The sequence below is a fragment of the Stomoxys calcitrans genome, chromosome 3 (assembly GCF_963082655.1).
Source record: "Stomoxys calcitrans chromosome 3, idStoCalc2.1, whole genome shotgun sequence".
Lineage (NCBI taxonomy): Eukaryota > Metazoa > Arthropoda > Insecta > Diptera > Muscidae > Stomoxys > Stomoxys calcitrans.
The window spans coordinates 43103961-43176049 of NC_081554.1; the positions used below are offsets into that span (position 1 = coordinate 43103961).

At 40.8% G+C, this 72089-nt stretch overlaps 1 protein-coding gene across 1 annotated transcript; it reads right to left on the reverse strand.

The window, feature by feature from the left end:
• Nucleotides 1-1972: 1972 nt before the first annotated feature.
• LOC131996024 (zinc finger protein GFI1 homolog pag-3-like) lies at nucleotides 1973-57286 on the reverse strand. The gene is made up of 6 exons (XM_059365439.1): nucleotides 57275-57286; nucleotides 57216-57223; nucleotides 56990-57159; nucleotides 56648-56696; nucleotides 54348-54517; nucleotides 1973-2154 (listed from the first exon to the last, which is right to left on the reverse strand). Exons 1-6 carry the CDS (start codon nucleotides 57284-57286, stop codon nucleotides 1973-1975), a joined length of 591 nt encoding a protein of 196 aa, XP_059221422.1.
• Between the last annotated feature and the right edge of the window lie 14803 nt (nucleotides 57287-72089).

The window sequence follows — 72089 nt, forward strand, 5'->3', positions numbered from 1 at the left end:
ACTGCCTAGAACTGATGTCTCAGTCATTGTGTCCGTCATGACAGTTCACTGTCTAATCGAAAAACATGCTGATAGATTGAAGGTTGCCAGCAACGATTTTTGCAGAAGCTGTGAGGACATCGAAGAAGAAAAGACCATAGAACACCTTCTGTGTGTGTGTCCTGCACTAGCAGTCAGAAGGAGTTCCACTTTAGGTTCTCATTTCTTTGAGAATCTGTCTGATTTAGCGGATGTGAACATTCGCAAGGGCACCACAGCGCAGAGGTTAGCATGGCCGCCTATGATGCTGAACGCCTGAGTTCGAATCCTGGCGCGACCATCAGAAAAAATTTTCAGCGGTGGTTTTTCCCTCCTAATGCTGGCTACATTTGTGAGGTACTATGCCATGTAAAACTTCTCTCGCACTGCGGCACCATGTTCGGACTCGGCTATAAAAAGGAGGCCCCTTATCATTGAGCTTAAACTTGAATCGGATTGCACTCATTGATATGTGAGAAGTTTGCCCCTGTTCCTTAGTGGAATATTCAGGGGCAAAATTTTCAATTTGAACATTCACAAGTTGGTGGGCTTTTTAAAGCGATCTGGATGGTTCAACGGTAACAACTAGAAGGCATCTTCCTTCTTCTGTTCCTATGGTATCAGGTTGGCAAAAACGTCTAAGTAAACTTGATGGCAGACTGCCACTTAACCTAACCTAACCTACCTAATGCCACATTATTTATTTTAACAAAAACGACATAGATGTGGCGTTGATCCAGGAGCCGTGAATCAACGGTGGTAAGGTTATGGGGTTTCAGGATACCGATTATGTATTAATTCTTAGGAAAGGTTTCGTCAAGTATAGAACTTATATTTTGGCGAGGAGGACTTTGACATGCTTGATTTTGAATCAGTTCTGTACAAGAGATCAGACCGTGGTGTCCTTGTTATGCGGCGGTAGGGAACTTCATTTCTTCCCGCATGATGATCAGCATTTGTCACCTCCATTGGCGGTGAGAGACCTCATTCAATACTGTAGGACGAGGCCTATGAAATTAATACTGGGCTGTGGTGCGAACACCCACCACATTCTTTGGGGCATTTCAGACACCAACATTAGAGGAGAAAGCGTTCTCGAATTTTTTTTTGAGAAAGAGGTTTAAGCCTCTATATCAGGGGAAATGATGCCACTTTTGAGATATCTAAAGAGGTAAATTTTTGGGACCGTAATTATATATTGGATTGCCCAAAAAGTAATTGCGGATTTTTCATATAGTCGGCATTGACAAATTTTTTCTCAGCTTGTGACTCTGTAATTGCATTCTTTCTTCTGTCAGTTATCAGCTGTTACTTTTAGTTCGCTTTAGAAAAAAAGTGTAAAAAAAGTATATTTGATTAAAGTTCATTCTAAGTTTTATTAAAAATGATTTTACTTTCTTTTAAAAAATCCGCAATTACTTTTTGGGCAACCCAATATTATTTAGGATTGGTGAAGCTGGGCGACCCGACCTGATATCATTCAGGAACCCCAGGAGGGCTCGATGGGAAAGGTATAGATCGTCAGTTGGTAGAAAGGTTAAGGATATTCCAATTGGGATTCGTGGCGTGTAGGTATAAATGTCCATGCTCAGGCATTGGAGTTGAATGAAGTCGGCTTTTAATCGGCTTGTCGGGTCAGTAAGTCGAAGAAAAAGAAGGACAAGAGATGGTAGAACAGGGACCTAAGGGAACTCAGGAAGGAGGCGAGAAGGGCATTCAATGCGGCAAGTGGCAGTGATGACAGAGATTTATGGGAAGCTTATATGGATAAGTTTAGAATTTAAAATAAGGCACTGAGAAAGGTCATAATAGAGGACTTAGTCTGGTTGATCGAGGAACTCTCAAACACAAAGGATACTTCAAGATTAGGGAAGCTAATGGCCAAAGATTCTACATTTGCGGGAAATCTGCAGAAGCCGGATGGGGGAATGGACCGAACCCCCTAGTTGAGACTCTATTGTATTTGCTCTGGACTCATTTTCCGAGCTGTAAGCTCAGGGAATAGGCGAAAATCAATTTGATAATGGCGGGGAACGGTGACGCTGATATGGCGAGGAGACTTGTTATTTATAACAGAGTTCGTTGGGCTATACACTTTTTCGGCAAATGGCAGTGGTGACAGGGATTTATGGGAAGCTTATAAGGATAAGTTTAGAATTTATAAGAAGAAAGTGAGAAAGGAACTCTCAAATATAAAGGACACTTCAAGATTACGGAATCTAATGGCCGAAGATTCTACATTTACTTGAAATATCTGCAGAAGCCGGAAGGGGGAATTGAACGAATTCCCTCGTGAGACTCTATTGCATTTGCTTGGGACACATTTTCCGGTCTGTGAGCTCAGGGAAGAGGCGGATATCAATTTGATAATGGCGGTGAACAGTGTCGCTGATATTTCGAGGAGACTTGTTACTTATGATAGTGTTCGTTGGGCTTTACACTCTTTCGGTCCTTATAAATCACCCGTATCGGAGGGCATTTACCCGAAAATGCTACAGGAGGCCTACGAGTGCCTTTCGGGAAAATTTATTGGGCTGTTGAGAGCTTATGTAGAATTTTCTTTTGCACCTCAATCTTGGAGGAAGGTTAAGGTGGTGTTTATACCGAAGGCAGGGAAGCTGCAGTATATTGCGGCCAAAGATTTTAGACTGATCAGTCTCTCCTCCATCTTTGTTAAGATATTGGAGAGAATTGTGGATTTCCATATCACGAGTAAATTTGGGGGGGGGGGTCATACGTCATACTCTTCTACATGCCAGGACACATATATTAAGGGAAGATCAGTGGACTCCGCTTTGCATAGTGTGGCGCACCACCTTGAGAGGACACTAGATTATAAGGATTTTACGTTGGCGGCTTTTTTGGATATTGAAGGACCCTTTAATAATATGTAAGTGTCTGCTATTGAGGGGGCGTTACGAGGTGCCGGTATGGATGAGAGCTTTATAGTTTGGATAATGAGAATGCTTTTCATAGAGAGAGCATGGCGACAGTAAGGGTTAACGCTACTAGGCGCAAGCCTCAGGGCGGCGCCATTTCACCGCTGCTATGGATTCTTGTAGTTGATGCGATTTTGTTAAGATTGGTGGCGAAAGGGGGGGAAGTTGAATGCTTAGGCAGATGACCTTGTCATAATCGATATGGGTACATTTCTAGACATTTTATCGGACATTATTAGTCGTGCTCTTGGATGCATGACGTCTTGGGCCGTGTATTGCGGGCTAAAGGTGAATCCAGGGAAGAAGGAACTGGTACTGTTGTTGTTGTAGCCACATTTTCATGTGGAGGTGGCGATCCTCGTCAAGCTTTGCATGCCCCTCCTAAATTTGGTAAAACGACAGTAACGGTTAACACCACTAGGGGCACACCTCAGGGCGGCGTCATTTAACCGCTGCTATGGATTCTTCTAGTTGATGTGATTCTGTTCAGATTGGAGGCGAAAGGGCGGAAGGTATGTGATTATGCAGATAACCTCGTCATTCTCGCTACGGTATTAGTGGTGCTCTTGGGTGCATGACATCTTGGCCAGCGTATTATGGGCTAAAGGTGAATCCAGGGAAGACGGAACTGGAACTGTTGTTGTTGCAGTCACATTTTCATGTGGAGATGGAGATCCTCGTCAAGCTCCTGTAGGTAAGCAAGCAAGTTCCGGTCTAAACGACCTATCGCCGGTGGTGGCCATGGTGGCCATGCTGGTTATTAAAAGGCGCCAATAACTCGCCTTGTCATATCGAGCATCATAGGCACTCAGTATTTGTCCAAGAGCCTGTGGCGCCCGGCCTCTCGCTGAGACTCTCCGCTCGATACCGCTGATTGTCCGTGACTGCCGTTGCAGTTACACCGTATGGAGCATTCCACTATCCGCAACTTTCGGCCCGGTAGCTCCCAGCTAAGCTTCTCGTGACAGCAATGAACATCACATAGATTGGACCTCAATGTTCCAGACTGCGTGGTGCTTACAGCTATCCAGCGCCGGGATGAAACTACTCTTGTTTACAAGGAAGAGAAGGATTCCGGAGTTCGAACTACCCACTATGCAAGGCCGTAACTTTGGAGTTGGCTAAATCAGCGTTATTCTTGATAGTAAATTGGACTTGAACATGAATAGAGCCTGCCGGAAAAAGAAGGTCTTTCGGCTCTTTACTCCTGTTAGTAGCTTATATGAAATAAGTGGAGTCTACAACCTAGGTGGATGCACTGGCTATACTCGACGGTGTTAAGGCCAGTTCTGACGAATGGCTCGTAGGGTCGTTGACAGATAAAGGAATACATGTCTACGATCTAGACAGGGTTAATAGGATTGCCTTGAGATTAATGACAGGGGCTATGAGCACTACTGCGACAAGGTCTCTAGAGGTCATGATGGGAATCCAGCTGACCGATTTGTTTATAAAGGAGTCGGCAGAGAGGACTCTGTTTGGGCTATTACAGCTTGACCTGCTTAGGAAAATTCCAGCACATTGAAAGAACTGCAAATGGACTTATGAGTAGGGACGGAAATATTAAAGCGCCGACTATAATAGGACACGGACTCTGACGGAATGGCTAAGGGATCGAATTAGGTCCACGGAAATTAATATATTTACCGATGGAGGCCTCCGTTGCGCAGAGGTTAGCATGTCCGTCTATGACTTCGAACGACTGGGTTCAAATTCCGGCATGAACATCAACAAAATGTTCAGTCGTGGTTATCACCTTACTAATACTGGCTACATTTGTGAGGTATCCGGTCATGTTAAATCTTTTCTACCAAACGGTGTCACTATGCGACACGCCGTTCGGACTCGGCGTAAAAAAAGGAGGCCCCTTATCATTGAGTTTAAACTTTAATCGACTGCACTCATTGATATGAAGAAAATATCCGCTGTTCCTGAATAGAATGTTCTAATGAATGGAATGGATCTAAGATAGAAAACGAGACCGGTTGTGGCATATATTGCGGTGAACTTGACATTGACCCATCTTTGCGAATGCGTGATGACTGCAGCATTTTCCAGGCAGAGTTCTTTGCTATAACTAGGGCTGCAGAGATTGTGCTTTCCAGAGGCAAATATCGATCTAACATCTGTATCTACAGCAATAGTCCAGCAGCATCGAAGGCTTTAGTTGGCACGAGTACAAGATCTAAGGTTTCGGGTCGCTGTCGAGAGTTCAAAAATTGCCTTCAGAGGAATTATAATCTGGTTTCATGCTGGATTCCCAGACATATGGATATGAGATCGGGTGCAAATCTTGCTCTTGTGTCAATATTGGATGTATACCCACCCATATCGAAAATTTTCCATGGAATTAAGGACCGTTATAAGGATACATGGCCGGAATTCGACAGCCGGATGTGAACAAACAATGCTTCTGTGGGACGAATGCTCGAAATCGAACATAGATAATTTGTTGGCAATGGAAAAGGTATGGTTATCGGAATTGCCCAAAAAGTAATTGCGGATTTTTTAAAAGAAAGTAAATGCATTTTTATTAAAACTTAGAATGAACTTTAATCAAATATACTTTTTTTACACTTTTTTTCTAAAGCAAGCTAAAAGTAACAGCTGATAACTGACAGAAGAAAGTATGCAATTACAGAGTCACAAGCTGTGAAAAAATTTATGGAAAATCGGCAATTACTTTTTGGGCAACCCAATGACAGGATATACGTTAAGTAAACATGTGTCTGCATAAGAAATGATGATATCTCTGGGTGGTATCAGAGATCGACGCTTCGAAGGACAGCTTTCAGTTTCTTTGTCAATGCTCTGCCTTATGTCAAAGTAGAAACAGGAAACTGGTTTCGTTTTTCTTTCAGCCAGTGGAAGAACTGAGAGCGTTAACCCGCGTAGGATGGGGTTAACGCTCTCAGTAGAAACAGGAAATTGGTTTCGTTTTTCTTTCAGGCCGTGGAAGAACTGAGAGCGTTAACCCGCGTAGGATGAAGGCGTGTGATTTTTCATCTGAGCGGCTCCAGAGAGTACGTTAAAGGATGCTTTACTTTGTGAAGTGAATTCATTGGAAGAAGAAGAGGGACGATGAGCAATAACAATGGCCAATGTGGGTGTCTAGACGATAAGGTCTGGGCATCATTGTAACCTAACCTACCACATGAGTTCAACATTTTCAAAGACCCACCGGTGCCTCGTGTGTCAAATTTGAGGACAAAAATTCTACCCTACTACTAAGAGTCTTTCATTGGAGTCCTATTATGCCCCGAAAAGCAAACATGACCGTTTGAGGACATGTAAAGCAGACGGGATAGGAACTACGTTATATATTCTCAAGTAACTGGAATTTGTGCCTATACTAAGGGTTCTTCGACCATCTTTGGATGGCAAATAGTCTTGAATAATGTGACCTTATGTAAACTTAAAGAAGTCTACAGCTTTGCTGTCGTTGTCTAGAACAGAAGTCCCACTCTGTCACGGTAGGTCACCATCTGCTTGGAAAACATGCTGATAGACTTAAGGTATTGGCAATTATTTCTGCAGAAGTTGTGAGGAAGTCGAGGAAATCGAAAACATAGAATATCTGTTGTTTGCCTTTCTGGTACGAGCAAACAGAAAAAGTTTCACTGTAGGTTCTTATTTCTTTGAGGACTTGTCTGAAATGGTGGATTTTGACCATTGGCATGATATTTTGATTATAAGCGATGCGGCTGGTTAAACAGTAGGCATAATAAGGCATCTTCCTTATCTATTGGGTTGCCCAAAAAGTAATTGCGGATTTTTCACGTCGGCCAAATGAAGTTGATGATGACCAAATCAAAGCATTAATCGAATTGGATCGTCATGTAACTGAGCGTGAGATAGGAGAGAAGTTAAATATACCAAAATCAACCGTTCATTATCACATAAAAAGTCTTGGACTGGTGAAAAAGCTTGATATTTGGGTACCTACATGTATTGAAAGAAATTCATTTAACAAACCGAATCAACGCTTGTGATATGCACCTTAAACGCAATGAATTCGATTCGTTTTTAAAACGAATCATAACTGGCGATGAAAAATGGATTGTCTACAACAACGTTAGTCGAAAACGATAATGGTCCAAGCATGGTGAACCAGCTCAAACCACTTCAAAGGCTGATATCCACCAAAAGAAGGTTATGCTGTCTGTTTGGTGGGATTGGAAGGGTGTGGTATATTTTGAGCTGCTTCCAAGGAACCAAACGATTAATTTGGATGTTTACTGTCAACAATTGGACAAATTGAATACAGCCATCAAGGAGAAGCGACCAGAATTGGTCAATCGTAAAGGTGTCATATTCCACCAGGACAACGCTAGACCGCACACATCTTTGGTCACTCGCCAAAAACTGAGTGAGCTTGGCTGGGAACTTTTGATGCATCCACCATATAGCCTTGACCTTGCACCATCAGACTACCATTTATTTCGATCTTTGCAGAACTCCTTAAATAGTAAAACTTTCGGCAATGATGAGTCTATAAAATCGCACTTGGTTCAGTTTTTTGCAGATAAAGGCCAGAAGTTCTATGAGCGTGGAATACTAAATTTGCCAGGAAGATGGCAAAAGGTTATCGAATAAAATGGCAATTATATATTTGATTAAAGTTCATTCTAAGTCTTATTAAAAATGCATTTACTTTCTTTTAAAAAAATCCGCAATTACTTTTTGGGCAATAGTTCCTTCGATGTCACACACAACTTTAGTTAAATATCTAACTGTGGATTGTAACAAAACCCTAATCCAATCTATTGGCAATTATGTAAACCGCTTCCCCGTCGGAGGATACACATAAAGCGGTGTGCTTGAGTAAGTGTATGTTCCTAGACCATCAAGAGAATGTCTTCCTTTTCCAAAGACATATCTGCTTCACAACAAGCCACGAGAATGTTAATTGCATGACTTAATACAAATTGCTGATACTGTTACAATCTCGACTGTAGCAAGTGCCAAACAAAGGGCACACATCAAATTGTCGCGAATATTAAAAATGCTCCTCATGCTGGCGTGCAGTCTCATAAATGTGGTGGTAGATTTTTAGTGTTCTCTTTTTTTCTTGTTTTGTTTGGAATTCCTTCTTTATTTGCATTGGTTAAATTGCTTTAAAAAAATATATTACCTTTGGCACTGTTAAAGGAAATTGGAATTTTTTCCCTCTCGTTTTTTTTATTTCCACACATACATTCCACATTCGGTCCCATTAGCACTGTAAAAGGGGAACACAAAAATTCTAACGACTCCCGCAGTCGTTGTCGTTATGTTCACCCGTGTAAAACCCCGACAGGAGCAAATGGCTTGACTACTACAACTGCTAAGGTATGCTGGCGCAATACTGTTCTCTCAGTTGTTCCTTGCCATGCAGAAGTAATTTTTTTCTTCACATCACATTGTATTGGGGCCGGTAATTTGGGCCAACCAATGTTATTCGCATACAGTGGTAAATACAATTGTATGTGAATAAAAATAAAAACATGTCTGTATGTTTATGTAGGCATGGCAAATTATACCAAAATACCTACTTTAGATCATACAATAAAATTAGGAAACAAGGTTATCTCATTCGCATGTAAAACAATCAGCCATGTGATAATTTTGAGATGATTTTTTCATTAACTGAAAATTTCTTTCTGTAGAAAAATTGAAATCAGATCAAAAATGGCGAGATATCAAAACGTAATACTTGCGACTTATCTTCGGTAAAGCTTTTTTCGTTTTGGGGAAAACGATAATGAATTTCACCAAGGCATATCCACTCATTCTCAACATATCGAGGTACACTTTTTCCAAGCCATACACAGATAGAGTAGGAAAACCAGTAAGGAAAGGCAAAAGTCGGAAGGTGCCGACTGTATAAAACCCTATACCTATCCTATAAGTACAAAGTGGGAGCTAAATCTGAATGAATAATGATGTTTTCAGATGGGTGGTTAAACAAAGCGTATGAAATTTCGAGCAAATATGTTCAAACTGTACTAACAACGGCTGACAAATGACAACATTACTGCAAGTTAACCAAAATCTAACGAACGCATATATGGGAGCTATAATTAAAACTGAACCGATTTTGAGCAAACTTTTTAGATATTGGGGTACACGTCCACCAAAGCGTTGTGCAAAATTTTGTCAAGATTGGTCAATAGATGCGCTTGGCATGGCTCCAGACGTGAAAATCGGGCGAAAAAGCGTATATGGCAGCTATATCTAAATCTTAACCAATTTCTATGGAATTCACCAGTAATATTAAGAATCATAAGAAAATCCTTCCCACAAAATTTCAAAGGAATCGGTTAACATATGAGCACTTTATTGCAATATTTCTCAAAATTGGAGAAACATATAAATGGGAGCTATATCTAAATCTGAAACGATTTAGACCAAACTTCTTATATTGGGTTGCCCAAAAAGTTATTGCGGATTTTTCATCATATTGGGTTGCCCACAAAGTAATTGCGGATTTTTCATATAGTCGGCGTTGACAAATTTTTTTCACAGCTTGTGACTCTGTAATTGCATTATTTCTTCTGTCAGTTATCAGCTGTTACTTTTAGCTTGCTTTAGAAAAAAAGTGTAAAAAAAGTACATTTGATTAAAGTTCATTCTAAGTTTTATTAAAAATGCATTTACTTTCTTTTAAAAAATCCCCAATTACTTTTTGGGCAACCCAATATATTGAGGTGGTTGTCGAGGAAAGTGTTGTGCAAAATTTTGGCAGGTTGGTCAATAAATGCGCTTGCAATGGCTCTAGTAGTGAAAATCGGGCGATATATATAGGGTGATTTTTTCTCACTGTCAAACATTTGCAGTTCGGTCTCTAATTTAACCATGAATCGTCTTGCAAACGAACAACGCTTGCAAATTATTGAATTTTTTTTATCAAAATACGTGCTATGTTAAGAAAGTTCATCGCGTGCTTCTTCCATTCCATCGACGAAGCTCATTTTTGGCTAAATGGATACATACACAATTGTCGATTTAGGGATGAAGATTAGCCAGAAGGCTACCGTGACGCAGAGGTTAACACGTCCGCCTATGGCGCTAAACGTATGGATTCGAATCCTGGCGAGACCAACCGAAAAAACTTTAAGTGGTGGTTTTCTCCTCCTAATGCTGGCATAGTATGCCATAAACAACTTCTCTCCAAAGAGGTGTCGCATTGCGGCACGGCGTTCGGACTCGGCTATAAAAAGGAGGCCCCTTATCATAAACCTAAAACTGAATCGGACTGCACTCTTTGATATTTGAGAAGTCTTCCCCTGTTCCTTAGTGTAATGTTCATGGGCAAAATTTGCATTTGAAGCATTGCTAGAGCTACCAATGCATCCAGAAAAAGTCACAGTTTGGTTAGGTTTATGGGCTGGTGGCATCATTGGAGCGTACTTCTTCAACAATGATGCGAATCGTAATGAAGCTGTGAATGGTGAGCGCTACCGTGAGATGATATTCAACTCTTTTTTTGTCCAAAATGCAAGAGCTTGACTTGCATGACATGTGGTTTCAACAAGACAGTGACACATTCCAGTGCAAAGACATAACTATTGGGTTGCCCAAAAAGTAATTGCGGATTTTTCATATAGTCGGCGTTGATAAATTTTTTCACAGCTTGTGACTCTGTAATTGCATTCTTTCTTCTGTCAGTTATCAGCTGTTACTTTTAGTTCGCTTTAGAAAAAAAGTGTAAAAAAAGTATATTTGATTAAAGTTCATTCTAAGTTTTATTAAAAATGCATTTACTTTCTTTTAAAAAATGCGCAATTACTTTTTGGGCAACCCAATACATGCTGTCTAAACAATACCTTTTGGGCTGTTATCACAGAGACCATTCAAATCATCATCTTGTGGATAGATATCCATCGCCCAGAAGCCTTAAGGAAGATATACATGTTCTAGAGCTTGAGGTTCAGCACTACAAGAGAGAACCTCTAGATCAAGCGGCATATCAAGCGGGTCTTGACAACATTCATGCAGACACGGTAGCAGATGCGGTAAATAGCAACCAGGTGAATGTAGTCCTTGGAGAACGAGCGCCTCCCATTGCACCTGAAGAAATTGACCTCTCCCGGCAAACCAGAGTGGTTCTGGCTCAATTTCGTTCTGGCAGATGTAACCGCCTCAACTCCTACAGAGCAAGAATTGATGCTGACGTGCAAGACTTATATCTCGATTGTGACCAGGGACCACACGACACACGTCACCTGTCTAGCTGCCCAGCCAGATCCACTCGACTCAGAAGCAGATCCGTCTGGACGCACCCCATCCAGAGTTGCCGTTTTTGGTAGGTTGCTCCCAAAAATTGGTAGGTTCTTATTCTCTTGGTAGGCTGATCGTTAAGAGTGCAGAAAGAACCCATGAATGTCGGAAGACGAATACTGCTTCAAACTTAAGGAACTACTGACCCCGGCCCGCTCCGCTGCGCCTTCATCAAAACCACGCAAAAAATATTTTTTTATTTAATACCACATGTATGTCCTCAACAACTTTCAAATACTATAACCTTTATTTGTACCCCATATAGCCATTTTGTAGCCCATAATGCTGATTTGAGTGGGTTTTTGTGTCAGTCCGCCCCCTACGTACCTGGATCAAGTTTGTATTACCAAATTCGTTATCTACTCTGGAATACCATTCATTTCAGACCCATATTGTCCCTATCCTTCCGCTTCTATTTGTCGGTGGTGCTTTGGGGGAGGGTCCGCCCCCCTTCCGATATCAACAAATTATATAGCATATTGCTTCTTCCACGCCATATTCGTAATCTACTCCCTAATACCTTTCATTTGAGTCCCATATTGTCATTATCGTCCAATATGCCTATTTAAGGGGTTTTGGGTCTGGGCAGCCCCCAAGGTATCTGGGCCCAATGTTTATTATCAAATTAGTACTCTACTTCCGAATATCTTTAATTTGAGTCCCATATTGTCCCGATCGGTCCACTTTTGTTTTTGGGTGGTGCTTTCGGGGGAAAGGTCCGCCCCTCCCGATTCGATATCAATAAATTATATAGCATATTGCGCCCTCCAGGCCATATTCGTAATCTACTCCCTAATACCTATCATATGAGTCCCATATTGTCATTATCGTTTAATATGCCTATTTAAGGGGTTTTGGATCGGGGCGGCCCCCTAAGTATCTGGACCCAATGTTTATTACCAAACTACTGCTCTACTCCCGAATACTTTTCATTTGAGTCCCATATTGTTCCGATCGGTCCACTTTTATTTTTGGGTGGGGCTTTTGGAGTAAGGGAGAGGGTCCGGCCTATTACGATATTAACAAATTCATTGCTCCTTCCAGACAATATCCGTAATCTACTCCCGAATACCTTTCATTTGAGTCCTATATCGTCATTATCAGCCTTTATGCCTATTTGAGGGGGTTTTGGGGTCGAGGCGGCCCCCTCGAGACTTGGACCCAATATTTAATATGAAGTTAGTATTCGATTCTCGAATACCTTTCAATTAGTCTCATACAGTACCGATCAGTCCAGTATTTTTGGGTGTTGCTTTTGGTGTAAGGGGGAGGGTCCGCTCCCCTTCACATATCCAAAAAATTTTATAGCCTATTATTCCTTCCAGACCATCCTACACAAACTGTAAAAATTTCAAGAAAACCTGTTCAGCCGTTTTCGAGTCTATTCGGAACAATCAAACAAACAGACAGACAAACCAACATACTTTGAGTTGTATACGAGTATAAAAGACTAGTTGTAGCCGGCTCACTATTCGTGCCTCCATTAGCACTAGGCGAAAAATAAATTTCTTTCTTACTACCATATCTCCCCAGTACATTTTGTTTTTCTACTACCAAATACCTTTTATTGAACCCATATAGCCATGATTGTCAAATATTCACATTTTGAGAAGTGTTTTGAGGGGAAGTCAACCTCCAATCCTTGAACCTCAATTTTAATTCTACATTCGTAATCTACTCCCTTATTTGAGTCCCATATTTTCCTGATCGTCCAATATGCCCACTTGGAATGGTTTTGGTTTTGGGGCGGCCCCTTGGTAAGTACACCCAATGTTTAAAATTCGATAATCATATTCGGACTCTACTCTCGAATACCTTTCATTTAAGTCCCATATTGTCCCGATCGGTCCTCTTTGATTTTGGATGGTATTTTTGAGGCGGTTTTGGGCTTGGGATGGCTCCCTAGGTACTTGAACCCAATTTCCCAAATATTCATACTTTACTCCCAAATACCTTTCATGTGAGACCCATATTGTCCCCGGACTGGTCCACTTTCGATTTTGGACGCTTCTTTTGGGAAGGTTTTGCGCCTGGGCGGCCTCGTAAATAAAGGGTGATTTTTTTGAGGTTAGGATTTTCATGCATTAGTATTTGACAGATCACGTGGGATTTCAGACATGGTGTCAAAGAGAAAGATGCTCAGTATGCTTTGACATTTCATCATGAATAGACTTACTAACGAGCAACGCTTGCAAATCATTGAATTTTATTACCAAAATCAGTGTTCGGTTCGAAATGTGTTCAAATTTTGACAAATTTTGTTCAGCGATGAGGCTCATTTCTGGTTGAATGGCTACGTAAATAAGCAAAATTGCCGCATTTGGAGTGAAGAGCAACCAGAAGCCGTTCAAGAACTGACCATGCATCCCGAAAAATGAACTGTTTGGTGTGGTTTGTACGCTGGTGGAATCATTGGACCGTATTTTTTCAAAGATGCTGTTGGACGCAACGTTACGGTGAATGAACACATTTCGAACCGAACACTGATTTTGGTAATAAAATTCAATGATTTGCAAGCGTTGCTCGTTAGTAAGTCTATTCATGATGAAATGCCAAAGCATACTGAGCATCTTTCTCTTTGACACCATGTCTGAAATCCCACGTGATCTGTCAAATACTAATGCATGAAAATCCTAACCTCAAAAAAATCACCCTTTATATGGACCCAATTTTTAATACCATCTTCGTATTTAACTCCCAAATACCTTTCATTTGAGTCCCATATTGTCCCAAACGGTAAATATGTCCTGCTGATGGTTTTTTTTTTTTTTGGTGGGGAGCCTTTCAGGCACCGAAGAATAAAATTTTATGACAGATTTGTACTCTTTTTTTAAATCCTTGTTAATGTTAAAAAATTTAACAGCCTATTTTTAACAGGGGCGCAAACTCAACCATCTGTTAAAATTTCATGAAAATCTGTTTAGCCGTAACGAGGTCAACCAAATACAGAGCAGCCAAAAGCGTGATCTTCTTCTAGAGCTAAAAACAGCAATTCGGAACATTGCCGTAAAGTTCAACGATAAGATTGAACAATGCCTTGCTGGTCAAGACGAAATTATGACCCACAATCAGGAGGTTGTCATAGAGTACAGATACATGGATGACATTATGGAGATGTTCACCGCCTTTGCTGAAGCTTTGCAGTCAACAAACATAGACGAAAATGCAATAAGGATTTAAGGAAAACTTATGGAGGTACGCAAACGGCAAAAAGAAGCCTGCCAACTAAAGAAGCCAATCGAGCTCTCCAAATGAGAAATATAAAAATTGGGTGGACCTCGTGTCGAAAAAGAGGTCCGCCTGTCAGTAACAAAGTGCTTTAGGTGTCATGAATTTTGGGCCTATTACAAAAAAGCTTGTAAGTCTCAGATCCAGAATTTGACAAAAATATGGGACCGAGGAAGACATAGCTAGAGGCTGCGACAAGGAGCCAGTTCAAATCTAAACCGATTTTCATAAAATTTTGCAAAGTCTATCAGATGGCAAATGAACCAATGCATACCAAATTTCGTGAAATTCGGTTGAAATTTACACTGGAGCAACTCAATGATATTTGAAACTTGCTGTTGTCTGTATGAATTCTGTTTCTTATTCTTTACCTAGGTGTATGCTACACATTTCAAATCAGATTGAAACCTTCGCTGCATGTATATACCTATTTAAATAACCCTATAAGCGGTAAATCATATTCGAAGTATTAAAGGTGTGAGTAAAAAAATGTTATGAATGTTCTTAAGATAATTTCCTTAAGGATTTGTAAAAAAATTGTTTTCGTAATTTTCACATATCTCTAAAGGACATGTATAAAACATTTGTTCCCTTTATACCAAAAAAAAAAGTCTAAAAAGTTGTATTAATTTTTCATAAGATTTGTCAGGAAACTCAATTTGGTGGCTTCGAAGGAATTGTATTTCGAGTGTTTGAGTAATAAGATAAATCTCGACAACAATTTTATGAATATTTATTGGATTTTTTATTTCTCGGTATTGGATCTTATTGATGTGTTAATTGAGAGGGATGAAGGGCATCGGAGTACAATTAAGGGCATAGGGGAAAAAATGTAAATTTTTAATCATTTGTGAGGTACTATGCCATGTAAAACTTCTCTCCAAAGAGGTGTCGCACTGCGGCACGCCTTTCGGACTCGGCTATAAAAAGCAGGTCCCTTATCATTGAGCTTAAACTTGAATCGGACAGCACTCACATTGATATGTGAGAAGTTTGCCCCTGTTACTTAGTGGAATGTTCATGGACAAAATTTGCATTTTTTGACCGTGACTGCGCCTCAAATGGTCCATCCGCTTAGTCCAATTTTGGCATACTCTTTCCAACATCTCGGCCGGAATCTCACGAATAAATGTTTCAGTGTTGTCTTCCAATGCGTCAATTGAAGCGGGATTGTCTGTACGGACATGACGATGTACTGGGTCTGAATTCAAGTCCAATCTACTCGTTCGTAGATGACAGAAACCTCTGTCACTCATTTCCATTCGACCATAGGCCTCGTCTTCGAGAGATTGAAGACTGGAGGCGGATTATGGACGTAACACTCTGCCAGCACTTGCTGGCCTTTTCTGAGTGGGGTTGAATGAACAGAGTAAATTTTAGTGTACACAAAACCCAGTGCTGTTTGTTGTCCCACAAACGATTTACAATCGCCAAAATCAATCGACAGTGTAGATATCAGGCAGTCAGAGGCTCTTGATGTTCTGGACATGAAGATTCAAAGTGATGTCCGTTGGTCACAACATATATTGGAAGTGTCGGAGGATGCAAGAGCTCGGGCTTTCTTTGGGTGTGTTAGAAATATTTCACTCCCTCTGATCTTCTTAACATCTACACTACAGGACGAAGCTGGAATATAACTCGCATATATGGGTTGGAGCTCCAAAATCAAATTTGGAGCTGCTTGGCCGTGTTAAGAGGCGGGCGCTGGTGTTGATTGAAGATGGTAGGGTATCCAACTCTATTGGGTGGGTTGTGGGTTGAGTGGCGCTGTTCTATCGATTCTTCCACGGTAAGTGTTCTTTGGAAATCAGTCTTCTGATTCCTGACATGAGGTTGTTTGTCAGAAATACAAGATTTTCTAGAAGCGGGCATCAGTTTGATCGGACCATGTACTACCGAGAGAATTCATTTTTCGCAAGGACGGTTCGTTTGTGTAATCGAATTCCGGGGGATCTTTTACCCGCTACTTACGACATCCAGAAATTCAAAGCAAGTGTCAATAAACCCTACTCCAACGCAATGCTCTGCATATATAGGGGAAATCCCCCTGCGTGGCAGTTGATTGAAAAAGAAAACCTCTGTTCGAGCCTGGATTCCTTAGCTCCTAGCTCTCTTGTCATTTTAGAGTTCTTTAGATTCCTGAATTTGCTGACTGGATGGATCATACTCACGACAGCTAGTTTTTATACCAACCACCATAGGATAGGGGGTGTATTAATTTAGTCATTACCTTTGCAACACATGGAAATATCCATTTCCGACTCTATAGAGTATATATTTCGGATCGTCGTATAATTCTAAGGCGGTTTAATGATGTCCATGTGTCTGTCCATCCGTCTATTGTAATCGCGCCATAGAAATTGAGATATAAGGCTGAAATTTTGCACAGATATGGTATTTCTGCTAGACCCAGGCTAAGTTCTAGAACGGGACAAATAGGACCACGTTTGGATACAGCTGCAATATAGACCAATCTTACGATTAGTTACCCGATTTCGCTGAAATTTGAAAAAGTGAGTTGTTTCAAGCACCCCGACATCCCATAGTTCATATCGGACTATATTAAGATATAGCTGCCATATAGACCGATCTGGCGATTTGGGGTCTAAAACCCATAAAAACTGTTAGTATAGCCCGATTTCGCTGAAATTTGCAATAGTGAGTGGTATTAAGGCTCCCGACATCCGAACCTAATATGGTCTACAGCACACTGTATTTGGGTTGCCCAAAAAGTAATTGCGGATTTTTCATATAGTCGGCGTTGACAAATTTTTTCACAGCTTGTGACTCTGCAATTGCATTCTTTCTTCTGTCAGTTATCAGCTATTACTTTTAGCTAGCTTTAGAAAAAAAGGGTAAAAAAGTATATTTGATTAAAGTTCATTCCAAGTTTTATTAAAAATGCATTTACTTTCTTTTAAAAAATCCGCAATTACTTTTTGGGCAACCCAATATATAGCTGCCAATAGACCGATCTGCCGACCTACTGTCAAAACCCCACAAAGGACTCATTTATTATGCGATTTTGCAGGAATTTGACACAGTGACTTGTATTAAGCCTCCCGTTATCCGACCAGAATATGATCCAGATCAGACTTTATTTAGATACTAGCAGACCCGGGCCCGCTCCGCTGCGCCTTCTTTTACTTTATATAGAACAAAAGTTTCCTTAGAATATTTATTTTCGACAATTAAAGATCTTTTAGTGAAATACCATGCTAACTTGACTAACAGTTTAACAATATAAGTGCCCTTATCTGAATCCCATATGAACTTCATTGGTCTACAAAGTTAAGTTTGGATTTAAGGTGTACTGCATTCTTAAAATACTTCATTTCAGCCCGATATTCTCATGATATCTGATTTCGGGGTCTTTTCGGGGGTGAGGTGGTCCCCCAGATACTTGGCCCTGAGAAAATATCAGCACCGTGCTCTTCTCTCAAATACCATTTATTTCAACCCCATATTGTCATTGGCTTAAGAGGAGTTTACAGGATGAGGCGTCCCCCAAACACATAGCCCCAAAATTGGTTATCAAATTCGTTTTCTAATCTCAAATACCTTTCATTTGAACCAAATATTGCCATGCGGTGTTTTGAAAAAGGGCTGATGCCCTAAATACATGGTCCTACATTTGAATATCAAATTCGTATTCTACTCCCAAATACCTTTGTTTGAGCCCCATATTGCGATGGTCACTAAAAAATTCCTGTTTGTGGGGTATTTTGGGAAAGGGGTAGACCCCCAAAAAATTGGTCCCGATAATGGGTATCAATTCTTGCTCTACCCCCCAAAACCTTTCATTTAAGCTCCACATTGACATGGTCGGTAAATATGCCCGATTTAGGGGTTTTTTGGGAAGTGGGGTGGTCCCCCAAACACTAAGCCCGGAAAATATATCAGCAACGTGCTCTATTCCCATACATCTACATATCATTTATTTGAACCCCATATTGCCATTGGCCTCAAAATTGGATATCAAATTCGCTTTCTAAACTCATTTAAACTCCTTATTGCAAAAGTCAACAATTATGTCCGGTATGGGGAATTGGCCCTAAAAACTCTGAATATTTAGTTCCACTCCTTTAAGACCCAAATTGTCTTGGTGAGCAAATACGTCCTATTTGGGGGTTGTTATGGTGGTGGGACGTCCGCTAGACAGTTGGTCCCTAATGTTGATATCCGATACGTAGTCTACTCCCACATACCTTTAATTTGAGCCCCATATTTCTATAGTCGGCAAACATGACCGGCTTGGGGGGGTGTTTTGGGGGATGGGCGGCCACTCAGTAAGTTGGCCTTGAAAATATATATCGGATTCGTGTTCCACTTTAAAAACCCTCTTATTTGAGCCTCATATTGCAATAGTCAGAAAATATGTCCTATTTGGGTGGTGTTGTGGGAGTGGGTTGGCACCGTAGACACTTTTCCTGAATATTGATATCAGATTCGTGCTTTACTCCCAAAGACCTTTCGTTTGAGCCCCATATTGCTATGGTCGTAAATTTGTACCCTTTGGGGGATGTTTCAGGGGAGAGGCGGCCCCCAAACACTTGGTCCTATATTTGGATATCAGATTCGTATTCTACATTCAAATACCATTTATTTAAGCCCCATATTCCCATGGTCAGTAAATAAGTCCAGTTTGGGGGGTGTTTTGGGGAAGGGGTGGACCCCCAGAAACGTGGTCCCACATTTGGATATGAGATTCGTATTTTACTCGCAAATACCTTTCATTTGAGTCCCATATTGTCGTGATTGGTCTAAATAAATGTTTGGTAGGTTTTAAGGTGGGGCGCTCCCCCTAGGTACCCCATTCGAAATTTGGATACCAAATTGTTATTTTTAGGGTACTATATGAAAGCACACAAAATTTCGCTTTAATCGCATCACCCGTCTCTGAGATCTGGCGTTTCTGAAAATTAGGGTAAGGGGGAGGGTCCGCCCCCCCTTCAGATATCAAAAAATGTAGTACCCTATTTTCACCACGGGATCATTATGCACCATCTGTGAAAATTTCAAGAAAATCAGTTCAGCCGTATCTGAGTCTATAAGGAACACACAAACAAACACAAATAGATTTTTACATATATTGGGTTGCCCAAAAAGTAATTGCGGATTTTTTAAAAGAAAGTAAATGAATTTTTAGTAAAACTTAGAATGAACTTTAATCAAATATAGTTTTTTTACATCTTTTTTCTAAAGCAAGCCAAAAGTAACAGCTGATTACTGACAGAAGAAAGAATGCAATTACAGAGTCACAAGCTGTGAAAAAATTTGTCAACGCCGACTATATGAAAAATCTGCAATTACTTTTTGGGCAACCCAATAAGATAGTTGCCATATAGACCGATCTTTCAATTTAGGGTCTAAATTCCATAAAAAACGGATTTATTAACCGATTTCACTAAAACTTGTATACGAGTTGTATAGAAGTTCTTGGGACCTTAAACAAGTAGGATCCAGTCAGTTTCATTTGACCCCACATGGAGACTCCCTCTTTGAAATCGCTTAATGCTCGTGGCCGCATTGGCAGCTACTGACCTTAAATATGAAGCTTTGACTTTCCCCATGAGCTAAGACCTAAATCGGTTAGCGCCTATTGATAGCTTGAAATTCCCTTCTCTATACTCAAATGGGATATGCGTGGGAAAACTTGCAATATTTTCCGTTTTTTTTAAATTATACCAATAAATCGATTAGCCCTGCATTGAAATAATTTTGCAATAAGCGAAAGTTTTTCTTTTTTTTTCAAAACTGAATAATCCACCATGCATACACCCACCCAAACATTGGAAATGTCCTTTTATTATTTTTGAATATTTAAAACAGCTTTCACTGCAATTTTTATCGTTTTTGTCGTAGCAGCTGACAGTGGGCCATTGGCGTTGTCCTTGTTTCGGGCACAAGGATTAATATGTCACTATTGTTGTGTGTCGTTTATTATCTTAACCGCAACGTGACACACATGGCAGGCCGCACACAACAGCGCTACACAGCGCTACAGTAGCACAAGTACCGCGCGCTCTATCCCTTCCTTGGCCATATCGAACAAATAGCGGAGGACATTTGCATGGAAGTCATTATTTTTCTCATGCAGTCATTTATTTCCCTTTCCTGCCGCTGAATGCTGTTGGCGGCTTTGTGTTTGTCGCTGTGGATCTGGCTTGCGGCAATGCTGCTGCTGGTAACTGACTGTGTGTCCTTTCGTTGTAAGCACTTTTAATGAAACGCATTAATTTCCATGCGTGCCTTTGCCACATGAGTTCCTTTTTCCTTCAACACTTGGCTTGTCTCTCAATACGAGAATAATATTTTTCATGTTTTATTCCCACTTCACAGTTGATGTCGCTCGCCTAACGTCGACCCATAAATGAGAATGTTCTCTAAGAGCATCAAGTGCGAAGTGAAGTGGGCTCAAAGCAAAAGCAAAAAAGGATGAAGCTGTGCAAAGAAAACGTATAATAAGGACAATATTTACATAATTTACAAAGTCATATGTTGTGTTTAACACGACGGACGGCCGCCACGAGTACTCCGTTGACGTGGACGATGACAGCGCCATCCAAAGCCATGCAGATGGCAACAATAACATCAGGTCCATGCAAATGGTACAAGCAACATGATAACAGTGACAAGTAACATCCCTACAAAAGGACTTAAATGTTGTATTTCAAGGGGATCTTAATGAGCTGACAAGTCAAGGCACAGCAGTCTGCTACCACAAAAATGGCAAATTCATTCTAAGCTTTTAGAGCAACACAAAAAATGGTAATCACTGTGCTACATAGGCTAGCTATAGAGTATTAGGAAAAGAGGAAACGGATATTAATCCGACCCATGCCACTATAGGCTTAGGTTAGATTGAAAAGAGGGTGCAGATATTAATCCGCCCTATGCCACTATGGACATACACCTAAGCCAGTAATCGACTTGTTGTGCACTCTTAAAACTATAAAGTAACCCCCAACAAGTAAAAGAGTGCTAAGTTCGGCCGGGCCAAATCTTATATACCCTCCACCATAAATGGCATTTGTCGAGTACTTTTCCCGGCATCTCTTCTTAGGCAAAATAAGGATAAAAGAAAAGATTTCCTCTGCTATTAGAGAGATAACCAGATATAGTCCGGTTCGGACCAAAATTTAATTATTGTTGGAGACCTGTGTAAAATATCAGTCAAATCGAATAAGAATTGCGGCCCTTGTGGGCTCAAGAAGTAAAATAAAGAGATCGATTTATGTGGGAGCTATATCCGGCTATAGACCGATTCAGACCACAATAAACACGTATGTTGATGAGAGGATCCGTCGTACAAAATTTCATTCCAATCGGATAAGAATTGCGCCCTCTAGAGGCTCAAGAAGTCAAGACCCACGATCGGTTTATATGGCAGCTATATCAGGTTATGGACCGATTTGAACCATACTTGGCACAGTTGTTGAAAGTCATAGCGAAATACGTCATGCAAAATTCCGTCCAAATCGGATAGGAATTGCGCCCTCTAGAGGCTCAAGAAGTCAAGACCCAAGATCGGTTTATATGGCAGCTACATCAGGTTATGGACCGATTTGAACCATACTTGGCACAGTTGTTGAAAGTCATAGCGCAATACGTCGTGCAAAATTTCATTCCAATCGGATAAGAATTGCGCCCTAAAGAGACCGATTTATATGGGAGCTACATCAGACTATAGACCGATTCAGACTACAAAAAACACGTATGTTGATGGTCAAGAGAGGATCCATCGTACAAAATTTCAGGAAAATCGGATGATAATTGCGCCCTCTAGAGGCTCAAGAAGTCAAGACCCAAGATCGGTTTATATGGCAGCTATATCAGCTTATTGACCGATTTGAACCATACTTGGCACAGTAGTTGCAAGTCATAGCGAAATACGTCGTGCAAAATTTCATTTCAATCGGATAAGAATTGCGCCCTCTAGAGGCTCAAGAAGTCAAGATCCCAGATCGGTTTATAAGACAGCTATATCAAAACATGGACCGATATGGCCCATTTACAATACCAACCGACCTACACTAATAAGAAGTACTTGTGCAAAATTTCAAGCGGCTAGCGTTACTCCGTCGAAAGTTTGCGTGCTTTCGACAGACAGACGGACGGACAGACGGACGGACGGATAGACGGACAGATGGATAGACGAACAGACGGACGGACAGACAGACTGACATGTCTAGATCGACAAAAAATGTCACGACGATCAAGAATATATATACTTTATGGGGTCTCAGACGAATATTTCGAGTAGTTACAAACAGAATGACGAAATTAGTATACCCCCATCCTATGGTGGAGGGTATACAAAGAAAATTTTAAGTTAGGAATTCCGTGCAACTTACAAAATCCTTAACTGTTTTCAATACCACTCCCCTAAGTTGGTTCATGTCTGGTATTGTGTCTCCACCTAAGTGCCGGTATCTGTTAGACGCTAAAGTCGGACAATGACATAGGAAATGCTCCAACGTCTCATCATTTTCCCCGCATGCCCTACACATGCTATCACTTGCCGCACCGATTTTACATAAGTCAGCTCGTAGTCCGATGTGTCCCATTATGATACCAATAGCTATACTGACCTCCTTTTTGCTTACTTTCAGTAAAGCCTCGTCTTCTGCCGACAGTTTCGCTGTATGCTGCATGCGCATTCGTCTCCCACTCCCTTAACTCGGACTGCGTCGACCCGAAAGTCTTCGGGTTAACCAAGTTTATTGACGTCAGTCCTCTGGCCTTCACCTGGCGATGAATCGTCTGCCCTTTCATTTTCCTTTACCTTGTTATGGCCCGGCACCCAAACGATGCGGATTTTGCCATCCTCAGGGAAGGCGTTAATCTCCTTCTTACACTGCAAGACTGTTCGTGACCTTACCGTCCTTGTTTTCACATGTTCGGGCGCCCTTCGCATTTTCTTGTGTTGGACTGTCGCCAAAATGTGGTCCTTAATTTGGATGTCAGGTTGAGCAGAGTACTCACACAGACCTTTCATTTGAATACCTTATAGTCAGGGTCGGCCAACATGAACATACGTTTGCGAGTCGCTCCCTCAGACTTTTATCGAAGGCTTTGTATGCACTACAAATATTCTCTTGAAGGACTTAGTCCTTAATTACAATATCAGGTTCCTATTCTACTGCCAAAAACGATTCTTACCAGTACCGTATTATCCTGCAGATTTCTCCCTAAGACATTTTATTTCATATTCATTTTTATACCCACCACCATAGGATGGGGGTATACTAATCTAGTCATTGCGTTTGTAATATCTCGAAATATTAGTCCTAAAGCCCATAAAGTGAATATATTTTTGATCGCCTCGACGCCCTGAGTCGATCTAGCCATGTACGTCCGTCCGCCTGCCAAAATCACTATAGCGGTCGAACGCCTAAAGCTAGTAGCTTGAAATTTTGGCACAACTACTTAACGATGGCTTCGCATCGTTTGGGTGTCGGGCCATAACGGAGTAGGTTAGTTTAGGTTTAAATGGCAATCAGCCATCAGACTCATTTAGACGTTTTCCTCCATTGTGATACGACAGGAACAGAAGAAGAAAGATACCTTTTAGTTCCTACCGTTGAACTGTCCAGATCGCTTTAGAAAGTCCAGTAACTTGCGAATGTTCACATCCTGAGAACCTAAAGTGGAACTCCTTCTAACTGCTAGTGCGGGACACACCCGGCACCCAGAACAGGTGAATTTTGAACTGTTCAGCCATGTCGTTGAGAGTTCTGCGACAGCCGAAAACGGTTTTGTGTTCAAAAATATGTTCTCCAGGGATTTAATGGGTGCCTGGATGTCTGAGAAGATATTTATGCCAATCGCCGTAATGACGTATCTTAGCTATTCCACCACTTCCTTTATGGAAAGGATCTCTGCTTGATACACACTGCAATGGTCGGGCAACCTTTTCGATATGATCGGTTCTAGATTTTTAGAGTCCAACCCAAAGCCCACCTGGTCGTTTGGTTTGGAACCTTCCGTATGGACGTCTATGTAACTTCTGCCACCAGGGATATCGTAATTCCAATCGGTTCTATCATGAATAGTGGTACAGTAATTTTTATTGAAAATCGGGTCAGGTAGGGTGTAATCCACATTCCCTGGAACATCGGATATTGTAGCCGTCACATGACTAATGGGTAAGCTCCCTCAACCTCATGGCAGTGGTCGCTGCAATTTGGGTAGCCACAATGTCCAGAGGCATAAGATGTAGCATTAAATTCAGTGCATCAGATGGGGTCGCCCTCAGTGTGACTGCGAACCACAAACAAGCCATCCTTTGTATCCGTTTAAGTATTCAGTATTCAGTAGGTGGACTTTTGAAGTGCCGTCCACCAGACCACAACACCATATAGCATATAGGTCTGACAACTGCAGTATATACCCAATGCATGACACGCGGTCTTAACCCCCAACTTTTGCCAATGGCTCCCTTGCAGGTGTATAGGGCAGGAGTTGCCTTTCTTGACCTTTCCAAAAATTTAGATTTGAAGTTCATTTTCCTGTCCAGCAAAACACCCAGGTTGCATTCAGAAGTACGTTCTCCACGGATTTAATCGCCGCCTACCTGTCTGAGAAGATATTTATGTCAATCGTAGTAATGACATTATATCTTAGCCATTCCACCACTTCCTAAATTGCCAAGATCTTCTTTTCGATATGACCAGTTCTAGATTTTTAGAGTACCCCCCAAAGCCCACCTGGTCATTTAGTTGGGAACCATCCGTATAGAAGTCTATGTAACTTCTGCCACCAGGGCTCAGGTAGGGTGTAATCCACACTGCCTGGAACAACGGACATTGTATCAAGTATAACACAGTGTCCGTGGCCGCCACATGATCAATGAGAAAGCTGCCTTAAACTAACGGCAGTGGTCGCTGAAATTTAGGTAGCCAGAGGCATAAGATGTAGTATTAAATTCTGTGCATCAGATGGTGTCGTTCTCAGTGCGGCTGTGATGCACAAAGAAGCCATCCTTTGGATCCGGTTAAGTATTGAGCAGTAAGTGGATTTTTGAAGTGCCGTCCACCAGGCCACAACACCATATAGCATTATAAGTCTGATAACTGCAGTATATATGCAATGCATGACACGCGGTGTAATCCCCAAACTTTTGCCAATGGCTCTCTTGCAAGTGTATAGGGCAAGAGTGGCCATTCTTGCCCTTCCCAAAATAATGGATTTGAAGTTCAGTTTCCTGTCCAGCAAAACACCCAGGTATTTTGCGCCATCTGTTAACGGAACATTCTGTTCACCCAAGGAGACAGGTTCCACTGTAGTCAACTTGTATCTCCTGTTGAAAAAAAAAACTACTTCTGTCGTGCATGGATTTACACCTAGACCACTTACGGTATCCCACTTTGCTGTTGCACGTAGAGCTTCCTGAAGAATATCTCTTAGAGTGCTGGGAAACTTTCCCCTAACCGCAATTGCCACGTCATCAGCATTTGCGACCACTTTTACGCCTTTTTCTTCTAGAGACAATAATATACAATAACAGATCCCAAGCCTGCCGTAATGCATCTTTTAGTAAGTAAGTCATTAATAAACTTTCTTTCGCTAGATTTGATACCTAGAAATTCCAACTCCTTCATGATTGACGTCGGCTTTACATTATTGAAGGCACCTTCAATGTCAAGAAATGCTACCATTGTATATTCCTTGACAGCGAGAGAACCCGACTATGTAGCCGACTATCTCGTAAAGGGCTGTTTCAGTGGATTTGCCTTTACTATATACATGCGGCAGCCGCGACAGGCCATCTCCAGGGATCTTTGCCCTAAGATATATTTCTAGCATCCTCTCAAGAGTCTTCAGCATTAAGGATGACATACTAATAGGGTGGGTTTTGGGATGGGGCGTCCCCCCAGGGGGACGGATTGGTGATTGGTGGATTTATCACAACATTATTTTCAGTGTATGCAAGGACCTACAGGTAACTTAAAAGCAATTCAGCAAATAATATTTCCCGTAGTCATTTCTGTTGGAAAACCTTTGTAGTAATAAAAATAATTCTAGTTACTGTTCACAAAACTGAGCTTGAACAAAAAGCCTTTGCATACCCATTGGCAATGACTACGAAAGTGGGGCGATTACAATAGTCCTCGCATAGGCATCGCCATTTAGACAGTCTTGTTCCTTTTCCTCCCCCGCTTTTTAAAGACCCTTTTGTGTAATATACGCATGTACGATTCTTATGTCCTTTTTTTTCTGCCTTTCTTGTGTGCGTGTTAATTTCTTTTACTTGTCATCTTGGGTTGTCGTGTTGTTTTTCATACCCCATGTTGCTTTTTGTTACTCCTTCTTAAGTTTTTGTTATGTTAATTATGATAAAGTACTTGGAGTTGAAGGAAGTTCAGGGCACATTATGTTATGACAAGAAGTTTTTCAATAAATAAAACAAAACAACAACAAAATTGTTGGAGAGAAGTAAAGATGCAACGAGGAGTATGATAATTCGTAGGCGACTATTAAGGGTTAATTAAATTGGAATACTATGACAATGATGTAGCAGGTACCAGTGATTGATGGCAAATTTTCTTATAAACATTCCACTCATTAATTATGTGAAAACTTCTCTCTTATATCATGAGCGCTGTCGGATTAAAGTTTTAGTTAATTCTCTCTTTGGGTAATCTGAATGGTGGTCTCTAAGAGACATATCTTTGTAAAGAAGTTTTCATAGCTGAAGACTCTACAACATGAAGAGGAGGGAGAACTGCCGCCTTAGATGCATTCTTACGGATCGATGGAGACATGCACCAGTTTGTGCGCAGGGTAAAAGCATCATTAGAGGCCACGATGTCAAGCTGGCGGTATACATATAATGACATCGAAGAGACCTCTAATAATGTGAGAAGCGATACACTGTTTTAAAACTTAAGTCAATACCGAGCGGACCGGGTCCTTAGACACTAGATGAACCATACGCTAAGGAACAGGTAGATAAATTGTGGGTCGCATGAAATAAAAATATGGAAGAAAATGGCACAGAACACGCCACAGAAGGGCATTTTATTGCCACTCCTATGGGTGTCCATCATAAATAACCTACTATGGATGCTGACTGAAGAGGGATTTGAAACTACCTGCTACGCAGACGATGTTATATTTCCTTTAAGCGGCAAGGATTCGATTCAACAATGCAGAAAGGATGAAAGGGTCTAGAAGATGCCATACGACAAGACTACACCCAGGGGTATCAATGCTTACCCAGAGAAGACTGAAATCTGCATGTGGACTAGGAAGACGAAGGTGGGCCAATTTATCGCCCCACGTTTCCTCAACAAAACGATTTCGATATCTGACAAGGTCAAAAGCTTGGGAGTGATCTTGGACAGGAAACTGAATTAGATTGAAACATTCAGGAGCGTATCGATAAGGATCACAGATGTTGGGCACTATGTAAAAGGAGGGAAGCCTTGAAATGGGGCCTGATGGGATGGGATAGTACACAAGCTCAACATGAGTGTTATTAGACCAACACTTAACTATGCTTCACTAGTTTGGTGGACTTAATTTACCTAAATTGGTCACTACAGAACATTAAGACCTCTAACGTAGAGTAGATTACAGGTGCCTCGATCTTCTGCGCTCCTTCTCTAATCTCGGACATCAAGTTTCGAGATAGCTTTCTCCATTCACATCCTCCAAGTTTTGGTCTTCGCCTTTTGCGTTTTCACTTATGGTTGCTTTTAAAAGACTTCTTAGCTAGATCTTCCTCATTAGTTCTGACAACATGACCTACGCAATGCAACCGTTGTACTTTCAAGCGTAAAACTATGGTCGTCATAGAGCTAGCGATTCATACAACGCCTTTATTCTCCATTAACGCAAACTAGTCCATATATTATATACGAAGTATTATTCTCTCAAACACTCCAAGTATTATTTCAAATGCTTTTGCAAGTTACCTGTACTTTCGACCCATAAAACAGCACGGGTAATGTCAGTGTCTTGTTAAATGCGATTTTCACCTTTCGAGAGGTGGCTTTGCTCATCCAAAGTAGTATCTGTTAGCCAATATTATTCTTCGTTTTATTTCAAAACCTTTATATAATGCTACATCGAATGCCTCTGGACATTGTGGCTAGACAAATTGCTGCGACCACTGCTGTGAGGCTAAGAGAGCTTTCTCTTTGGTCATATGGCAGCTACAGACACTGTGTTATCCACTGGTACAATATCCGATGTTCCAGGCACGGTCGATTACACCCTAACTGAGCCGCTTTTTGATAAAAAGTACTATACCACTATTCCCGATAGAACCGATTATAACTACAATATTCCAGGAAATAGTAGTTACATAGACTTTTATACGGATGGTTCCAAACTAGACGAACAGGTGGGCTTTGGAGAGTGCTCTAAAGATCTAGAACTGATCATATCGAAAAGGTAATCCGACCACTGCAGTGTGTATCAAGCGGAGATCCTTGCTATTGAGAAAGTGATTAAATGCCATTACGATAATTGGCACAAATATCTTCTCAGACAGCCAGGTAGCCTTTAAATCCCTGGAGAACTGAAGTATTTCTGAACACAAAAACCGTCCTCAAATGTCGCAGATCTCTCAATGGGATGGCTGAACAATTCAAAATTCACCTGTTCTGTATGCCGGGCCACAGAAATATCCCAGAGAATTGTAAAGTGGACGAGCTTGCGAGACTAAGAACTACCTTACACATTTCAGGGGAACTGGAATCTGTAAGCTAAGTTTTCAGGACCAGGTCCGAAGGACAACGAATGATAGATGGTCAGAAAAAGGAGCCTGTGAGCATTCCGAAACTATGTGGCCTGATTTAGACTTGAAGAGGTCTACCGCTTTGCTGTCACTGGTTAGAACAGAAATCTCAGTAATTGTGTCCGTCATGACAGGTCACTGTCTAATCGGAAAACGTGCTGACAGACTGAAGGTTGCCAGTAGTGACATTGCAGAAGCTGTGAAGACATCGAAGAAGAAGAGACTACAGAACACCTCCTGTGTGTGTTCCGCTCTAGCAGACAGAAGGAGTTCCACTTTAAGTTGTCATTTCTTTAAGAACCTGTCTGATTTAGCGGATGTGAACATTCGCAAGTTATGGGGCTTATTAAATCGATCTGGATAGATCAACGGAAGGAATTAGAAGGCATCTTTCTTTTTCTGTTCCTGTGGTATCACAATTGGCGAAACCGTCTAAGTGAGTCTTCTCCCCAAAGAGATGTCACTCTACGGCACTACGTTCATACTCGTCTATAACAAGGAGGCTCCTTATCATTGAGCTTAAAACTTGGATCGGACAGCACTCATTGATATTTGAGAAGCTTGGCCCTGTTCCTTAATGGAATGTTCAAGGGCAAATTTGAATTTACATTTGCTTGTCCATATTCACTATGTTAAGTGTCCATACGATTCTTGAACAATAACTTTATTACATTGTTTGCTTCTAAACGAAAATGGGGTTAGTAGGGGCAGCTTAGGACTTCTCAAATACGTTAAAGGGCCAACACAGATGAGATGTACAGGAGTCAGAATGAAGTCAAGAAATTTTACCAAAGAATTAAACATCAAACGGATGGCATTGGTGCAGGCACATCCTCCTGCAGAGACAAAGGCATCTGGTAACTGACACAGATGCCATGCCGACGATATGGAAAGATCATTTTACCCAACTGCTAGTGTCTGACGTTGACGACGAAGCGGATACCGCAGAACCAATCAATGATGATGGTATGGAATGTTTACCTCCTAGTCAGAATGATGTCCAAGTAGCAGTATAGAACAACAAGGCAGCAGGAGCCGACAGGTTACCCGCTGAACTATTTAAGACCGGAGGCGACATGATGATAAGGCGTATTCATCTGCTTGTGTGCGGAATCTGGCTAGAAGAACGCATACCCGTTAATGCATACTATGTCCAGTACACAAGAAAGGAGGCAAGACTGAATGTGCCAACTACAGAAAAAAAAGACTTATCCCCATCGCACACAAGATATGGCTTTGGTGCAGGCACATCCTCCTGCCGAGACATACAGGGAAATCTGGTTACAGATACAGAAAGTATGCTAAGGATATGAAAAGAACATTTTACCTAATTGCTAGTGCCCGACGTTGGCAGCGAAGAGAATACCGCAGAACCAATCAATGATGATGGTACAGAATGTTTACCTCCATGTAAGAATGGGGTCCAAGTAGCAGTGACCCGAATAAAGAACAACAAGGCAGCAGTAGCTGACGGTTTACCCGCTGTACTATTGAAGACCGGAGGCGACACGCTAAAAAGGCATATGCAACAGCTTATCTGCGCAATCTGGCTAGAAGAACGCATACCCGATGATTAGAACCTCAGCATATTATATCCCGTATACAAGAAAGAAGACAAACACGGAGTGTGCCAACTACAGAGGAATTAGTCTCCTCCCCATCGCATACAAGATACTCTCGAGCGTACTGTGTGAAAGATTAAAACCTAATGTCAATGAGATAATTGGGCCCTTTCAATGCGGCTTTAGACCAGGTAAATCCACCCTGGACCAGATATTCACACTGCGCCAAATCCGGGAAAAGACCCAAGAAGGATAAATCACTAAGCACTTTACTATCTCTTTGTTGACTACAAATCCGCTTTCTGTACTCCCTTACCTTCAAAGGTATTTCAAGCCATGTCTGAGTTTGGTATCCTTGCAAAAGTAATAAGACTGCAGGATGACACTTGCTGATACGCGTTCCTCAGTAAGAATAGGAAAGAATCTTTCCGAACCATTTAATACCAAACGAGGTTTCAGACAAGGAGACAGCCTATCGTGTGATCTCTTCAATATCCTGCTGGAGAAGATTATACGAGATGGAGATGTGAATAGATATGGCACACTAACCACAAGAGAACACATGCTTCTCGCCTATGCTGACGACATCGACATTATAGGTCGGACAATGGAAGTAGTAACTGCAGCCTTTGAAAGAATCGAAAGAGAGTCAGTGAAAATGGGTCTGGCGGTAAATGGAGATAAGACGAAACAACAACTGAGCAGATAAAGGAAATGGAAACATTGGGAACCAGAACTTTGAGATAGTCAGTAACATTATCTACCTCGGCACTGCCGTAACCGAAACGAATGACACCAGTTTTGAGATTTAGCGATGAATAATACAGGCAAACAGATGCTACTTTGAACTAAGCAAGTAGTTTAGAAACAAAACCACCTCTCAACAGACGAAGATTACACTATACAAGCCACTGATACTACCCGTGCTGTTATATTGTTCTGAAGCATAGGTACTTGTAAAGGCAGATGAGGCAGTGCTTGGAGTTTTTGAGAGAAAGATTCTTCGTAAAATATATGGACCAATTTGCGTTAATGGAGAATATAAGCGACGTATGAACCATGAGGTGTATGAGCTGTATGACGACGATAGCATAGTTACTCGCATCAAAATACAACGGCTGCGTTGGCTAGGTCATGTTGTCAGAAAGGATGAAGAAGCTCCAGCAAAGAAGTCTTTTAAAGACAAACACGGTGGTACACGCAAACCGGGAAGACCAAAAGCCCAATGGAAAGATCAAATGGTGGGAGACATTTTGAAACTTGGTGTCAGAGATTTTAGAAAGAGCGCAGAAGATCGAAGCGCTGGGAACGCTATTCTACGTTCGGATAGTGAAACAAATATTCTGCCATAGCCAATTAAAGTAAGTAATAAAAGGGAATATTTTTATACCCACCACCGAAGGATGGGGGTTTATTCATTTTGTCATTCCGTTTGCAATACATCGAAATATCCATTTCCGACCCTATAAGGTATATATATTCTTGATGAGCGTAAAAATCTAAGACGATCTAGACATGTCCGTCCGATCTAGAATCTGTCCGGCTGTCTGTTGAAATCACGCTAGTCTTCAAAACTAGAGAAACTTTGCACAGATTCTTTTTTTGTCCATAAGCAGGTTGAGTTCGAAGATGGGTTATATCGGACTATATCTTGATATAGCCCCCATATATACCAATCCGTTGATTTAGGGTCTTAGGCCCATAAAAGCCACATTTATTATCCCATTTTGCTGAAATTTGGAACATTGAGTTGTGTTAGGCCGCTCGACATCCTTCGTCAATTTTGCTCAGATCGGTGCAGATTTGGTTATGGCTGCCATATAGACCGATCCTTCCATTTAGGGTCTTAGGCCCATAAAAGCCACATTTATTATTCAAATTTGCTGAAATTTGAGACAGTAAGTTGCGTTGGGCCCTTCGATATCCTTCGTTAATTTGGTCCAGATCGATGAAGATTTGGGTATAGCTGCCATATAGACCGATCCTTCGATTTGGGGTCTTAGGCCCATAAAACCCACATTTATTATCCAAATTTGCTGAAATTTGAGATAGTGAGTTCTGTTAGGCCTTTCGACATCCTTCGTTAATTTAGTTCATATCGGTCCAGATTTAGTTATACCTGACATATAGACCCATCCTCCAATTTAATTTGGCCGTGATCGGTCCAGATTTGGATATAGCTGCCATAGAGACCGATTTCTTGATTTAAGGTTTTGGGTCCATAAAAGGCGCATTTATTGCCCGATATCGCCGAAATTTGGAACAGTGAGTTAAGTAAGCCCCTTGACATACTTCTGTAACATGGCACAGCTCGGTCCAGATTTAGATATAGCTGCCATATAGACCGATATCTCGGTTTAAGGTTTTGGGGTCATTAAATCTCATTTATTGTCCGATGTCGCTGAAAATTGAGACAGTGAATTTAGTTAGGCTCTTCAACGTCCTTCTTAAATTTGATCCAGATCGGTCCAGATTTGAATATAGCTGTCATATAGACCGATCTCTCGATTTAAGGTTTTGGGCCATAAAAAGCGCATTTATTGTCCGATTTCGCCGAAATTTGGGACTGTTCTTTGTCATGTCGAAGAGCCGGCAGTTTTCTGCAACTCGGCTCAAATCGGTCCATATTTGGATATAGCTACCATGTAGACCGATATCTCGATTTAAAGTCTTGGCCCCATAAAAGGCGCATTTATAGTTCGATTTCGCTGAAATTATTATCAGTGACTTATGTTAGGCTTTTCGACATCCGTAAATAGTTCAGATCGGTTTATTTTTAGATATAGCTACTGTGCTTATTAGTATTTGGTCCAAATCGGAACATATTTCGATATAACTGCTATGGGACATAAGGTATGAAATTTTCACCGAATTTTGTTGAAAGGTGGTTTACATATATACCCAAGGTGGTTGCGTATCTAAATTTCGGCCGGGCCGAACTTAATGCCTTTTTACTTGTTTTTTATTTTCTATAAATTTTGAACAATAGTGAACAAATTTGTACTTTTTTTTAAGTAGCGGCGGGGCCGAACTTAACGCCTCCACAGTTGTTTCTGATTTTCTATAAATTTTAAAAAATAGTGAACAAATTTGTACTTTTTTTTAAGTAGTGATTTATGTAGAGAAGTTCAAAGAAATCATTATTATTTTTTGGATAATTCTGCATTTATTAAGTATATCAAAAATAGAAAAATTAAAAAATGGCAATCCCTTGTCTAGTTTTCGAGATATTACACTTGGAAACGGGCCAAAAGAATAACGGGATAGAATAGGCCTCACGCCAAGAGAGATCAATGTATGAACATTTGAAAGCATTTATTATAATGTGGGAAATTCCCGCACTTTTAGATATCCAAAGCAAAATCAATAAAAATCCACACAAAAAATTGTTATATTTTTCGCTTTTTCGTACAAGGGTTTGCATTAAATTGTATCACTTTTAACACGCTAGTTAACAACAACCACATTTGTAAGCTATAGATAGCAATCAATTTCATTACTATTTAAGCCGTATGTGATATTTTATGAGAATTTATTTTGTTAGCACATTTCATTTCCAATAAATATTTACTTTGTGTCATCTTTTGCGCACGAGTTGAAAAAATTCCAATCATGTTTTTAATTACGCTCGCTCGCTCGCTTGCTCGTTCGCAATTCGCAGTGTCAACATTTATTAGCAAATAAAAGCATGCATACAACAGCAATAACAATAACAGTATCAGCCATACAGCAACAGTAGTCAAAAATCATCATGCAGAGAAACAAACATTTATTGCAGGTGAGCAAGCAGACGTGAGAGTCTCTCTACAAGTGTAAATACATATGTGTGTGTGTGTGTATGACAGTGTGTAAAAATCCTTTGCTGAGATGAATAAACGTACAAATTGCTCCATGTTTCATAAAGACAATGAAAGTTATCGCGTTAACACACTGATGCACGCATACATAGCTACCTTGTCCGTGACACGGCACGAAGCACTAAACAGCAAAACAAATTCTCTTATTTTGGTATGTAGACAAACATCACCCACACAAACGCAGATGCATTTAATCTACTTTATTCGCGCGCGGATGAAATCGAAGAGGGCGGATGAACGTTTTGTGTGTTCACACGTATCAAAAATAGTCATGTTTTATTGCTGTATTGAAATCATTGGCATTTGGCACACCACCATCGTTTATATGAGTTAAATTCGAATCGCTTGTGGGAAGTGCTAATCGGATTGCAATAAGAGGAAAGAAGAAGAAGAATATTGTTTGCACTTTTCGAGCTGTCTGGCAACAGACAAAGGCCAATTTTTAATAACTATTATCCGATTTGGCATATATAGTGACTTTTTAAGAACTTTACTTTAAACAAGTAAAAGCGGGCAGAATCTTGGGAACCAACCATCATGGGTTCTGCAAAAAATTTATACAAAATAAATTTAGTTGAAGGTCATAATCAAATAAGCAACAATTAAAGCTATAGGAACCGAACAAGGATGATCGAGAACTGGTTTATATGGGAGCTATATCAGGTTATAGAACGATTTTGACCATACTTGAAACAGTTGTTGGAAGTCGTAACAGAATACTATATGCGAAATTTCAGCCAAATCGGACAAAAATTGCAGCTTCCAGGGGCTCAAGAAGTCTAATCTGGAGATCGGTTTATATGGGAGCTATATCAGGTTATAGACCGATTCGGACCGTACTTGGCACAGTTGTTGGAAGTCTTAACGAAACACTGGATGCTCAATTTCAATCGAATCGAATAAAAATTAGGGCTCAAAACGTCAAATCGGGAGATCGGCTTATATAGGAGCTATATAAGGTTATAGACCGATTTGGACCGTACTTGACACAATTATTGGAGGGCTTAGCAGAATACTTTGAGCGAAATTTCAGCCAAATCGGACAAAAATTGTCGCTTATAAGGGCTCAAGAAGTCAATTCTGGGGATCGGTTGATATAAGAGCTATATCCGGTTATAGACCGATTTAAACCGTACTTGACACAGTTGTTGGAAGTCGTAACAGAACACTATGTGCGAAATTTCAGCCAAATCGGACAAAATTTGCGGCTCATAAGGGTTTAAGAAGTCAAAACTGGAGATCGGTTTATATGGGAGCTATATCAGGTTATAGACCGATTGGGACCGGACTTGGCAAAGCTCTTGCAAGTCATAATGAAACATCGCATGCAAAATTTCAGTCAAATCGGACAAAAATTCCGACTTGTAAGGGCTCAAGAAGACAAATCGGGAGATCGGCTTATATAGGAGCTATATAAGGTAATAGATTGATTTGGTCCGTACATGACACAGTTGTTGGAGGTCTTAGCAGAACACTATGTGCGAAATTTCAGCCAAATCGGACAAAAATTGCGGCTTCCAGGGGCTCAAGAAGTCAAATCGGGAAATCGGTTTATATGGGAGCTATATCAGGTTATAGACTGATTTGGACCGTATTTGGCCCAGTTTTAGATAGTCATAACATAACACTACACGCTCAATTTCAGCCAAATTGGACAAAAAATGCGGCTTGCAAGGGCTCAAGGAGTCAAATCGGGAGATCGGTTTATATGGGAGCCATATCAGGTTATAGACCGATTCGGACCGTACTTGGCGCAGTTGTTAAAAGTCATAACAGAACATCGCATTCTAAAATTCCAATCAAATCAGACAAGAATTGCGTCTTGTTTGGGCTCAAGAAGTGAAATCGGGAGATCGATTTATATGGGCGCTATATGAGGTTGCAGACCGATTTTAACCGCACATGGCACAGTTGCTGAAAATCATAACAAAACACTACATGCTCAATTTCTGCCAACTCGGACAAGAGTTGCGTCTTGTATGGGCTCAAGGAGTCAAATCGGGAGATCGGTTTACATGGGAGCTATATCAGCTTATAGACCGATTCGGACCGAACTTGGAACATATGTTGAAAATCATAACAGAATACTACATGCAAAATTTCAGCCAAATAGGAAAAATTACAGGTTCCAGGGGCTCAAGAAGTCAAATCGGGAGATCGGTTTATATGGGAGTTATATCTAAATATGGACAGATGTGGCCCATTTGAAATCCCCAACGACCTACGCGTTCGACAGCTATCGTGATTTCAACAGACGGAGGGACGGACATGGCTAGATCGACTTAGAAGGCGATCCGTAAAGACTTAAAAATGGCGGAACCGATTTTCATGGTATTTTCACTAATGGTAGAGTTTGAGTCCCCGGTAAAAATAGAGTAGTCAATTTTTTGATAACCAAAGGGGGGCGGACCCTACTCCTTACCGCAATATTTAAAAACGCCAAATCTCGGATATGGGTTCACCGATTTAAGTGAAATTGCGTATGCCATTATATGGTACCCCAAAAACACGAAAATTTGGGACGCCCCATCCCAAAACCCACCAGGACGGACATTTGTAACGATTGGGATAATATGGGTATCAAACGAGAGGTATTTAGGAATAAAATAGGAACTTAGTATTAGAACTTGTGGTGATGGTTCTTCCACCCCCCTCCCAAAACAAACCCCAACAGGACTCTCTAACCGCTTTGGGCAATATGGGTATAAAATGAAAGGCATTTAAAAGTAGAGTACAAACCTGGAATAGAAATTTAATTCCTTTGTCTCTGAGGGGCCTCTCCACCCCCAAACCTTCTAGCAGGACATATGTACCAATTAAAAGTAGATTAGGTTAGGTTAAGTTGACAAGAAGGTGCAGATATTAATCCGTCCCATGCTACTATGGACATACCTCCAAGCCAATAATCGGCTTGTTGTGCGCTCTAAAATCTATAAAGTAACCTCTAAAAAGAAATTGTTAAGTTAGGAATTCCATGGTACTTACAAAATCCTTAATTGTTTTCAATACCACTCCCCTAAGTTGCTTCATGTGTGGTATTGTGTCTCCACCTAAGTGCCGGTATCTGTTGGACACGAAAGCCGGGCAATGACAAAGGAAATGCTCTAATGTCTCATCATCTTCTCCGCATGCCCTACACATGCTTTCACTTGCCACAGCGAATTTACATAAGTGAGCTCGTAGTCCTATGTATCCCGTTGTGATAGCAATAGCTATACTGAACTCCTTCTTGCTTTCGTAATAGCCTCGTCCTCTTACGATCTGGATCCCCCCATAGGATTTTCGCCGTCCTACCGACCGTTTCGCTGTTCCACAATGTTGCATGCGCATTCGTCGCCCACTACCTCAACTCGGCGTCGACCCGAAGGCCAACCAAGTTTATTGACGGCAGTCCTCAGGCCTTCACCGCCAAATCGTCTGCCCTTTCATTTCCCCTTACTTCGTTATGGCCCGGCATCCAAACGATGCGGATTTTCCCATCCTCTGAGAAGGCGTTAATCTCCTTCTTATACTGCCAGACTGTTCGTGACCTTACCGTCCTGGTTGTTATTGCCCTTATGGCAATTTTACTGTAGGTAAAGATGTTCACACTCGACGTCCTCGCGTTAGCACCACACCACTTCACGCATTCCGTGATCGCTCGGATCTCCGCCTGCAGGACCGTATTATGGTCAGGCAGTCTAAAACAGATCTCAGTCCTTGGATTTTCAATGTAAACCCCCAGGCCCACTCTGTCCTCTAGCTTTGATCCATTCGTGTAACATGATCTTCTAGATGGCAATACTAGGATTCCGTCAATTTAAGACTGTGCCGATGGCAGCAGTGCGTCGCATTCGACTTCAAGGTTCATCTCAGGTATCCGATCGGAAACCTCTTCCCTTCCTTCCAGGTTTCCCATCTTTGCCTCGGTTAAACCGCGATGGAATGAGCTGCTCTCATCCTCAAACCATTCTCCCATCGCCCTAAGTCTCATAGCCGCAGTGGCTGCCTCACACTTAATCTGTATATCAATGGGTAGGATATCTAGAATAGTCTCCAGTGCCCTAGTGGGCGTGGTCCTCAGTGTTAAGGGATCTCTTCCAAACTTCGTAAATTCTGGATAGGAAATGCGATTTTTTTGCGTTCAATGCCTTCAATCGGAAAACCAGGCTATATGGCAGCTGCATACAAATATGGTCAAATCTGGTCTATACTTAAATATGTAGGGGTACATGCAACTCGCTGCAATGGCAAAAATTGCAAAAATTGGTAGCAAAAGCATATTTCAGCGCTGAAACACCTAAATCGGTAGATCGTTTTGCCCAAACCCGGCACGGTTGTTCTTTGGGGCATCGGGGCAAAAAAATCGGACTTTTTGAACTCAAGTTTTATGATCGGGAGATCGGTACAAAGGGTACTTTATCAAGATATAGGCCATCTTTGAACTTCAGGCTGTAAAGTGATTTCAACAAACAGACGGACGGACATATCTAGATCCTATATGATCTGTCAATGGCCAACTTTTATATGGTGGGTATCTTATATATAAAAATCAATTTGTGTTTGTAGGTTTGTTTGTATGTTTTTTATAGACCCAGAAACGGCTGAACCGATTTTCTTCAAATTTTCACAGATGGTGCATCATGACCCCGTGGTGAAAATAGGGTACTACATTTTTTGATATCTGAAGGGGGGCAGACCCTCCCCCTTACCCTAATTTTCAGAAACGCTAGATCTAGGGGACGGGCGATGCGATTTAAGCGAAATTTTGTGTGCTTTCATATAGCACCCTAAAAATAAAAATTTGGTATCCAAATTTCGGATTGAGTACCTAGGGGGGCCGCCCGTCCCTAAAACCTACCAAACATATATTTAGACCAATCACGACAATATGGGACTCAAATGAAAGGTAATTGAGATTAGAAAACGTATCTGATATCCAAATGTCGGACAAAGTAATAGGCGGAACACCCCAACCCCCGAAACACCCCTAAATCGGACATATTTACCGACCGTGGCAGTATGGGACTCAAATGAAAGGTATTTGCGAGTAGAATACGAATCTGATATCCAAATGTGGGACCACGTTTCTGGGGGTCCACTCCTTCCCCAGAAACGGCTGAACCGATTTTCTTGAAATTTTCGCAGATGGTGGATCATGACCCCGTGGTGAAAATAGGGTGCTACATTTTTTGATATCTGAAGGGGGGGGCGGACCCTCCCCCTTACCATAATTTTCAGAAACGTCAGATCTCGGAGATGGGTGGTGCGATTTAAGCGAAATTTTGTGTGCTCTCATATGGTACCTTAAAAATAAAAATTTGGTATCCAAATTTCGGATATGGTACCTAGGGGGGCCGCCCGTCCCTTAAACCTACCAAACATATATTTAGGCCAATCACGACAATATGGGACTCAAATGAAAGGTAATTAAGATTAGAAAACGTATCTGATATCCAAATGTCGGACAAAGTGTTAGGCGGAAGACCCCAACCCCCAAAACACCCCTAAATCGGACATATTTACCGACCATGGCAATATGGGACTCAAATGAAAGGTATTTGCGAGTAGAATACGAATCTGATATCGAAATGTGGGACCACGTTTTCGGGGGTCCACCCCTTCCCCAAAACACCCCCCAAACTGGACTTATCTACTGACCATGGGAATATGGGGCTTAAATAAAAGGTATTTGAATGTAGAATACGAATCTGACAACCAAGTGTTTGGGGGCCGCCTCTCACCAAAAACATCCCCCAAAGGGGACAAATTTACGACCATTGCAATATGGGGCTTAAATGAAATGTCTTTGGCAGTAAAGCACGAATTTGATATCAATATTCGGGAAAAGTGTCTATGGGGCCAACCCACCCCCACAGCACCACCCAAATAGGAAGTATTTGCTGACTGTTGCAATATGAGGCTCAAATAAGAGGGTTTTTAGAATGGAACACGATCCCGATATATATTTACATGGCCAACTTACTGAGTGGCCGCTCATCCCCCAAAACAACCTCCAAGCCGGTCATGTTTGGCGACTATGAAAATATGGGGCTCAAATTAAAGGTATGTGGGAGTAGACCACGTATCTGATATCAACATTAGGGGCCAACTGTCTAGCGGACGTCCCACCACAAATAACAAACCCCAAATTGGACGTATTTGCTCACCAGGACAATTTGGGTCTTAAAGAGAGTGGAACTAAATATTCATAGTTTTTAGAGTCGATACCCCAAACCGGACTTATTTGCTGACTTTTGCAATAAGGAGTTTAAATGAGTTTAGAAAACGAATTTGATATCCAATTTTGAGGGCAATGGCAATATGGGGTTCAAATAAATGATATATAGATGTATGGGAATAGAGCACGTTGCTGATATATTTTCCGGGCTTAAGTGTTTGGGGGACCACCCCAATCCCCCAAAACATCCCTGAATCGGGCATATTTACTGACTATGTCAATGTGGAGCTTAAATGGAAGGGTTTGGGGGGTAGAGCAAGAATTGGGGGTCTACCCCTTTCCCAAAATACCCCACAAACAGCAATCTTTTAGTGACCATCGCAATATGTGGCTCAAATGAAAGGCATTTGAGATTAGAAAACGAATTTGATAACCTATTTTGGGGCCATGTGTTTGGGGGACGCCTCATCCTGTAAACTCCTCTTAAGCCAATGGCAATATGGGGTTTCAATAAATAGTATTTGAGAGAAGAGCACGATGCTGATATTTGTTTCATATAAAGTAATAGAAGGCGCAGCGGAGCGGGCCCGGGCCAGCTAGTGTAAACATATACCCCATATTTGGCTTGTGGAATATTGGTAGGTTTTGGTGGGGTTTGGCAGGATTTTTCTCAAAATTTTGGTAGGAAATAATTTTCTTGAGTAGCAACATTGGGTGCTACCATTTTAACATCTTTTTGACTACCCTAAATTTATTTTTTCCTTATAATTTCCTATTATGCAACAACTATCACTCATATTTACCCTTGAATTTTATGGTACAAATTACATTTTAAAGAAGGAAGCCATTGCACATTTCAAGAAAATATGTTTTCACATTTTAAACATAACACCGATAATACTGCATTTACTTCTGCTTCTGTGCAGTCACTTCTCAAAGCATCTACAAAAATTACAGACATGCTGGCTTCAATTTTAATTCTTTGGCTTTTTGTTTCTTTCGTTTTCAACTTGGAAGATATTTTCAATTCCTTGGCACAATGAGGTGTTGAAATGCATTATGCATTTTTTATAAATTCCATACCAAACTAGCAACTGCAGTGCGCAGAAAGAGGGGAGAAACGAACTTTGCAAAATTCACCGGAAATATGGCTAAAGTGATGCATTAAAAATAACTTTGTGACAGACCACCAACGGCAAATTCAAACATCGGTGAAGTCTTTTTGTAGCGTTGCTATGGATGAATGCCAGGAAGCAAAGATTTCCAAAGCTAAAGAGTAGAGTAAAGTCTTTCGTTGTTGATATTTCATTTTTGTTCGCATTAAATGTTAAGGTAAAGTAATATACAACCGACTGTACATCTCGACTGGAAATGGAACATTTTGCAAAGTTAAGAAATATTTAATGCAGACTTGTGATTTTTTTTTTTCTTTTTTGATACCTGTCTTTCAAAGTATCCTTCTTTAGCACTTGCCTTTCTGTTGTGTTGACGTTGTGAGGCTAAGAAAATCCCTGGAATTGATGTTGATTGCAACATGCAGTCCTAGATGTGGCAAAACTGTATGGTGTCACATCATCCAAGGACTCATCAGCACCAGTGATATCAAATGGCTTGAGAAGTGAGCACGTATTACAAACCGTATGATTTAAGTATAACGACAATGCTTTTGATGCAGGAAATGCACAACTTGAAATGTCTCAAAGACCAAATACCACGTTGGCCAAGGTTTAGTTTGCACTCAAGATGTAGAAAAAAACAAGAAAAAGATTCTATTGCATAAGTCTCAATAGCATGATTTGTAGAAAAAAACAAGTAAGAGGGTGCTAAGTTCGGCCGAACCGAAACTTATATACCCTCCACCATGGATCGCATTTGTCGAGTTCTATGCGGGGTATCTCTTTTAAGGCAAACAAATAATATTGAATAAGAATTGCGCCTTGTTGGGGCTCAGAAAGCAAAATCGGGAGATCGCTTTATATGGGAGCTGTATCAAGCTATTGATCGATTTATACCATATTAGAGACGCATATTGAAGTTCACGAGAGAAGCCGTTGTACAAAATTTCTTCCAAATCGGATGAGAATTGCGCCCTCTAGAGGCTCAAGAAGTCAAGACCCAAGATCGGTTTATATGGCAGCTATATCAAAACATGGACCGATTTGAACCGTACTTAGCGCTGTTGGTTGGAAGTGATACCAAAACAGGTCGTGCAAAATTTCATTCCAATCGGATAAGAATTGTGCCCTCTAGAGGCTCAAGAAGTCAAGACCCAACATCGGTATATATGGCAGCTATATCAAAACATAGACCGATTTGAACAATACTTAGTGCAGTTTTTGGAAGTGATACCAAAACACGTCATGCAAAATTTCAGTTCAATCGGATAAGAATTGCGCCCTCTACAGGCTCAAGAAGTCAAGACCCAAGATCGGTTTATGTGGCAGCTATATCAGGTTATAGACGGATTTGAACCATACTTGGCACAGTTGTTGGAAGTGATACCAAAACCCGTCGTGCCAAATTTCATTCCAATTGGATAAGAATTGCGCACCGTAGAGGCTCAAGAAGTCAAGACCCAAGATCGATTTATATGGCAGCTATATCAAAACATAGACCGATTTGAACAATACTTAGTGCAGTTTTTGGAAGTGATACCAAAACACGTCATGCAAAATTTCAGTTCAATCGGATAAGAATTGCGCCCTCTACAGGCTCAAGAAGTCAAGACCCAAGATCGGTTTATGTGGCAGCTATATCAGGTTATGGACCGATTCAAACCATACTTGCCACAATTGTTGGATATCATAACAAAACACGTCGTGCAAAATTTCATTCCAATCGGATAAGAATTGCGCCCCGTAGAGGCTCAAGAAGTCAAGACCCAAGATCGGTTTATATGGCAGCTATATCAAAACATATATCGATTTGAACAATACTTAGCGCAGTTGTTGAAAGTGATACCAAAACTCGTCGTGCAAAATTTCATTCCAATCGGATAAGAATTGCTCCCTCTAAAGGCTCAAGAAGTCAAGACCCTAGATCGGGTCATATGGCAGCTATATCAGGTTATGGATCGATTCAAACCATACTTGCCACAGTTGTTGGAAGTGATACCAAAACACGTCGTGCAAAATTTCATTCCAATCGGATAAGAATTGCGCCCTCTATAGGCTCTAGAAGTCAAGACCCAAGATCGGTTTATATGGCAGCTATATCAGGTTATGGACCGATTCAAACCATAATTGGCACAGTTGTTGGATATCATAACAAAACACGTCGTGCAAATGTACATTCCAATAGGATAAGAATTGCGCCCTCTAGAGGCTCTAGAAGTCAAGACCCAAGATCGGTTTATATGGCAGCTATATCAAAACATGGACCGATTTGAACAATACATAGCGCAGTTGTTGGAAGTGATACCAAAAAACACTACGTGCAAAATTTTATTACAATCGGATAGGAATTGCGCCCTCTAGAGGCTCAAGAAGTCAAGACCCAAGATCAGTTCATATGGCAGCTATATCAAAACATGGACCGATTGGCCCATTTACAATCCCAACCGACCTACATTAATAAGGAGTATTTGTGCTAAATTTCAAGCAGCTAGCTTTACTTCTTCAAAAGTTAGCATGCTTTCGACAGACAGACAGACGGACGGACATGTCTAGATCGACATAAAATGTCACTTCGATCAAAAATATATATACTTTATGGGGTCTCAGATGTATATTTCGAGTAGTTACAAACAGAAAGACGAAATTAGTATACCCCCATCCTATGGTGGAGGGTATAAGAACTTAAACTTACACCCGCAAGTAGAAAACTTTACTTTCGCCCAGAATGATATTTGTGTGCTATTTAGTACCGCATAGCGGTCGATTTCTTAAGGTTCGTTTACATTGGCTAACTAAATAATCTCGTCTTCATTATCACTAATATTAGACCGATCATTGAAATTTAAAGTCATGGTTTGTTAAGCTTTACAAACAACTCTGGTAGCCGAACCGGGCCCGCTCCGCAGTGCCTTCTTTAACTCTCTTATACATTGTATTTGTACCCTGTATTGCAATGGTCGATATATAAGTCCTGTTTTCGTAAAGTTTTAAGATGGGGACAGTTCGCCCCGAATGTGGATTTCGAATTCGTGTCATTGAAGCGCAGAGGTAAGAAAGACCGCCAATGATGCTAAACGAATGAATTCAATTCCTGGCGACAACATTGGCTACAATGTAAGTGGTGGTTATCCCTCCTTATGTTGGCGACATTTGTGAGATCTGTGCCATACATAGAAGTCATGTAAAAAGCGGGTCCATTATCATTGAGCTTAAACTTGAATCGGACAGAACTCATTGATTTGTTAGAAGCTGGCGCATGTTCTTTTACAAAATATGTATAGGCAATTTTTTGCTCTACAATCTTATACCTATTATTAGACTCCTATATTGCAGGGCGTAAATATGTCCAGTTTGGGGTGTATTTTGGGAGTGAATAGGTCACCCAGACACTTGGCCCTTAAAGTAAATATAAGATTCGTGCTAAACACTCAAATACTTTTTATATGAGCCCCATATTACTATGGTCAGTAAAATTGTCCTGTTCCATTTCTGCTTTATATTGTTGTGATTGGTCTATGCATCCATTTGACGGAGAGTGCCTTTTGGAGGTGGGATGGTACCTCAAACATTCCGCCCAAATATGGATTTCACATTCGTGCTCTGCTCTCAAATACCTTTCATTTAAGCCCAAAATTGCCATGGTTGATAAATATATACGGATTGGAGGTCGTTTTGGGGCTGGGGCTGGGCCTGGCACTCCCCCACTCTGCTCTAAAAATAGGTATAAAATTCGTTCTTTACTCCCAAAAATCATTTATTTGAGGAGACACCTACCACTACATGGACTTAATTTTTTGTTAACATATTTGTTATCTACTCCCGTACACCTTTCATTTGAGTCGTTTTGGGGTTGGGGCGGCCCGCTTAGACTCAATTTTTTATCCCATATTCGCATTATACTTTCCAATACTTTTCATCCGATACCCATATTGTAGTGGTGGTGTTCTTGGGTTAAGAGGCAGGATATATGGCCTATGTTTCCTTACAGACCAATCTACACAATCTGTGAAAATTTCGAGAACAAACAAACCGAGTTCTATATAGTCGCGATTGGCTAATATGCCCATTTAGGGCGTTTTTGGGGGATGGGCGACCTCCCATACGTCGATCTGATTTTGTATGCCACATTCGTTATAGATAGGTTCGAAATGTGTCTGAATACGAAGATATTTCACCAGCTCTAAAGGAGCGTGATTAGACCAATACTCACTAACGCCTCAGTAGTTTGGTGGACTGCGAAGGAGGAAAAGGTAAGGCTCAGAGAGCATGTTGTCTTGGTAAGGAGGAGTGATGAGAACCACGCCCACTAGAGCACCGAAACTATTCTAGACATTAGACCCACAGAAATGCAGATCATGTGTAAGGCAGCGACTGCAGCTATGAGACTTAATGGGAGAGTGGATAGAGGATAGGACCAGGTGACACCATCGGGGTATAATCGAGACGACAATAGCAAATCTGAAAGGAATGGAAGAGGTTTCCGATCGTATACCTGAGATGACACTTGAGGTCGAATGCGAGGCACTGCTGCCAGAGGCACAGTCTTGGATTGATGGGACCATAGCATTGCCATCTGGAAGATCATGCTATATAGATGAATCAAAAGCTAGCTAGGGCCTGGGGTTCTACAATGAGAATCCAGAGACTGAGAACTGTTTTCGACAGCCTGACCTTAATAAGGTCCTGCAGGCGGAGATCCGGGCGATCTTGGATGGCGTGGGGTGGTGTGGTGCTAACGCTAGAACACGGAGTGTGAACATCTTTATGGACAGTAGACTGGCCCTTAAGACAAAAACAACCAGGACGGTAAAGCCACCAACAGTCTTGCAGTGTAAGAAGGAGATTAACGCCTTCTCTGAGGAAGGCAAAATCCGCATCGTTTGGGTGCCGGGCCATAACGGAGTAAGGGGGAATGAAAAAAATGACTATAACTAGTGCAGGCCAGAGGAGTTCTGTCAATAAACTTGATTAACCCGAAGCATTTCGGGTTAACCCAGTCCAAATTGAGGATGTGGTCGACGAATGCGCTTGTAACCCTCTGGAACGAAACGGTCGGAAGGACAACGAAAATTCTACGGGGAGATCCGAATTGTGAGAAAACGAGGCTATTACTGAAAGGACGCAAGAAGGAGGTCAATAAAGCTTTCGGTATCATAACAGCACACATAGGACAACGAGCTCAATTGTGCAAAATCGATGCGGCAAGTGATAGCGCGCGGGAAAGGTGATGAGACGTTGGAACATTTCCTATGTCATTGACCGGTTTTCGCGGCTAACAGATACGGCCACATAGGTGGGGACACAATACCAGACATGAACCAACTTAGAGGAGTGGTATGGAAAACAATTCAGGATTTCGAAAATAGCACGGAATTCCTGACCTAAAATTTTCCCTTTAGAGGTTAATTTTTATACCCTCCACCATAGGATGGGGGGTAAACTAATTTCGTCATTCTGTTTGTAACTACTCGAAATATTCATCTGAGACCCCATAAAGTATATATATTCTTGATCGTAGCGGTATTTGATGTCGATCTAGCCATGTCCGTCCATCTGTCCGTCCGTCCGTCTGACTGTCGAAAGCACCCTAACTTCCGAAGGGGTAAAGCTAGCCGCTTGAAATTTTGCACAATTACTTCTTATTAGTGTAGGTCGGTTGGTATTGTAAATGGGCCATATCGGTTCACGTTTTGATATAGCTGCCATATAAACCGATCTTGGGTCTTGACTTCTTGAGCCTCTAGAGTGCGCAATTCTTATCCGATTGCAATGAAATTTTCCACGACGAGTTTTGTTATGATATCCAACAACTGTGCCAAGTATGGTTCAAATCGGTTTATAACCTGATATAGCTGCCATATAAACCGATCTTGGGTCTTGACTTCTTGAGCCTCTAGAGTGCGGAATTCTTATCCGATTGAAATGAAATTTTGCACGACGTGTTTTGTTATGATATCCAACAACTGTGCCAAGTTTGGTTCAAATCGGTCAATAACCTGATATAGCTGTCATATAAACCGATCTTGGGTCTTGACCTCTTGAGCCTCTAGAGGGCGCAATTCTCATCCGATTTTAATGAATTTTTAGCACGAAGTATTTTGTTATGGTATCCAACAACTGTGCCAAGTATGGTTCAAATCGGTCCATAACCTGATATAGCTGTCATATAAACAGATCTGGGGACTTGACTTCTTGAGCTTCTAGAGAGCGCAATTCGTATCCGATTTGGCTGAAATTTTGCATAACGTATTTTATTCTTACTTTCAACAACTGTGTCAAATAATGTTAAAATCGGTTCATAACCTGATATAAACCGATCTGGGATCTTGACTCTGTACGACGGATTTTTGTACGACGGATCCTCTCATGACCATCAACATACGTGTTCATTATGGTCTGAATCGGTCTATAGTAGAATCGGTCTATATATATCGGTCTATAGCCCGATATAAATCGATCTCTCTATTTTACTTCTTGAGCCCCCAAAGGGCGCAATTCTTATTCGAATTGGCTGACATTTTACACAGGTCTCCAACGTATCATTTAATTGTGGTCCAAACCGGACCATATCTTGATATCGTTCTAATAGAAGAGCAACTCTTTTCTTATATCCTTTTTTGCCTAAGAAGAGATCCCGGGAAAAGAACTCGACAAATGCTATCTATGGTGGAGGGTATATAAGATTCGACCCGGCCAAGCTTAGCACGCTTTTACTGGTTAGTTTCTAGATCGCACAACAAGCCGATTACTGGCTTAGGTGTTCGTGCATAGTGGCATGGGGCGGATTAATATCTGCACCCTCTTTTCAACCTAGCCTCTGTTACAAGGTCAAATACTTAGGAGTGATCTTGGATAGGAAACTAATTTGGAAGTATCACATTCAGGAGCGTACTGAGAAGGCTCACAGATGATGGGCACTATGTAAATGGGCTGTAGGCTCAAAATGAGGCCTGAATAGTCCGCTGACTCTATATAAGCGTGATTAGACCAAAAATCCCGAAATTCTCAATGGAAGAATCAACATTAGCAAAGTGTTTTTTTACAATCATATTTTAAAACTATTCTCACTACTATTCTGAAAACTTAAAACAAATTGCACTTGCCTTAATGCATCCTTCGTAATTTTGTCCAGTTATACGATACCATATCATACAGATATACCTAATCTAATTAAAGTGCCTCAACTCACACACATACACTTGCACAGTAGAAGTTTTGTGCACAAAACATTTATTGCAAAAGATGCTCTCAGCTTAGTGTTGAACTTTTTAAGTTTTTATCTCGTTTAGTCATTATGTAATTACCAAAAAGTGCAATAACCATTGACATAAAACACATTAAACTAAACACATTAGCAGCAAAGATGTGGAGCATAGCACTAAATGAAAACTGTAATTTTATCTAGGGATACGTGATACCTTTTTATTTCACCTTTTTGCCCATTCACGTGCCGGCCATAATGCCCACCATATTTTGCAGCTCAAGTTGCTGCTGGCCAGAATATTATCAGAGAAAACAAAAGAGTTTCGGTAATTAAATTTTCGATTTCTTTTAGTATGTCCTCTTTTGTTCAGATTCTAGGGCTACATTGGGCAGCTGTATTGTAATCAGATAGAGGCCCAGCAGATGTGGTTGACAATGTCCAACTGGTGGGGATGAAAGTGTAAAAAGGATTTTTTTTTCTCCACTGACTATTAGATTGGGAAAATGCAATGAACCTTAATGGTTATGAGATAAGATGTTTGGTCAAAGAACGATGTCAAACCATGGATTTGGTTTGTAAGGAGGTTTTATCTAAAGGTTGACATATATGGACACATACAGGGTGGCTGATGAATATTGCTACAATGATGAATATTGCTACATTTTTTTTTCGGTGTATGGAATACATTTTTCTTTTATTCATGTTAAATTAAATTATTAAATTAATTATTAAATTATTATTAATTAAATTAATTAATTAAATTAATTATTAAATTATTATTATTAAATAGAAAAAAAGTTATTACATTTTTTTTTGGTAGCGGCTTTCATCAGCCACCCTGTATATGGTTCAATGAAAAGAGCTACTTTTCATTAGCTCATGAACTTCAGACAACTTGTGGCATGTCCCCCCAGAAGTTTTCCAAATTTAAACCATCAAAGTAATTGAATCAGAAATTCTGGATTTATGGGGACAACAATGGTAATGAGTCTAATTTGCAAAGAATTTTTCTAGCCTTAAATACTACCACAAATGCTCTAAAAAACTTGTTTTTTGGCTATCTCTGAATTTTTAGGCTAAATAATGCACAATTATTTCTTATTTTTTGGAATAACCTCTTAACGACTTCAAATGTATTTAATTCATATTTTTACACTTTTCACCATAGGATGGGGGCATACTAAATTCGTCATTCAGTTTGTTACACATCGAAATATTGATCTGAAACCCCATGAAGTATATGTCATGACAATCAAGATGACATTTTAAGTCGATCTAGCCATGTCCGTCCGTCTGTCCATCCGTCCGTCCGTCCATCCGTTCGTCTATCGAAAGCACGCTAACTTTCGAAAGAGTAAAGTAGAGTAAAGTAAACCCTTAAAATTTTGCATAAATACTTCGTTTTAGTGCAGGTAGGTTGGGATTGTAATTGGACCAAATCGGTCCACGTTTGGGTATAGCTGCCATTTAAACCGATATCGGATCTTGACTTCTTCAGCCGCTAGATGGCGCAATTATTATGCAAGTTACCTGAAATTTTGCACAAAGTGTTTTGGTATGACCATCAACAACTGTGCCAAGTATAGTTCAAATCGGTTTATAACCCGATATAGCTCTCATATAAACCCATTTCGGATCTTGAATTCTTGAGCCGATAAAGGGCGCAATTATCAATCAATTTGTCAGAAATTTTGTACGTAGTGATTTGGTTTGACCATCAACAATTGTGACAAGTATGGTTCAAATCAGTTCATAACCTGATATAGCTATCACATAAACCAATTTCGGGTCTTGAATTCTTGAGCCGATAGAGGGCGCAATTCTTATCAGATTTGGCTGAAATTTAGCATGAAGTGTATTGGTTGGACCATCAACAACTGTGCCAAGTATAACTCATATCAGTTCATAACGTGATATAGCTGCCATATAAACCGCTGTCGGATCTTGACTTCTTGAGCCGATAGATGGCGCAATTCTTATCTGATTTGGCTGAAATTTACCATGAAGTGTTTTGGACTGACCATCAACAACTGCGCCAGGTATGGTCCAAATCGGTTCACAAACTGATATAGCTCTCACATAAACCGATTCGGGTCTTGAATTCTTGAGCCGATAGAGGGCGCAAATCTTATCATATTTGGCTGAAATTTTGCACGTAGTATTCGGATCTTGATTTATTGAGCCGCTAGAGGGCGCAATTATTATCGGATTTGCCTTAAATTTTGTATGAAGTGTTTTGTTCTAACTTCTAACAACTGCGTCAAGTATGGTTCAAATCGGTTCATAACCTGATATAGTTCTCATATAAACCCATTCCGGATATTGAATTCTTGAGCCGATAGAGGGCGCAATTATTATCGGATTTGCCTGAAATTTTGTATGAAGTGTTTTGTTCTAACTTCTAACAAGTGCCAAATATAGTTAAAATCGGTTCATAACCTGATATAGCTCTCATATAAATCCTTTTCCGATCTTAAATTCTTGAGCCGCTAGAGGCCGCAATTTTTATCGGACTTGCATGAAATTTTGTCTGAAGTGTTTATAACCTTATATAGCTCCCATATAATCCGATCTCGGATAGTGACTTCGTTAGCCTCTAGAGGCTAACGGTAGCTTAAATCCGATTTTTGACCATCAACAACGGAGCTAAGTATCCCATCTCCCGATTATACTTCTAGAACCTCTAGAGGCAGCAGTACTTATGCGATTTGGCTGAAATTTTGCACAACGACTTCTTTTATGGCCTTAAACATACGTGTTTAGCATGGCTATATTCGCTCCATAAACTGATATAGCTCCAATATAAACAAATCTTATAATTTTATTTCTTAAGCCCCAATAGGGCACAGTTGTAATCCGATTTGGTTGAAATTTTGGACAAGGAATTCCACCTTGGTCTCCAACAGCCAATCCAGGTATGGCCCCAATCGGTTCATAACTTGGTATAGCTAAAATAGCATAGCAATTCCTATTTCCCTTTGTTTGTCTACAAAGGGATAACGGCTAAAGGACTTGACAAATGTGATCCATGGTGCATAAGGTACATAAGATACGGCCCGGCCAAACTTAGCACGCTTTAACTTGTTTCGTTTTTTCCCTTAATCTTCGAGTGGAGCAAACGTGTTTTCATTTCGCTCCTCCGCCCCTCCTATAGGGACGGGTGATTGGCACCTGTAGTCGAGAATAATACTTCAAACACACAACCAGTCGGTCTAAAGAATGGGGATGAGACGGATGAACCAGAGAGATTCGTAGCTCGTCCCCAGCCTTTCGAGTCAGATTCAGATACCAACAATGTCAATGAAACAGTCATAGCAGCCGAATCCAGAAATGAAGACAGCGGGATGACGGCAGTAATTAGCAAAGGCTTTGCTCTAGCAAGAGGACCAAGAAAGCGATCCGGGGCACGACGAAGGAGACTGAGAAGTATGCACCGGCAACGCAAGTGCAGGGTGCAGAAAGGAATAGAACTGACATTCCAAGCACTTCTACGGAATCTGGAAAGGGAATCAGATATCCCGAAGAGCGTAACGCTGTTAAAATACTTAACAAGAAAAAGAGCTCCCCGCTTTTAAGTACTCTGGGAAAACCAAGCCAGCCATCCCGCAATGAAGACTCCAGACGGTGTCCTGCGGAAGTAGACAAAGTGCGCAAAGGAAGTGCGCACGGCCTCTGAGTATTCATGGAGGACTGACTTCCAAAAGGATGCCACGGCTATCACGAAAGGGAAAGATGGTCGTTGAAAAAGGTATAGAGCCGCCCTCTTACGCCAAAGTGGCAAGTCAGAACAGAGATGAGATTGATATCAGCAGTGCATCCGGTAGGATTCCATCAGATCATCGGTCCCAAGTTTAGCACCTGGTAGACGTAGCTTCGTCATCCATTCTGACAATATGATCTATCCAACGCAGCCGTTGTATTTTGATATAGCGCCGTATCCGATAGTCTTCCGGAATAAGTAGAAAACCAACTGGACAAATTTCGGAAGACTACTCAGAAGTAGACTTGGGAAAGGTAGTTTAGATCGTCTAAGCATAGAAAACATTTACGACAATGTCAACAGGATTACGACTGCACTGGTGGAGTCTTTAGAAGATAGTTGTCTTCTTCGAGAAAGGAAATCCAATTGCAAATTTTGCCCATGAACATTCCACTAAGGAACAGGGGCAAACATTACACAAATCAATGAGTGCAGTCCGTTTCATGTGTTAAGCTCAATGATAAGTGACCTTCTTTTTATAACCCGAACGGCGTGCCGCAGTGCGACACCTCTTGGGGAGAGAAGTTTTTACAAATGTTGTCAGCATGAGGAGGGGAACATCAAAAGAAATCAGCCCAAGAAAAATCCTGGGTGAACGGGGAGATTCGCAACAATGGTAAAGAGGTCCTCAGGGGACCGACACACTGATACATTCCTAAGACCAGAGTAGAGTGGACTTGGTTCTTAGAGGCTGGACAAACCATATGCTAAGGAACAGATGGATAGATTATGCGTCCCATGACATAAATATATGGGAGAAGGCGACACTGGGCACTCCACAGGTGGGCATTTTATCGACACTCCAATAGGTAACCACCATAAATAACCTATTACGGATGCTGACTGAGGAGGTATTGTGACTCGATGACGATGTTATAATACTTTAAAGGGGTAAGGATCCAAACCAGCTATGAAGAATACCCGACCCGTGTTAAAGCGAGGACGTCGAGTACGAACATCTGTACGGACAATCAACTGGCCATAAGGGCTATAACAAGAAGGACGGTAGTTCACGAGCAGTCTTAGAGTGTAAGAAGGAGATTAATGCCTTCATTCTCATCGCTTGGGTGCCGGGCCAAAGCGGAGTAAGTGGGAATGAGAAAGCAGATGATTCGGCAGTGAAGGCCAGAGAACTGCCGTTATCAAACTTGGTTAACTCGATGCCTTCGGGCGTGGACGACGAATGCCCTTGTAACCCTGTGGAAGAGCGAAACGGTCGGCAGGGAGGCGAAAATGGGGAGTTCCAAATCGTTAAAAACGAGGAAATCTGAAGGAAAGAAAGGTGGTCAGTATAGCTTTCGGTATCATAACGGGACACATTTCTTTTATGTGCAACGAATTATTTTTTGCGTGTGGTAACCCTAAACACTTTGATATAGTTGAATTGCTGATGGCGTTTGTTGCCAGAAGCTCACGATAATAAACTAGCCAACTCAATATACACCTTTCTTTCTATATACATGAACTAATGAAGAAAAATGACAACTTACCGGTATGTTTATAAGTATGTTTCTTCATATCCGATTTTTGATGGAAACGTTTGCCACAATATTGGCAAGAGTATGGTCTTGTATCACTTTGTATTAGTAAATGAGTGGAGTGTGTTGAGTGTTGAGGAGCCCTTGAAAGCTTTGCCGCATTGGTTACCGCATTGGTTACACTGAAAATAGAAAGATGAAAAACATGTTTTATTAATTTTATCGAAAGTTATCAAACTTGTAATGCTACAAGTAAAAAATAAAACGTTTGTGATATTTTTACGAGAAACAAATTACTTTTGTTACCATGTTTTTCGTTTATTGTAACTATTTAAGGTTTCACCTCAACATATCAATCGGTAGACATAAACGTAGCATTATAGAATGTGACTAACTTGGTGTATTGTAAACCTTTTACCAACCTTTCCTACGGTAAAAGTATCTTTCTTTTGTTGTATAATCCAAAAACTCTTTAATAGCAAAAATGTTCCGATAGCCGCAAACGGTTATTCGTTTGCCGGAAAAATAATTATTCACTTGTCCTTTCCAACTAGAGAGAGGCAAAGGGTGAGTTTTTGAATGTAAAGACCCGTGATGGATAAAAAGTGATGGGCGAATGGTAAACCCGGAAATTTATTTTTAAAGTATCGCCATAGGTAGGTCCAATGACAAAAAATCATTAGAGCAATATGGTAGGTTTTTAATATAATTGTGTAGATGAGAAACCGGCACTTAGGTGGGGACACAATACCACACATGAACCAACTCAGGGGCGTGGCATGGAAGGCAACTAAAGATTTTGTAAGTAGCACGGAATTCCTAACTTGGATTTTCTTTTTCGAGGTTACCTTTTTAGTATTTAGAGCGCACAACAAGCCGATTACTGACTTAGGTGTATGTCCATAGTGGCATGGGGCGTATTAATATCCGCACCCTCTTTTGAACCTAGCCTAACATAACATATAGCTGATGCTCTAAAATCGTCAAAAGCTTAAAAAACTTGAAATGTGTTTCTACAAAAGTGACAACTTTTTGATTTAAGGCCAGCAGATAATGTTTACCGATACCACCAAACTTATTTTGAGAATTGTTCTCCTTAATTGCTTAAGAAGTCAAATCGAGAATCTTATATATAAAATTCAATTTGTGTTTGTTTGTTTGTTCCGTATAGACTCAAAAACGGCTGAATCGTATAGACTCAAAAACGGTTGTTCTGGAAGGAAACATAGGCTACATAATTTTTTGATATCGAGAGGGGGGGCGGACCCTCCATCATTCATTCATCCATTCTGACAATATGATCTATCCAACGCAGCCGTTGTATTTTGATATAGCGCCGTATCCGATAGTCTTCCGGAATAAGTAGAAAACCAACTGGACAAATTTCGGAAGACTACTCAGAAGTAGACTTGGGAAAGGTAGTTTAGATCGTCTAAGCATAGAAAACATTTACGACAATGTCAACAGGATTACGACTGCACTGGTGGAGTCTTTAGAAGATAGTTGTCTTCTTCGAGAAAGGAAATCCAATTGCAAATTTTGCCCATGAACATTCCACTAAGGAACAGGGGCAAACATTACACAAATCAATGAGTGCAGTCCGTTTCATGTGTTAAGCTCAATGATAAGTGACCTTCTTTTTATAACCCGAACGGCGTGCCGCAGTGCGACACCTCTTGGGGAGAGAAGTTTTTACAAATGTTGTCAGCATGAGGAGGGGAACATCAAAAGAAATCAGCCCAAGAAAAATCCTGGGTGAACGGGGAGATTCGCAACAATGGTAAAGAGGTCCTCAGGGGACCGACACACTGATACATTCCTAAGACCAGAGTAGGGTGGACTTGGTTCTTAGAGGCTGGACAAACCATATGCTAAGGAACAGATGGATAGATTATGCGTCCCATGACATAAATATATGGGAGAAGGCGACACTGGGCACTCCACAGGTGGGCATTTTATCGACACTCCAATAGGTAACCACCATAAATAACCTATTACGGATGCTGACTGAGGAGGTATTGTGACTCGATGACGATGTTATAATACTTTAAAGGGGTAAGGATCCAAACCAGCTATGAAGAATACCCGACCCGTGTTAAAGCGAGGACGTCGAGTACGAACATCTGTACGGACAATCAACTGGCCATAAGGGCTATAACAAGAAGGACGGTAGTTCACGAGCAGTCTTAGAGTGTAAGAAGGAGATTAATGCCTTCATTCTCATCGCTTGGGTGCCGGGCCAAAGCGGAGTAAGTGGGAATGAGAAAGCAGATGATTCGGCAGTGAAGGCCAGAGAACTGCCGTTATCAAACTTGGTTAACTCGATGCCTTCGGGCGTGGACGACGAATGCCCTTGTAACCCTGTGGAAGAGCGAAACGGTCGGCAGGGAGGCGAAAATGGGGAGTTCCAAATCGTTAAAAACGAGGAAATCTGAAGGAAAGAAAGGTGGTCAGTATAGCTTTCGGTATCATAACGGGACACATTTCTTTTATGTGCAACGAATTATTTTTTGCGTGTGGTAACCCTAAACACTTTGATATAGTTGAATTGCTGATGGCGTTTGTTGCCAGAAGCTCACGATAATAAACTAGCCAACTCAATATACACCTTTCTTTCTATATACATGAACTAATGAAGAAAAATGACAACTTACCGGTATGTTTATAAGTATGTTTCTTCATATCCGATTTTTGATGGAAACGTTTGCCACAATATTGGCAAGAGTATGGTCTTGTATCACTTTGTATTAGTAAATGAGTGGAGTGTGTTGAGTGTTGAGGAGCCCTTGAAAGCTTTGCCGCATTGGTTACCGCATTGGTTACACTGAAAATAGAAAGATGAAAAACATGTTTTATTAATTTTATCGAAAGTTATCAAACTTGTAATGCTACAAGTAAAAAATAAAACGTTTGTGATATTTTTACGAGAAACAAATTACTTTTGTTACCATGTTTTTCGTTTATTGTAACTATTTAAGGTTTCACCTCAACATATCAATCGGTAGACATAAACGTAGCATTATAGAATGTGACTAACTTGGTGTATTGTAAACCTTTTACCAACCTTTCCTACGGTAAAAGTATCTTTCTTTTGTTGTATAATCCAAAAACTCTTTAATAGCAAAAATGTTCCGATAGCCGCAAACGGTTATTCGTTTGCCGGAAAAATAATTATTCACTTGTCCTTTCCAACTAGAGAGAGGCAAAGGGTGAGTTTTTGAATGTAAAGACCCGTGATGGATAAAAAGTGATGGGCGAATGGTAAACCCGGAAATTTATTTTTAAAGTATCGCCATAGGTAGGTCCAATGACAAAAAATCATTAGAGCAATATGGTAGGTTTTTAATATAATTGTGTAGATGAGAAACCGGCACTTAGGTGGGGACACAATACCACACATGAACCAACTCAGGGGCGTGGCATGGAAGGCAACTAAAGATTTTGTAAGTAGCACGGAATTCCTAACTTGGATTTTCTTTTTCGAGGTTACCTTTTTAGTATTTAGAGCGCACAACAAGCCGATTACTGACTTAGGTGTATGTCCATAGTGGCATGGGGCGTATTAATATCCGCACCCTCTTTTGAACCTAGCCTAACATAACATATAGCTGATGCTCTAAAATCGTCAAAAGCTTAAAAAACTTGAAATGTGTTTCTACAAAAGTGACAACTTTTTGATTTAAGGCCAGCAGATAATGTTTACCGATACCACCAAACTTATTTTGAGAATTGTTCTCCTTAATTGCTTAAGAAGTCAAATCGAGAATCTTATATATAAAATTCAATTTGTGTTTGTTTGTTTGTTCCGTATAGACTCAAAAACGGCTGAATCGTATAGACTCAAAAACGGTTGTTCTGGAAGGAAACATAGGCTACATAATTTTTTGATATCGAGAGGGGGGGCGGACCCTCCCCCTTACCCACAAAGTACTACCCAAAAATTAAAGTGGACCGATCGGGACAACATGGGATTTAAATGAAAGATATTCAGGAGTAGAGTACGAATTTCATAATAAAAATTTGGTCCAAGTAACTGGGGAACCGCCCCAGCCCCAAAACTCCTTAAAATAGGTTTATTTGATGATCATAACAATATGGGACTCTAACGAAAGGTATTCGGGAGTGGATTACGAATATGGTTAGGAAGTACGAAAAGGCTTTATAGTTTTGTTGATGGGGCGGACCCTCTACCGTTGCCCCAAAAACATCAAGCTAAATCAAAATGGACCGATCAGGACAATATGGGTATCAAATGAAAAGTGTACGGGAGTTGATAACGAATCTGGTATACATATTCATGTCGATGTATAGGGGGTCAACCCACCCCCACTAAAACGCCCAAAATGGGCACATAAGCCAATCACAGATATATGGGATTCGGTTTGTTTGCTCCGTATAGACTGAAAAACGGCAAAACCAATTTTCTCGAAATTTTCGCATATTGTTAAGGTTGGTCTGGAAGGAAACAAAGGCTATGTAATTTTTCGGTATCGGAAGGGGGACCGACCCTCCCCCTTATGCCAAAAACACAACCCAAAATCAAAAGTGGACCGATTGTGACAATATAGGTATCAAATGAAAGGTATTGGAGAGTAGAATACGAATGTGGTATTAAAATTTGAGTCTCAGTACCCATCGGGCCGCCCCAACCCCAAAACTCCCCCAAACAGACATTGGACGTTTATTTCAATATGGGGCTCAAATAAAAGGTATTCGGGAGTAGATTTCGAATCTGGCATACAAAATCAGATTGAAGTATAGGGGGTCACGTCACCCCCCAAAAACCCATTTAGACTCAGTATGGCTATATGACACTTGGCTGAACCGATTTTCTTAAAATTTTCATAGATTGTGTAGGTTTGTGTGGAAAGAAACATAGGCTATAAAATTTTTAGATATCGGGTGGAGGCGGACCCTCCTCCTTACCCCAAAAGGCCAACCATATCCGAAAGTGTGCATAATAGGGGTATCAAATGAAAGGTATTGGAGACGAAATGGTATTAAAATTTGGATCCAAGTACCCACCGGGCCCCCACCCTCCAATCGCAAAACTCCTCTAAACAGATATATTCGAATTTCATGTCAATATGTGACTCAAATCAAAGATATTAGACAGTAGAATAAAAATATGGCATAAAATATTTGGTCAAAGTAATGGAAGGTTGCCCACCCTCAAATACCCCCAAATGGGCATATAAGACGACCATGGCTATATGGGACTCAAATGAAAGGTTTTAGGGAGTGGATTACGAATATGACATTCAAATTTGGGTTCAAGTCAAGGTGGCGCTTTTCCTCAAATGGGTTATTTGACCCATTATGACAATATGGTACAAAAATGAATGTATTTTAGAGTAGAAAACGTATTTGATATCCAATTTTGGAGCCAAGTGTTTTGGCTCCAAAACATTTGGAAGGGGGGTGCCCTAAAGCGCTCCATTAACTGAACTTCATTTCCGTTGGGGAAAAGAATGAATTTGCCTTAGCAACAAGGGGCTCAAATTAAAAGGATTTGGAAGTGCAGCACGAATTTGATATCCATATTTGATTCGAAATGTCTGAGGTGCCATTCTTCCCCTAAAACGAAATTCTCATTATCCTAATTTTTAAAAACACTAGGAACCTAGCAAGGCAACCTGCTCACACATCAATGAGCGCTTTCCGATTCAAGTTTAAACTCCACGATAAGGGTCCTTTTTTATAGCTGAGTCCGAACGGCGTCCCGACACCTCTTTGAGGACAATTTTTTAAATGACCATGCATGGCATTGTATCGCGCAAATGTCGCCAACATTAAGAGGGGATAACCACCGCTTTGTACGATGTTCTCGCCAGGATTCGAACACGTTTAGAGTCATAGGGTACAATGGCACGAATTCGATATACTGGGCGAAGCGTCCCCACCCTCAAAAGATATTAGAGAGTTAAAGAAGGCGCAGCGGAGCGGGCCCGTTTCGGCTAGTAGTTAGAATTTGGACCAGATTTCTATTTTAATGAGCCGATGTATTCCTGGAAATTATCATGGCAATGTAGAAACTGAGTATCGCACTCTCTGCGATACACGCAAAGTCGAGTATATGCAACATTTCATTGCTTAATGTCCAATATTTTGTAAAATTAAAGTAAGGAACTGACACAATGTGCATGAAATCAAAGCAAGGCTCCAACTATGATCTTTGTGAACTTGTATTTTGTCACTTGCAATACTCTTGTAAAAAGCGTTTACAATTTTAGGTCGTCAATAATTTCCAAGTATATTTCTGCCCTGTAACGCATTTTGAGAGAGGTTACAAAACATACATATTGACATTTTCTACGAGTATTGTTTTTTTTTTCCTCCAATTTCTTTGTAAAGGGCTTTCATTTGTAGTAAAACTCCTTTGCAGTGTTTTCATATGAAGTGATAAGAAAAGAATATCATGAAGAAAATGCTGAATTTTTCTCCTTTCATTTTCGTAATAAAAGAAAACATTTTTTTGCATCATAAAAGATGGCTGACCTTTTCTGCATTGCTTTTTGGCTTGGAAACTTGTTGTGAAAATCGGGATATTTTTTCTCAAAAAGATTTCTTTTTTTTGCAGTTTCATTTTCTTTGCTAACTTGATTTTCTTTTCCAATGCTTGAATTACTTGCTGCCCAGTTTTTCTATAAAGCTCTTCTTTATAAAGTGCAAGCAATTATTTTACATTTAACGTGATGTTACTGCATTGATGGGGCAGAAAACTGGAAAAAACCAACCATTCTAAAAAGTGAATGAAATCTAAAACGCAAGAAAAAAATGTTCGTATGTGTAAAGTTTTTGTATGAACTCGTATGCTCTATAACTCAGGGATGTAATCTGGCAAGGAATGTCAGTTTAAGGCCTTTTAAAAACACAAAGTCTTGATGGAAGAAATGAATGGATTTCGTTATACCTACCACCATAATCTAGTCATTCCGTTTGAAATGCCTCCATCGGTTTGAAATGCATCCATCCGTCCATCGGAATAACGATAGCAGCCGAACGATTGAACCAGGGCTGCGGAGTTCAGCCCTAGACTACGACCTTGGGTCGGTGTCTATGTCGGAGTCGGAGTATTAAGCCCGACCTGAGGTCGAAGTCTAAGTCGGAGTCCGAGTATTAAGCAGGAGTCGAAGATTGATTCGGAGTTAAGCATGCTTGCCTCGATCGCTTTTAATCCCTTAACTCCGAATGCGTCGACCCGAATAGCTTCGGGTTAACCAAGTTAATTGACGGCAGTTCTCTGGCCTTTACCGCCAAATCGTCTGCTTTCTCATTCTCAGTTACTCAGTTATAGCCCGGCACCCAAACGATGCGAATTTTGCCATTCTCAGATAAAGTATTAATCTCGTTCTTACGCTGCAAGACTGTTTGTGACCTCACCTGGTCCTGGTTGTTATTGCCCTTATGGCAATTTCACTGTCTTTAAAGAAGTCCTTGCGTTAGCACCACACCACTTCATACATGCCATGATAGCCCAGATCTCCGCCTGCAGGACCGTATTATGGTCAGGCAGTCTAAAAAAGAACTCTGTCCCTGGGTTCTCTATGTACACCCAGGGACTGAGATCCTACTCCGACCTCAAAAACTTGACTCCGCAGCCCTGGATTGAACATATCCACTTAAAAAGTTGCAGAGATACTTGTTATCAATGTAGGTGGGGGTTGTCTTGGAGGTTGCAAATGGGACATATCGGCTCAGATTTGGATAAAGCTCCCATATAAATTAGTCATTCCATTTGACTTCTTGAGTCGCATTAAAGTTTAGACGGAGTGTTTTGTTATGACTTCCTTCCATATGAACTGATCTCCCGATCCTGATCCCCGGGAAGCCACAATTGTTGTCCGATTTAGCTTAAACTTAGCATGTAGGGCTTGATTTTGACTTACATGGTACGTACAAAATCTCAAAATCAGTCTATAACATGGTGTAACCCAATATACCGATCTCCCAATTTGTCTTCAACGGCTCATAGAAGCTTAAATTGCTGCCTGAATTTGCAGAAATGTATTACGCAAGTTGGAGGAGTTGGAGGCCACCGTAGCGCAGAGGTTAGCATGTCCGCCTATGACGCAGAACGCCTGGGCTCGAATCCTAGCGAGACTATAAGAAAAAATTTTCAGCGGTTGTTATCCCCCTACTAATGCTGGCAACATCTGTGAGGTACTATGCCATGTAAAACTTCTCTCCAAAGAGGTGTGGCACTGCGGCATGCCGTTCGAACTCGGCTATAAAAAGGAGGCCCCTTATCATTGAGCTTAAACTTGAATCGGACTGCACTCATTGATATGTGAGAAGTTTGTCCTTGATTCTTAGTGGAATGTTCATGGGCAAAATTTGTATTACGCAAGTTACGCATATGCCCTTCAACTATGTTCATTTTTATACCCACCACCGAAGGATGGGGGAATATTCATTTTGCCATTCCGTTTGCAACACATCGAAATATCCATTTCCGACCCTATAAAGTATATATATTCTTGATCAGCGTAAAAATCTAAGACGATCTAGACATGTCCGTCCGTCTGTCTGTTGAAATCACGATACAGTCTTTAAAAATAGAGATATTGAGCTGAAATTTTGCACAGATTCTTTTTTTGTCCATAAGCAGGTTAAGTTCGAAGATGGGCTATATCGGACTATATCTTGATATAGCCCCATATAGTCCGATCCGCCGATTTAGGGTCTTAGGCCCATAAAAGCCACATTTATTATCCGAATTCGCTGACATTTGGGACAGTGAGTTGTCTTAGGCCCTTCGACTTCCTTTGTTAAATTGGCTTAGATCGGTTCAGATTTGGATATAGCTGCCATATAGACCGATCCTTCGGTTTAGGGTCTTAGGCCCACAAAAGCCACATTTATTATCCGATTTCGCTGAAATTTGGGACAGTGAGTTGTCTTAGGCCCTTCGACTTCCTTCGTTAAATTGGCCTAGATCGGTTCAGATTTGGATATAGCTGCCATATAGACCGATCCTCCGGTTTAGGGTCTTAGGCTCACAAAAGCCACATTTATTATCCGATTTTGATGAAATTAGGGACAGTGAATTGTGTAAGGCCCGTCGACATCCTTCGTTAATTTGGCTCAGATCGGTCAAGATTTGGATATAGCTGCCATATAGATCGATCCTCCGATTTATGGTGTAAGGCCCATAAAAGCCACATTCATTATCCGATTTTGCTGAAATTTGGGACAGTGAGTTGCGTTAGGCCCTTTGACATATTTCTTCAATTTGGTCCAGATCGGTTCAGATTTGTATATAGCTGCCATATGACCGATTTCTCGATTTATGGTTTTGGGCCCATGAAATGCTTATTCATTGTCCGATGTCGCCGAAATTTGGGACAGTGAGTTAAGTTAAGCCCCTTGACATACTTCTGAAATATCGCACAGATCGGTCCAGAGTTGGATATAGCTGCCATATAAACCGATATATAGGTTTTAGGTTTTGGGGCCATAAAAGACTTATTTATTGTCCAATGTTGCTGAAATTAGAGATAGGTAGTTTGGTTAGGCTCTTCGACGTCCTTCTTCAATTTTGCTCAGATCGGTCCAGATTTGAATATAGCTGCCATATAGACCGATCTCACGATCGGACTATAAATGCCATAAAAGAGGCATTTATAGTCCGATTTAACCGAAATTTGGGACAGTGCTTTGTGTAAGGCTCTTCGACATGTTTATGCAACTTGGCCCAAATCGGTCCAGATTTGGATATAGCTGCCATGTAGACCGATATCTCGATTTAAAGTCTTGGCCCCATAAAAGACGCATTTATAATCCGATTTCAATGAAATTTGACACAGTGACTTATGTTCGGCTTTTCGACATCCGTGTCGTATATAGTTCAGATCGGTATGAGGTATATGAGTATAAGGTATGAAATTTTCACCGAATTTTGATGAAAGGTGGTTTACATATATACCCGGGGTGGTGTGTATCCAAAGTTTGGCCCGGCCGAACTTAACGCCTTTTTACTTGTTGGATATTTTTTAGCATAATCCATGGTGGGGGTTTAAAAAAATTCAGCCCGGCTGAACTTGGCATCTGCGACCTTAAGTACGTCGATTCTTAATCGCCTTGATATGTCAAGTCATTATAAAATATTCGTATGTCTGCCCAAGTTACTAAAAGTCTCTAAGCTTTTTGAGACTCCTAACTGTTATGGTAAGCTTGGTTAACCCGAAGCCTTTCGGGTCAAGGGAGTCCGAGTTAAGGGCGTGGGCGACGAATGCGCATACAACCTTGTGGAACATCTAAACAGTCGATAGGACGGCGAAAATCCTTTGGGGAGATCCAGATCGTGAGAAGGCGAGGCTATTACTGAAAGGAAGTAAGAAGGAGGTCAGTCACATAGGACTATGAGCTCACTTATATTAAATCAGTGCTGCAAATGATGGCATGTGTAGGGCATGCGGGGAAGATGGTGAGACGTTGGAGCAATTCCTTTGTCATTGCCCGGTTTTCGCGTCTATCAGATACCGGCACATAGGTGGGGACACTATACTAGATATGAACCAACTTAGGGGAGTGGCATGGAAAACAATGAAGGATTTTGTAAGTTGCACGGAACTTCTAACGTAGATTTTCGTTTTCGAGAATTATTTCTTTTTTGGGGTTTAGAGAGCATAACAAGCCGATTACTAGCTTAGGATAATGTCCATAGTGGCATGGGGCGGATTAATATCTGCACCCTCTTTTCAACCTAACCTAACCTAACTGTTATGGTAAACCCTTTGTGTGAGACATACAGGGTGGCTGATGAATATTGCTACAATGATGAATATTGCTACATTTTTTTTTCGGTGTATGGAATACATTTTTCTTTTATTCATGTTAAATTAAATTATTAAATTAATTATTAAATTATTATTAATTAAATTAATTAATTAATTAATTAAATTAATTATTAAATTATTATTATTAAATAGAAAAAAAGTTATTACATTTTTTTTTGGTAGCGGCTTTCATCAGCCGCCCTGTATGTCCTAAATCAAAACTGACAAATTCGACATAGTCACAAATCTCAATATGTTGACATTGTGTTAGGTTAGGTAAGGTTTAAGTGGCAGTCTGCCATCAGATTCACTTAGACGTTTTCATCTATTGTGATACCACAAGATGCCTTCTAGTTCCTGCCGTTGAACCATCCAGATCGATTTAAAAGCCCCAATAACTTGCGAATGTTGACATCCGCTAAATCGGATGGTTCTCCAAAAAATGAGAACCTAAAGTGGAACTCCTTCTGACCGCTAATGCGGGACACACACCCACAGAAGGTGTTCTATAGTCTCTTTTTCTTCGATGCCCTTACAGCTTCTGCAAAATTCATTGCTGGCAACCTTCAGTCTGTCAGCATGTTTTCCGATTAGACAGTGACCTGTCATGACGGACACAATGACTGAGACGTCTGTTCTAGCCAATGACAGCAAAGCAGTAGACCTCTCCAAGTCTAGATAAGGCCACATAGCTTTAGAATGCTCACAGCCCCTCTCTTTGTGCCCATCTATTGTTCGTTGTCCTCTAGCTTACATGTCGCTAGAGGCATAGCCACAGATTCCAGTATGCCTGGAATGTGTAGGGTAGCTCCTAGTCTCGCAAACTCGTCCGCTTTATAATTCCCTGGAATATCTATGTGGACCGGCATCCAGAACAGGTTAATTTTGAACTGTTCGGTCATCTCGTTGAGAGATCTGCGACAGTCAAAGGCGGTTTCTGTATTCAGAAATACGTTCTCCAGGGATTTAATGACTGCCTGACTGTCTGAGTAGATATTTATGCCAATCGTCGTAATGGCATTATATCTTAGACATTCCACCACTTCCTTAATTGCAAGGATCAATGCTTGATACACACTGCAGTGGTCGGGTAAGCTTTTCGATATGACCAGTTCTGGATCTTTAGAGTACACCCCAAAGTCAATCTGGGCGTTTAGTTTTGAACCATCCGCATAGAAGTCTATGTAAATTCTGTTACCAGGGACAGGGACGTATTTCCAAACGGTTCTATCAGGAATAGTGGTACAGTACTATTTATCAAAAGCGGCTCAGGTAGGGTGTAATCTACATGACATTGTGTTATAACGGGTGATTTTTTAAGAGCTATAGGATAGTTTTTCACAAATTCAAGAAGTTCAGAAAAATGCATGAAACCTTTATTTGAATCGATAGTACGGTACTTAAAATTCAATATTTGAAGATTATTTCATACAAATGTTGACCGTGACTGCGCCTCAAATGGTCCATCTGCTTAGTCCAATTTTGAAATGCCCTTTCCAACATCTCGGCCTGTATCTCACGAATAAATAAATGTTTCGATGTTGTCCAAAGCTTCAAATGAAACGGGCTTGTCTGTATAGGAACGAGCTTCACCATAGCCCCACAATATATAGCCTAAAGGCATTAAATCGCACGATATAGGCGGCCAATGGACCTGTCCCGAAATAAAATATTCACCAAACTCGCCTCTCAATAAGTCCATTGTTTCGCGTGCTGTGTGGCACCGTCTTGTTGAAACCACATGTCATGCAAGTCAAGCTCTGGCATTTTGGGCAAAAAAAAGTTGGATATCATCTCACGGTATCGCTCACCATTCACAGTTACGTTACGATTCGCATCATCATTGAAGAAGTACGGTCCAATGATGGCGCCAGCCCATAAACCGCACCAAACTGTGACTTTTTCTGGATGCCTTGCTAGCTCCTCCAATGATTTTGGCTGATCTTCGCTCCAAAATCGGCAATTCTGTTTATTTATGAACCCATTGATCCAAAAATCAGATTCGTCGCTCAATGGATTAAGGGCGCAATGACTATTTTTAACAGAGCACACATTTCGATAATAAAATTCAATAATTTGCTAGAGTTTTTCGTTTGTAAGACGAAACTTGGTTAACTTATAGACCAAACTGAAGATGTTTGGCAGTGAAACAAAACACGAAAAGTGTGTGAGCTGTTCAAATCAGTGTTGCCAAAAAGATAATAGCTTAAAAATCATCCTTTACCCTTTACATAGCCCCACTGGGCTTATGACTTAATAGCGCTGACTTCGTTCTTGTTCACCTAAATAAGGCCTGAATTGCGACTATGTACCCCGTTTGGCTATATGTGAACCCTATTTCATAGAACTGAAAGCATTTTATTCTTTGAAAGAATTCATGTGTATGCGCGGATCTCTGAGTGTGGAAAATGAAATTTTTAGTATGCATGGCTTGCTACTTTTATTACATTAAAGCTTTCAAGTTTTTCTTCTGCAGAGTATACAGAAAATTTGAAAAACGAAAAAAGTTTGAAATCGGCAAGAACTTGAACTGAAAATATTCTTAGTCGAAGCAAGTAAAAAAATTTTAACATCAAAAACTAAACAAGTAAAAGCAAATTAAGCTCGGCCAGGCCGAATATTGTGAACCCTCAACCATGGGTCAAATTCTTTGCCCGATGTCTCTTTGTAGGCAAATAAAAGATAACGGCTAAGAATTGCTACTCTAGTGGAGCTATACCAAGTTATGAACCGACTGGGATCATACTTGGTTTGGTTTTTGGGACCAAAGTAGAAGTCATTGTCCAAACTTTCGGCCAAATCGGAGAAGAATTGCGTCATATCGGAGAAGAATTGCATCCTGTTTTTTGTGAAAGCTAGATGAAATTATGAACTGCCTCATACCATATTTGGAAGTATGTTGAAGGTCGCAGAAGAATTCGTTGAATAAAATTTCAGCCAAATCGTATATGAATTGCGCCCTCTAGAGGCTCAAAAAGCATAATCGGGAGATCGGTTTATATGGGAGCTATATCAGGTTATGAATCGAATTATAACGTACTCGGCACAGTTGTTGAAAGTCAAAACAAACTACATGCATGCACCATTTTAGCCAAATCGGATAATAATTGCGCCCCCTAGCGGCTCAAGAAGTCAAGATCACAGATCGGTTTATATGGGAGCTATGTCAGGATATGAACAGATTTGGACCATACATACACGGTTGTTGAAAGTCATAACGAAACACTTCATGCGAAATTTTAACCAAATCGGATAATAATTGCCCTTCTAGCGGCTCAAGTCAAGTCAAGATACGAGATCGCTTTGTATGGGAGCTATACCAGTTTATGAACCGATTTGGACCGTACGTGGCATAGCTATAGGAAGGCAAAACAAAACGCTTCATGCAATATTTCACCTAGAACGAATAAGAATTGCGCCCTCTAGAGGCTCCAGAAGTCAAGATCCGGTATCGGTTTATATGACAGCTATATCAAAACATGGACCGATATGGCCCATTAACGATCTAACAACCGACCAACAATAATTGAAAACATGAAACATTTCAAGCGCCTAATATAAAAGATTTCAAGCGCCTAACATAAAACATTTCAAGCGCCCCTATTTGGCACAGGGCACGCCATTTTATCGCCACTCCGAAGGATGACCACCATAAATAAGCTATTGGGTTGCCCAAAAAGTAATTGCGGATTTTTTATATAGTCGGCGTTGACAATTTTTTTCAACGGCTTGTGACTCTGTAATTGCATTCTTTCTTCTGTCAGTTATCAGCTGTTACTTTTAGCTTGCTTTAGAAAAAAAGTGTAAAAAAAGTATATTTGATTAAAGTTCATTCTAAGTTTTATAAAAATGCATTTAATTTCTTTTAAAAAATCCGCAATGACTTTTTGGGCAACCCAATATTACGGTTGCTTACTTTAGAGGGATTCAAACTCGTCTGCTATGCCGACGAGGTTATAATACTTCTAAGAGGTAGGGATCCGAATCAGCTATGCAGAAGAACCGAAACGGTCTTGCCGATAGCACACGACTGGGCTAGACCTAGGGGTCTCAGTGGCAATCCACAGAAGACTGAAAGCTGTCTGTTCACGAGTAAGACGATGGTGGACCAATTTGACGCATCACGTTTTCTCAATAAAACGTTTTCGACATCTGATAAGGTCAAATACTTAGGAGTGATATTGGAGCGGAAACTGAATTGGGAGTGTCAAATTTAAAAATGGAGGCCATCGTAGCACATAGGTTAGCATGTCCGCCTATGACGCTGAACGCCTGGGTTCAAATCATGGCGAGACCATCATAAAACTTTCAGTGGTGATTAACCCCTCCTAATGCTGGCGACATCTGTGAGGTACTAAGCGATGTAAAAACTTCTCCTAAAAAGAGGTGTCGCACTGCGGCTCGCCGCTTGGACTCGGCTATAAAAAAGGTGGTCCCTTATCATTGAGCTTAATCTTGAATCGCACTGCACTCTTTGATATGTGAAAAGGTTGCCCCTGTTCCTTAATGGAATGTTCAGGGGCAAATTTGCAATTTGCAAATTCAAAAATGTACTGAGAAGGTTCACAAATGTTGGGCACTTTGTAGACGAGCCGTAGGCTCGCAATGAGGCGTAACAAGACCAATACTTACGTATGCCTCAGTAGTTTGGTGGACTGTTATGGAGAAAAAGTGCAACATTACCATGATACAACCGGTTCAGAGAACATGTTGTCCTGGCATAGGCGGAGCGATGAGGATCACGCCCACTGCTGACTGTAGACATACAGATTTAGTGCGAGGCAGCCGTTGCGGCTATGAGACTTATGGCGATGGGATGGGAGGAGCAGGTCGTGCTATCGCGGTATAATCGAGGTGACGACAGAAAACCTGGAAGGAATAAAGGAGGTTTCCTATGGGATAACTGAGACGATTCTTGAGGTGGAATGCGAGGCACTGCTGACAGCCTAGTATTGCCATCTGGAAGATCATGTTACACGGATGGATGAAAGCTACAGAAGAGAGTGCGCCTGGGGGTCAACATTGAGGATCTGAGATCTGTTTTAGACTGTCTAATCATAATACGGTCCTGCAGACGGAGATCCGAGCGATCACGGACTGTGGGAAGTGGTGTGGTGCTAACGCACACCACAGTAAAATTGCCATAAGGGCAATAACAACCAGGACGGTAAGGTCACGAACAGTCTTGCAGTGTAAGAAGGAGGACATTGAGTGTGAACATCTTTAACGACAGTAAAATTGCCATAAGGGCAATAACAACCAGGACGGTAAGGTCACGAACAGTCTTGCAGTGTAAGAAGGAGATAAACGCCTTCTCTAAGGATGGCGAAATCCGCCTCGTTTGGGTGCCGGGCCATAACGGAGCAAGGGGAAATGAAAAGCCAGACGATTTGGCGGTGAAAGCCAAAGTACAGCCGTCAATAAACTTGGTTAACCTTAAGCCTTTCGGGTCGACGCAGTCCGAGGTAATAGAGTGGGGGACGAGTGCGCATGCAACATTGTGGAACAGCGAAGGGGCGGACCCTCCTCCTTACCCTAATTTTCAGAAACGCCAGATCTCGAAGATGGGTGGTTTAAGTGAAAATTTGTGTGCTCTCATATAGTACCCTAAAATAAAAATTTGGTATCCAAATTTCGGATGGGGTACCTAGGGGGAGCGCCCCCACCCTAAAACCTACCAAACATATATGAAGACAAATCACGACAATATGGGACTCAAATGAAAGGTATTTAGGATAAGAAAAAGTATCTGATATTGTAGCAGTTATATATTAATATTTTTACTTGTTCATTGTGTTTTTCTTTCATATTATTAAATGTTAACGTCTTTTAATTTACTTTAACACATACTTTTGCATTGCAGTGTGTTAGATTTATTTTGAGTCAAATTTCGTTGATCAAGAAAGAATGTGCTTGTGTTCTCATGACTGTTCCTGGTTGATCAAGAAGAATGTGATCTAATGCGCATGACTGTTCCCAGTTTTAAAAAGAGAGAGAGATAGAGTGAGAAACTCATTGAGTGTTACTTTTGCAATGTAACGCAATGTAATAGAGTCTTTTGTGCCTGTTGTTATTGTAATTTTTACAGTCATTACATTCTCGCTTGTGAGACAATAATTTAATAGTAATGTTTCTCAGGAACAGTTTCTTTTACTCTTATTGAAATATGCTTAAGTAATATTGTTTATCTCAAACATGGTTTCCTATAAAAGGCACTGCAATGCTTAAGTCTGTTTTGATTTTTTTTTTGGAAACATTCGTTGAGGTATGAACTAAGGCTTCATGGAAACGCATTAGCGTGGCCGGTTGTCTTTAATCGTACTTTGCCGACGGCAAACAGCACTTGGCGAAAGCGAAAGCAGTCACTTGTGTGAATGCCTGAGGCAGTAACGAATTTAATTCAACCGTAAAGTATTAATTTTTCATTTACACCAATAAATCTATAACGTTTTGCATAGAAATCTTGTTGCGGGTTTGATTTACTAAGGCTGATATTTTGGTAAACCTGTCTACGCAATAAAACCTCTATAATATCCAATTGACGGACCAAGTGTTAGGGGGACCACGCAATAAGGAGTTTAAATGAGATTAGAAAACGAATTTGATATCCAATTTTGAGGCCAATGACAATATGGGGTTCAAATAAATGATATATAGATATATGAGAATAGGGCACGTTACTCATATATTTTCCGGGCTTAGGGCTCCGGGGGACCACCCCAATCCCCAAAACACCCCTAAATCGGGCATATTTACCGACCATATCAATGTGGAGCTTAAATGAAAGGTATTGGGGGGTAGAGCAAGAATTGATACCCACTTTCGGAACCAATTTTCTATGGTCTACCTCTTTTCCAAAATACCCCACAAACAGCAATTTTTTACTGACCATCGCAATATGGGGCTCAAATAAATGATATGTAGATGTATGGGAATAGAGCACGTTGCTGATATATTTTCCGGGCTTAGTGTT

Bases quoted from the DNA above. Each gene is read 5' to 3' on its own strand.
- LOC131996024 (XM_059365439.1), bottom strand. The intron at 56,697-56,989 runs GTAAGTTGTCAT...GCTCTTCCACAG, and splicing joins ACATACTTATAAACATACCG to GGTTACAAGGGCATTCGTCG. The intron at 54,518-56,647 runs GTTTGATAACGG...TTCTATTTTCAG, and splicing joins GAAGGCATCGAGTTAACCAA to TGTAACCAATGCGGTAACCA.